The following is a 71,269-nucleotide window of genomic DNA, read 5'->3' as shown; positions in this document are numbered from 1 at the left end:
ACTCCTTTCCTCTGCAGGGATGAGAGTGGCAAGATTTTGCTTGTACCGTGGGTCCAGGAGAGTGAACACCCAGTAATCGGTGCTGGAATAAATTCTTTGAACGCGAGGGTCACGGGATAGGCAGCCTAGCATGAAATCTGCCATATGCGCCAGAGTACCAACGCGTAAGAATTCACTCCCCTCACTGGCCTGACTGTCCATTTCCTCCTCCTCCAACTCCTCCAACTCCTCTTCTTCTGCCCATACACGCTGAACAGTGAAGGACTCAACAATGGTCCCCTCTTGTGTCTCGCCAACATTCTCCTCCTCTTCCTCCTCATCCTCCTCCACCTCCACCTCCTCCGATATGCGCTGAGAAACAGACCTCAGGGTGCTTTGGCTATCAACAAGGGAATATTCTTCCCCCGTCTCTTGTGACGAGCGCAAAGCTTCCGACTTCATGCTGACCAGAGAGTTTTTCAACAGGCCAAGCAGCGGGATGGTGAGGCTGATGATGGCGGCATCGCCACTGACCATCTGTGTTGACTCCTCAAAGTTACTCAGCACCTGACAGATATCAGACATCCACGTCCACTCCTCATTGTAGACTTGAGGAAGCTGACTGACCTGACTACCAGTTCTGGTGGAAGTTGACATCTGGCAGTCTACAATCGCTCTGCGCTGCTGGTAAACTCTGGATAACATGGTCAGTGTTGAATTCCACCTCGTGGGCACGTCGCACAACAGTCGGTGAGCGGGCAGTTGGAGGCGGCGCTGCGCTGCCCTGAGAGTGGCAGCATCTGGGCTGGACTTCCTGAAATGCGCACAGATGCGGCGCACCTTCGTGAGCAAATCAGACAGATTGGGGTATGTCTTGAGGAAACGCTGCACTATCAGATTTAACACATGGGCCAGGCATGGCACATGTGTCAGTCTGCCGAGTTGCAGAGCCGCCACCAGGTTACGGCCGTTGTCACACACAACCATTCCCGGCTTGAGGTTCAGCGGTGCCAGCCACAGATCAGTCTGCGCCGTGATGCCCTGTAATAGCTCTTGGGCGGTGTGCCTTTTGTCGCCTAGGCTCAGCAGTTTGAGCACCGCCTGCTGTCGCTTAGCGACGGCACTGCTGCTGTGCCTAGAGCTACCGACTGATGGCGCCGTGCCCACGGATGGTAGTTCGGAGGAGGAGGTGGAGGAGGGGTGGGAGGAGGAGGAGGCATAGTAGGCCTGAAACACCTGGACCGAGGTAGGCCCCGCAATCCTCGGCGTCGGCAGTATATGAGCAGCCCCAGGGTCAGTCTCGGTCCCAGCCTCCACCAAGTTAACCCAATGTGCCGTCAGCGATATATAGTGGCCCTGCCCGGCAGCACTCGTCCACGTGTCCGTGGTCAGGTGGACCTTGTCAGAAACGGCGTTGGTCAGGGCACGGATGATGTTGTCTGACACGTGCTGGTGCAGGGCTGGGACGGCACATCGGGAAAAGTAGTGGCGGCTGGGGACCGAATACCGAGGGGCGGCCGCCGCCATGAGGTTGCGAAAGGCCTCGGTCTCTACTAGCCTATAGGGCAGCATCTCCAGGCTAAGCAATCTGGAGATGTGCACATTAAGGGCTTGGGCGTGCGGGTGGGTTGCACTATATTTGCGTTTCCGCTCCAGCGTCTGGGGTATGGAGAGCTGAACGCTGGTGGATGCTGTGGAGGATCGTGGAGGCGACGATGGGGTTTTTGTGGCAGGGTCCTGGGCAGGGGGCTGACTAGCAGCTGACACAGGGGAAGGAGCAGTGGTGTGCACGGCCGGAGGTGAACGGGCTTGTTGCCACTGAGTGGGGTGCTTAGCATTCATATGCCTGCGCATACTGGTGGTAGTTAAGCTAGTAGTGGTGGAACCCCTGCTGAGCCTGGTTGGGCAAATGTTGCACACCACAGTCCGTCGGTCATCCGGTGTTTCCTTAAAGAACCTCCACACTTCTGAAGATCTAGCCCTCGCCGCAAGAGCCCTCGCCACGGGAGCTTCACTAGTTGACAGTGGCGCTGATGCACCAGCTCTGGCCCTGCCTCTCCGTCTGGCCCCACCACTGCCTCTTCCAACCTGTTCAGGTCGAGGACTCTCCTCCGTCTCAGAAGCACTGTGTTCACCCGGCCTCTCAACCCAGCTTGGGTCTGTCACCTCATCATCCTCCGATCCCTCAGTCTGCTCCCCCCTCGGACTTCCTGCCCTGACAACAACTTCCCCACTGTCTGACAACCGTGTCTCCTCATCGTCGGACACCTCTTTACACACTTCCACTACGTCAAGAAGGTCATCATCACCCACAGACTGTGACTGGTGGAAAACCTGGGCATCGGAAAATTGCTCAGCAGCAACCGGACAAGTGGTTTGTGACTGTGGGAAGGGTCCAGAAAACAGTTCCTCAGAGTATGCCGGTTCAAATGGCAAATTTTCCTGGGAGGGGGCAGACTGGGGGGGAGGAGGCTGAGGTGCAGGAGCTGGAGGAGTGGGGATTTCGGTGACATGGGTGGACTGCGTGGAAGACTGACTGGTGGTGGACAAATTGCTCGAAGCATTGTCAGCAATCCACGACATCACCTGTTCGCACTGTTCTGGCCTCAACAGTGCTCTACCACGAGTCCCAGTAACTTCAGACATGAACCTAGGGAGTGTAGCTCTGCGGCGTTCCCCTGCTCCCTCATCAGCAGGTGGTGTCTCACCCCACCCAGGACCACGGCCTCTGACCCCTGCAGTAGTTGGACGCCCACGTCCCCGCCCTCGTCCTCTACCCCTAGCCCTGGGGTTAAACATTTTTAAAATGAGAGTTGTAACTTTTTTTTTTTTTTTACTTTTTTTTTTTTTTTTTTTGTGTTTTTTTGTGTTTTTTGTTTTTTTTTGTGTTTTTTGTTTTTTTTTGAGTTTTTAGAACCAAACAATCCTATCCTATTGCTATGGCTATTTTCTAGCCAAGTATCAAAGGAAGCACACTACTATGCCAGATGAGATGACACTGAGTTATTGCCTAATAGAAATCCAACCCCTACTGAATTTTGCCACTTCAGCCTTTGCTATGGATATGTGCGCCACTAAGCGCAGAACACAGCGGTCGCAAGTCTCACTACAAATTGCTCAGAATTGGCAAGTACATGCACTGCAGAAACTACAGCCACCAGCAGATCAACCAGAAATCAAATATATAGAACGCTACTGTAGGCTTCAAGAAGCTATTTGTATTCTCCTATGGCTATTTTCTAGCCAAGTATCAAAGGAAGCACACTACTATGCCAGATGAGATGACACTGAGTTAGTGCCTAATAGAAATCCAACCCCTACTGAATTTTCCCACTTCAGCCTTTGCTATGGATATGTGCGCCACTAAGCGCAGAACACAGCGGTCGCAAGTCTCACTACAAATTGCTCAGAATTGGCAAGTACATGCACTGCAGAAACTAAAGCCACCAGCAGATCAACCAGAAATCAAATATATAGAACGCTACTGTAGGCTTCAAGAAGCTGTTTGTATTCTCCTATGGCTATTTTCTAGCCAAGTATCAAAGGAAGCACACTACTATGCCAGATGAGATGACACTGAGTTAGTGCCTAATAGAAATCCAACCCCTACTGAATTTTCCCACTTCGGTCTTTGCTATGGATATGTGTGCCACTAAGAGCTAAACACAACGGTAGCAAGTCCCCCTGCTAATTCCTCACAAAATGGTAAAAGATGCAAATTAAAATAAAAAAAGTAGAACGTTATTGTAGCCCTAAGAAGGGCTGTTGGGTTCTTTGAGAATCACTCCTGCCTAACAGTAAGCTAATAGAACACCCTAACGCTTTCCCTGACCAGCAGCAGCTCTCTCCCTAGCGGCATCCAGAGACAGAATGATCCGAGCAGCGCGGCCAGCGGCTAGTCTATCCCAGGGTCACCTGATCTGGCCAGCCAACCACTGCTATCGACGTGTAAGGGTACCACGTCATGCTGGGTGGAGTGCAGAGTCTCCTGGCTTGTGATTGGCTCTGTTTCTGGCCGCCAAAAAGCAAAACGGCGGGAGCTGCCATTTTCTCGAGCGGGCAAAGTATTCGTCCGAGCAACGAGCAGTTTCGAGTACCCTAATGCTCGACCGAGCATCAAGCTCGGACGAGCATGTTCGCTCATCTCTAATTTCTATAATAACCCTTGGATATGTGGGGTTGTCATCTCTTAGTGGGCAATGTTTCCATAGATCTCCTGCGGTAGAAGATCTTCATCGCTTTGAGGTCTAATAATAGACTGGTGATTTCTTTCTCAGTCATTCTCTTTCTTCTGCTGATGGTGATGGAGCAGGAGAGACTTATACATCTGATACATTCTGGGACAATTATCAATTATCAAATATTACATAATACAATATTTATGGTAACATATGAAGTTTTGAAGAATTTTTTGAAATGTGGTCGTATCTTCTACTGTCCATAGTTGTGTAGACTCCTCACCAAGCGACAGTAAGCCTAGAAGAACCTTGACAATAGCCATATATGAATGGGAACAGTATCCGGTGACCCAGGGTATCTTTCTATTTAAGACGTTGCAGCAGTCGGGACACAAGGTCTACGACTCTACAGAAGACTCTTGCATCAGCTCTGTTTGTAAAGTATTTGGTGTAGGTCCTCACTCTGCAGAGTTTAGAGTATGGAATGATTTCCATATTGCCCCTCCTGTGATGATGGTACAGAATCTGATATGGAGGACATTTGCATGGTTTATGATTTCCTCCCGCATTGGTCAGAGCTTGTGTCCTCAATATTGGGAAGAAACAGAGATCATGTCCAGGACAGCACACCGGCTTCTTAGTAAGACAGACTCCTCCAGCCGGGATGATTGCCACTCTGAAAGTTTTCCAGATCATTGTTATCACATTCTCATGTATCGTGGAAATTATTCTCAGCTCCTCCGTAATCATCATTTACATCATTGAATGGAAGAAGAACCAACAACTTGGTGTCACTGATAAAATCTTCATTTTCATGGCCATCAATAACCTTCTCCTCCAATGTTGCACTAACATGAATTGTCTCATTTATCTCTTCTGGTTTTACCAGATGATTACAAAACAATATTTTCTTTTCTTCGCCTTGAATCTCTGTTTTATCTATGACAATGTCTGGCACACGGCTTGGCTCTCGCTTCACTATTGCCTGAAGCTGGTGAACCCTTCCCATTGGGTCTTCGTTCGGATGAAGAAGTGGATGTCCTCTTCCATTGTGTCGATGCTCATAGCGACCTCAATTGTTATGTTTCTAATTAACCTTCCATATGGCTGGACAGCAAGGCTGGAGATCCTTCTAAACAAGACGACCACCAGGTCCTACAATTATGACATCATTTTTGATAGAGGAATCATGGTGTATAACATCATCATTGGCTGCTGCATCCCCTTCCTTGTGGCTTTCATCTGCATTGGGCTCAGTGTGTGGTCTCTGGTGAACCATATCTGGAGGATGAGACGCCATTCTGCCCAGTCTAGATCTTCTCCTCAGCTACAGGGTCATGTAAGAGCAATTGTGACCATGATCATCCAAATGCTTCTCAATTTACTCCTGTATCTTTCTGTCATCGGTTTATTTATGACTTCATCTAATTCCGATGAGATTTTTGTGGTCATCCTTTGGAGCAGCATCATGATTTGTCCTTGTGCTCAAACCCTGACAATAATCCTGAGAAATCCAAAATTAAAGAACCAAATGACTCAGTCAATAAGTCAATGTTCTCAGAGACTATTTTCAAACATCCACCAATCTTCATAAGGCAGTGGACTTACCTTTTGCTCTTTGTTGTTCTCAAATTCCATTACTCTTCCTAATGTTTTCCACAGCTTTTATCATTGTATGAGATTTTGTAGAATTTAGGGTGGAAGGGTTTAGACATTTGGTAGATGTGTCTGCAAAGTCTATTGTGTCAAATAAAAATTGTCTTTAGATGGTTGACTCATGGATTTGTCACAAAAATGTCGCTTTAAGTAACCATCCATAAGAAATAAATCCTGAATATTCCATCTTTTATAAGACATTGATTTTGGTTCTGGAAGGGACGGGGAGTCTGGAGAAGACATTGAAGTCTAGGGACAGAGGGTCCTGGAAAGAAGACTAAAGTCTAGATGGCACAAGGGGTGATAAAGGGGACAAAGTAGTCTGGAGAAGACAAAGGAGTCTAGATGAGACAGAGGAGTTCAGAGAGGACAGAGGAGTTAAGATGGGACAGAAAATTCAGTAGGGGAGGGAGGACACAATGAAATCATAAGTGGAAAAAAGAATCTAACCCTGGGAGGGCACATGGGAGCTTCTTGTTGACCAACCATTGCACCAGCATCATCTGCAGATATCTCCATATCTGTGATAAGAGTTTGTACCCCATGGAGATTATACTCTGCAGATGTCCCGGATGGAGGTAATCCTCTGCAGATGTCCCGGGTGGAGGTTATACTCTGCAGATGTCCCGGGTGGAGGTTATACTCTGCAGATGTCCCGGGTGGAGGTTATACTCTGCAGAAGTCCCAGGTGGAGGTTATACTCTGCAGAAGTCCCGGGTGGAGGTTATACTCTGCAGATGTCCCAGGTGGAGGTTATAATCTGCAGATGTCCCGGGTGGAGGTTATACTCTGCAGATGTCCCGGGTGGAGGTTATACTCTGCAGATGTCCCGGGTGGAGGTTATACTCTGCAGAAGTCCCGGGTGGAGGTTATACTCTGCAGAAGTCCCGGGTGGAGGTTATACTCTGCAGATGTCCCAGGTGGAGGTTATAATCTGCAGATGTCCTGGGTGGAGGTTATACTCTGCAGATGTCCCGGGTGGAGGTTATACTCTGCAGATGTCCCGGGTGGAGCTTATACTCTGCAGATGTCCTGGGTGGAGGTTATACTCTGCAGATTTCCCGGGTGGAGGTTATACTCTGCAGATTTCCCGGGTGGAGGTTATACTCTGCAGATGTCCTGGGTGGAGGTTATACTCTGCAGATTTCCCGGATGGAGGTTATACTCTGCAGATGTCCCGGGTGGAGTTTATACTCTGCAGAAGTCCCGGGTGGAGGTTATACTCTGCAGATGTCCCAGGTGGAGGTTATAATCTGCAGATGTCCTGGGTGGAGGTTATACTCTGCAGAAGTCCCGGGTGGAGGTTATACTCTGCAGATTTCCCGGGTGGAGGTTATACTCTGCAGATGTCCTGGGTGGAGGTAATCCTCTGCAGATGTCCTGGGTGGAGGTTATACTCTGCAGAAGTCCCGGGTGGAGGTTATACTCTGCAGATTTCCCGGGTGGAGGTTATACTCTGCAGATGTCCCGGGTGGAGGTTATACTCTGCAGATGTCCTGGGTGGAGGTTATACTCTGCAGATGACCCGGGTGGAGGTTATACTCTGCAGATGTCCTGGGTGGAAGTTACACCCTGCAGATGTCCTGGGTGGAGGTTATACTCTGCAGATGTCCTGGGTGGAGGTTATACTCTGCAGATGTCCTGGGTGGAGGTTATACTCTGCAGATGACCCGGGTGGAGGTTATACTCTGCAGATGTCCTGGGTGGAAGTTACACCCTGCAGATGTCCTGGGTGGAGGTTATACTCTGCAGATGTCCTGGGTGGAGGTTATACTCTGCAGATGTCCCGGGTGGAGGTTATACTCTGCAGATGTCCCGGGTGGAGGTTATACTCTGCAGATGTCCCGGGTGGAGGTTATACTCTGCAGATGTCCCGGGTGGAGGTTATACTCCACAGATGTCCCAGGTGGAGGCTATACTCTGCAGATGTCCCAGGTGGAGGTTACACTCTGCAGATGTCCTGGGTGGTGGTTATACTCTGCAATCCCGTGATCATTTAGAGTGGGTAATCATAGGCTAGTGTTGTCCTAAGCGGTAGATTCATGTTAATGAGGGCTTAACTGCACTTTGAGATTTGGAGGGGTTGGGTTTGATATCCCATGCTGTACTATTCTACCCTCCTCCCGTTCCACCCCCTTACCAATTATAAGGGGTATCTTCCATTCTGGGCCTCTTTTGGGTCTTCACTTCAGGCTTGCATAGCTGTGAGGCAGCATTGAAAATGGTTTCCCTAGATTGGCCAGATAGCCACAGGTGACCCCTTGTTAGCGGCCCTATGGGAGCACATTCAGAGTGAAGGCTTTGGCTGGTTGGCACAGAGTATCTCCCTTATCCCCCTGGCATCCCCCTTCTGGCCAGCTGCCGGCTCAGCACTTAGCCCACAGATGCCGACTGCCAGAGTGATTAAGCCTGCTTTTTGTCTCATTTGCCAAGCATTGGGGCACGCATGCGTACCCATGCATGCTACGCTCATCCTCTGGCTGCTCTGGGAGCGCTACAGCTGAGAGTTGGTGCTGGAGGCCTGGGGGCCGGAAGACCCATCCCTTACTTTCCCTCACATGCTGCACCGCTCCTAGATACATCCTCCATCATTGTCCACGGACATGGCAGCTAGACAGAACTCAGCTGCCTCCCCAGAGGAGACGGCCATGGCTGCACAGCCGGAGAGCCCCACCCAGCCCCTGGGACACACAAGACCCAGACACCTTGTATCTTCGTTCCAGCTATAGTAGACGCTTGCAGACATTGCACTAGTCGGGTGCTCCCTGTCTTCATCTTACATGTCTTTCAGCAGGTCGGAGGTGTCTGGTTATCATGGTTGTGAACAGCCTCAGTGGGACCACAGTAGGTCTTCCAAGATCGCTAGCCTAGATCATCGTTCAGGGTTGCTGGGTGGCTTTGCTCCACATGTGGTTGCTTCCGCAGGTGCTATAAGTTCTGGTGAGTTTCCTTTCTCGGGGCATTGACAGGGGAGGTTCCTGAAATATTGCGTGTAGTGGGTCAAAGTCATCCTGAACAATTTTACGGAGCTTTTCACATATAAGGACATCATATGATCACCCTACAGGTCCCAAGAGGGTTGGTGTCCCAGCTACCCTTCAGGAACAAAAGGACCCCTGTGATTGTAACAGGAGCCCATGGTTAGATCTTTACCCCAATTAGAGGGAGGAGGCGACCCTGCTAGGAGGTGTTCGCATTGTTTTTTTTTATCCCGTTTTGTTTAAACAGGGTGGGCTGCTTCGCGGGTAATCTGAAGTCGGCCTGTGAGCGGCCTGAGGTACTTAGAGAAAAGATTTTGAAGAAAGTAAGCTTGGGCTGCATTGAGGGCCCATTTCATCCCATCACTTCTCTAATATCCGGGTTTCACCGTGAGGGGTGGTTTCCAAAAAGAGCCGGACAAGTATCGCTTGATACATCACCGGTATTTTTCCAAGGGGTTCATCTGTGAACTACAGCATTCCCCCAGAAGAATCTTCGGTGACATATGTTAAATTTGACATGCGGTTATGTTATTGTGCAAGGCGGGTGAAGGGGCTTTGATGGCGAGGTTGACACTTTTAGAGTTGTTCCCTAGCATTCGTCAGTGGAAGTTTGAGGACTCCCATGGCATAATGTTGCATTGCCTCCAGTTTAACATCATGCTCAAGTCTCAGCATGTTCCTGGTGTTTCTAATTTTCTTGCTGACGTTTTCATTGGCAGGAATTTCAGTCCCTCCTTTGTCATCCCTCTTGGAGGGTCGGGTTTGCCACTCTCTGCTGTGGGATACCACCCTGATCAGATTATACTGACATCCTGCAGGTCCTAGCAGTGACCAATCAGTAGGGAGAGCACAGAACCTCAGTCCCAGCCACAGGACTTCAGCCCCTGCCACAGAACCTAAGCCCAGCCACAGGACTTCAGCTACGGCTACAGCACATCACTAGTCTATCATACATCTCTGCTGGGATCTGCTCCACTCTTCTTCCTGTCTCTTACACAGTTCTGTGACTGTTGTGAGCTTTCAGAGGTTTTCTATAAGGTTTACATCAGGACTCTAGGATGTGGCCTTTTCATTTGCAACAATCCTGCCAATACATAGGCTGGTAGTTGCGAATAGCGCCCTCTCCAGGTTAGGAGCTGTCGGAGGGAGTCATGAACCCTCTATTAAGAGATTATGTAATAGCAGCTGTATATTCTGCCTGGAAAGGCAATAGTTAAATGGGTGTAAGATGTTATCCAATTATGTGGCTGTATTGTAAACTGGAATGTGATTGGAGAGCTGCTACCACCTGACCAGTATAAAACCCCTGTACAGTGGGAGCACATGGTCCAGTCAGCAGTGGTCTTACATCAGAGTGAACAGAGGGTCAGTGTCAGTGCTGCCACAGAACCCAATCCCAGGGAGTCAGGAGACTCTAATCCAGAGCTGAAGCTTCCACAGTTTGGACACAGCTCCATCTCCATTATGCCAGCATCTACTACCAGGCTGGTGCTTTATTCCTGAGGACCGCTCTCTACGACCACTCCAGTACCAGAATCCAAATCTGCTTTTGACTGTTCTGGCCCATTGCCTGCTACCTGTCATTCAAAAAAGAACCGTGAGTAGATTTGCACAATGTTGCCTCCGTCTGATCCCTGGATACGGCTGTTACCACCAGGGGCTTCTCATCCATTACCCAGGGACCTATCTTACAGACACTTAGGGGTTAAACCAGGGATATCCAGTACCTCAGCCTCACCCTCCATATTTCTTACCCTAGGTCGCAATCGCCAGCCACTCTAGTATTCTGGGTCCCGGCTGCCCCAGGTCCCAAGAAAAGGCTAGGCCCCAGTGGGGGATGTTGCAAGTGGTGTCACGAACAGGATATCTACTACTGTGCTTTATACTGGCACTATAGACTGTACTTTTATTAAAAGACTGTACTGCCTAACCCTGCTGCCATCTCGGTTAAGGCCCAAGTGATTGTGTTCTACACCCAAGGAGGTTAATCCCTGCAAAAGAACTGTGTCAGCTCTGATACATCTGGCGTTGCAGTGCCTAAAGCATTAACCTATGAAAGTCTGTGTGACGCAGCAAGCAGCTCCAGCCCACCAAAATCCGCACTGGCGGGAAATCCAGAATACTCGCTAAGCTCCGCCCATGCGCAAACCCTGCCTGCTAGCTCTGTGGTGCAGGAGGAAATAATGCCCGCTACAACTCCTGGCGGGAAAGACTTTGACTCCACCCCCTGGCACAAAGAGGACATCCTGCCACACCTCAACGCAACGCCAGAACTTTGGTGCATCTCGTGGAGCACAGAGGTCATCAACGACATGTCTGGTCCCAGACCTCTGCCCCCTGCTGAGGAACCGGAGTTCCTTGAATATACCGCCATGGTCTGCTCGGGCATACCTACTGCCTCTTTCCGCTACCATGCTGATACCTAGGGCCGGTGTGGCTGCACCACGTGGGGAGTGTAGGACAGCCCTCCGGTCCAGATTGTTTCAATGTTCCTCTGTCCACAAAATACCCGTTTTGCTCTGTGATGGAGGGCATTGTCCTGCATGAAAGGAAGGAACTACGTGTCGTAGAAGAAGGTTCTGATACTTGTATTCACTCACTGGCCATGTAGCTGTATGAGGTCTAACTCCTGCTGAAGAAAACGTTCACCAAAGCATGAAAATTCCCCCTCCACCTCACACTGACTTCTTTATTAACTTCAAACTTTATTTAACTTTAACTTTTAAAATGAACTGTGGACCCAAACTGGCTTTCAAGTAATACCTAAACCACTGATGTATGACCCTTAACCTTTGGACCTAAACCTGTTCCTTCAACGACAGAGCGGAGCCAGGGGAGCCATTCCTACTGCTTCCCCCACCCACTCTGCCCAATCTGTCTACCCCTATTTTTTCTTTCCTTGTTGGTCCTCAGTTCCTTTCTGATACCAGGGCACCCGCAAAAGCATTACGTGCTTCTATTTTACATTGCATTATGGGGATGCATCCCAAACATTTTGACCGCTTTGTACGTCTCCTGGTCCTTGTACTGTTGTTATATTCTGTTTTCAGTAAAGATGAGTCTATCGTTCTGATTCTTCCTGCTAATGAGAGCTTTGGTCACTGCAGAGTCTGTATGACGAGACAGATCCTTACCCTGTTGCTGAACTGGAGGCAATCCCATATGTAGTGATGAAACGATTTCCCATGGAGATTCTCCGCATTATCCTGTCCTCTCTGGTCTTTTGGGGGTTACCAGACTTCTTGGGGAACATGCCTTAGTTTGTGATGTTGTCCAGATGCAAAATCCTAGAAATCACAGACCTGGAATGACTTCTATGGCTGTGGCTGATGGGGTCACCCCATGGCCTTCATCTGGACAACCTGCTGCCAGGGGGTTTAGTCATCTCTGAGAGCTGACATCAGCTCAGGGCAATGAAGCCAGAACAGGACCGAATGTTTGTAATTATCCGATCTGAAACACGTGATGAGTCATGCTTGTGACATCACTACAGGTACTTTTTTTTGCTTTCCTCTACTACTGACACTCCCAACAAGCCTCCTGTCATCTCTAGTTGTTCTTTACAGTTTTGCATGCTTACCAGGAAGCATGGCCAATGGAGATTAGCTTGGGAGGCCAAGGTAAAACATCTACAGTTGTACTTTAAAATCCTGATATTTTCCTCATATCAGGATATAATCACGTAGGGCACACAGTGACCTGTACATTTAGGAAATGGTGTGTTGTTTTGTAATTTTGACTTCCATCATTTAGGTTAGAAAGCCCGCCCTTTCATGTTACCACACTCAATGTCAGGAGGAAGCTGCAAAGATAATGAAATGTGCTGTTTTCATAATGTTTCTAGAAAGCAGAAGTAAGACTGATGGTATCTGCGCCACATGTGTTATCTGATAGAGAAAGTGCAGATAACTTCATCCACCCCCACAAACCTCATCAGTAGTGACAGGAGGACCCTAAGTTCGGACCGTACCGAGCTTATTGGGTTAAGCAACTTCGCACCTGGAGACCAAACAAGCAATGCCAATCATGCCGCTTGCAGCCCCTTAGCAACCACAGGTGTGTCCTTTGTAGGTGTTTCCTCTGTCGGTGTGTCCTTTGTAGGTGATGCCTCTGTGGGCGTGTCCTCTGTGGGTATGTCCTCTATAGGCATGTCCTCCTTAAGCACGCTTGCGATTGGCTGGGCTAGACATGTAACTCGGTAGTATAAGAGCAGGGTCACATGTCCAGAAGTCCATTACACATGGGAGACAGAGGTAGGGAGAGGTTGCCACCTGTGATAGGGTCAGTCAGACAGGCAAGGAGTAGAAGCCTCTCACTCAGCTCTGTTGCAGATTGCAGATTTCTGGAGGTGAAGCATCAGCACACAGTCAGTTGTGGAAGTATCTTCATTGTGACCTTTCCTGGAGATGCACAGTAACCATTTCACTCCTAACATGGGATCTCACAGACATGGAGGATACAAGAGAGATCTAACAGGCAGAGTAGTAACAGAGCAGTTTATAAGTAAACACATTAACACTTAACAAAGCGCCACCTGCTGTCTGTATGACCAAAGTCCTCTAACATAAGCTAAAGCTGTTGTATGTTCTCCAACACCCCTTCTCAACAGCTAAGGCTTAGTCCATGAGGCCGAGCTTCTTTGTGAGCCTCGAATGTCTCTCTGTGCTTAGAGGTTTCGTGAACATATCCGCGAGCATCTCCTCAGTTGGGCAGTACTGTAATTCCAGAACTTCTTGTTGCTGAAGATCCTGTAGAAAATGAAACGTAACATCGATATGCTTGGTTCTTGGGTTGACTCTTTCCATCTGTGCAAGTGCAAGACATCCTTGGTTGTCTTCAAAGACCTTCGTTGGTTCCAACTGTTGTTGACCCAAGTCGGCCAACAGTTGTCGTAGCCAGATAGCTTCTTGACTTGCATGCGCTGCTGCGACATACTCTGTTTCTGTTGATGAAAGTGTTACACACAGCTGTTTTCTGCTAGCCCAGCTTACAGCACCACCCGAGATAAGAAACACATACCCACTGGTGGATTTTTTGTCGCCTGGGTCTCCGGCCCAATCAGCATCAACATATCCTATTAGGTTACATTTGTTACTTGCCGGTAACTTCAGTTTAGAATACAAGGTTCCCTTTAAATAGCGTATTACTCTCTTTACGCCATTCCAATCTAGCCGACTTTGAATCCTGGTGGTTCAGCTTCTTCTTCCCGGTGCTTGTAAGTGCGTGTCTTGCGACACAATTCTAAATGTTAAATCCTGCGCATTGTCCAAATCCGTCGGGTTGTCCAACGATCCCCCCCCCCCCCCCCCCCCCCCCGATTTGTGTCGCGTGCAAGCCGGCGTCGATGCACCAAAATCCGATCACGTGTGCCAAAATCCCCTGTTAAATTCAGCACAAAAAGGGAAATCGGCGGGAAACCCGACAAAAATGCGCTCTGCAGGCCCTTAGTAAATGAGCCCCATTGTGTCCATGAGTGCATAGTTTTACCTGTTCCTTCACCGTGTGGAGGTTATACAGGTGCTCATTTATTTTGGCGTTGGCTACTACCCTCTTTCCGTGTAGGATAGCACACTCATCACCTTGGAATCTGACAGGAGTCAAGCGTTTCACCGATAACAGCCCACCTTCCAGACTGGGGACATCCTGCGGTGGGGATGTAGTAGCTTTGACCTTTCGTTTAGTCCCTCTTGGAATTAGTTTTTGTTGTTCTGCATTCCATATTGTGCAGTGTTTCTTTAAGTGTCCCTGTTTGTGGCATCTGAAACATGCCCTGGTTTATGAAAACGTGTATCTGCAGCTTTAAGGGCTGTTCCAGTATCACCATCCGTGGATTCATGCACAAGTTCAGCCGAGTCGTTACAGATTCTCGGGTCCGGTCTGCCTCAGGTCTCCGGAGCATTGATCAGTGCGCTGTATGAGTCTGGTAAACTGCATAACAATATGGCTGCCACGTGCCCCATTGTCCTCAGACGTGTAACCACTTCCAGCAGTGCAGTTATTTGCTCTCGCAGGTCTTTTCCTTTGTGAAGTCTCATTCTGTATAATTTTCTGAGCAGGAATAACTCGCTGGATCTCTCATACATCCTTTGTAATGCCTCCCACATTCCCCGTGCTGTGTTCTCATGTCTTATATAACAGACTTATGGTGGCCCTGGCCTGTCTGCTCTTCTTGTCCCATTCCTGGTCATTGATCTGTGGTCTCTCTGTGGTAATAACCTCGCACAGGTCATCCTTGGATAACAATACTTCTGATCATTGTCATTGTTCGGCTTGGACGCTGTCAGTCTGAGCTGCGGCCATTCTGCTGATCCTCTCCTCTATATATCAGACCCCTCTTTCCTACTTGTATTCCGGAGATGAGGATCTTTCACCAGGATCTGCAGCTGTCTTGTCTGTGTCCTGGTACTTGGTTTTGTGTTCTGTGTCCTGGGCCTATAACCTGTTGCAGATTGCAGCATCAGCACACAGACAGTTATGGAAGTATATTCATTGTAATCTTTACTGGGGATACACAGCAACTATTACACGCCTAACATGGCATCTCACAGACATGGAGGATACAAGAGAGATCTAACAGGCACAACACAGCGCCCCCTGCTGTCTGTATGACCCAAGTCCTCACATAAGCTAAAGCTGTTGTATATTCTCCAACAAGCTCAACCTACACCGCGCTGACACCATGCCAAGACATTTACATATGGACTTATACGCTTCCTTCTGCAATAGATATATAATAGATAAACTGATCCCACATCTAGTCATTAGGTTTTCTAAAAGTTATGCTTGATGTATAGGGAGCTGCCTTACAAGGAGCCAAGAGGTGACGTTTTCCTTATCCCTTTTTCCATATTTCACTGAAATAACGGTAAAAGTGCTGCTGTCAGTGAATAGCGCCCAGTAATACCTGGTTGGAATGTTTTCTGCCAATGTCTGTGCCGGGATTTCATTCATCAGTGACTGATACTATTCAGTAAGCTCTGCAGTAAGTTTATCATATGGATCCTTTCTGGTTACTACACGGCCAAACAATGGAGCGGCATCCACAGTACAAGGAGGGAGAAGCTTCTATACTGATTCCTCCCTGGTGCGGCGGGACCTCAGCCATGAGGGTCCCATGAAAGGTTAATATGGTGAGGACAAGCACAAGTGTCTTAGTTGCTGTATGCAAAGGGTTAAACACAATGGTAAAGCTGCTTCTTGTTTTTCCAGGCATGGAGATGAGCTCAGGGCTGGAGCTTCTCAGTACATCACTGGCGTAGCTTCCATGTTTCCCCATCATTAGTAAGCAGATTTGGCCCTTGAATAGTGGTCATCCTCCATTGAGATCTTATCAGTTCTATGCCGAATATAATCCATCAAAGAGATCAGGCTAAGACTGGCGCCAGCACTGGGCATACCAGGGCAAGAACCGGGGGCCCAGAGCTGCTTGGGGGGCCCACATAAGGCTGTACATAAGGAATCCATGGGGGTGAAAGGGGCTGTATCTAATGAATCCATAGGGGGTGAGGGGGCTTTGGGGGGGGCTTTTTGAGTGAGCTATTTGGAATGATAAACTAGGGAATATTTGGGGGAACAGGAGGCTGAATTTTTAACGGCTCCATGTGGGTTCACTGCAAAGGGGCCCAATGAGGTTCTGTCACCCAGGGGCCTACTGATACCTGGAGCCGACCCTGACTGTAATGAGTGATGCATGTGGCATCTGTAATATCCAGGAGGGGGCATAGTCCTCTGTAACCAGCACTGAGCCATCAATGTCACACGGGAGCTCCACCACTAGTGCACTCTCTCATTTTTCTATCATGAGCTCCAGTGGTGGAAGCACAGATATTATTTTATCTTTACAGCACGGATCCAGCAGAGAGGCCACCCGGTAATCACCACCGGGCCCTACCTCTCACTGCTATAAAATATGCAATAGGTATCCAGACACATTTGTGGTTGGAATCTGAGCAATTACCCTGCAACCAGTGGGTTGTGTAGTTCCTTTTTTTGTAAATAGTTTGTTTTTTAAATAGAAAGTTTTGTATTTTCCAAAAAGTTTCTGTTTTTCTAAAAAGTTTCTATTTCTGTAAAGATTTGCAGTTGATTCAGGGAGTTAATCTAGGGGTTGAGAGGAATTGTTTCCCTACTTTGAGTGAGTCTTGTCCGCGCCTGTCAGGGCCATCAGGGTGATGCAAGAAGATGGGGAGGCTGCAGCGTAGATAAGGGATCCCCCTGGGGAACTCCTGGTGTGTGTGGTCACAGATCCCCAGGCAAATAGTGAAGGGGAGGATCGTGATGTTAGTGGCAGCCAGGGATCACACTGAACAATGGGAATCTTGAAATAACTCAATTGGCGCACAGTCCAGAACATCATCAGGTAACATTTTCTGGCAGATACGCAGGACTGTGGGCTGTGGAGAGGGAATTACCTGAGCCTTGACCTGGGTGTCAGGAGGCTGATGATAGGAGCTGCAATTAAGACTTAAATCTCATCATAGAGACACAAAATAAGAACAACAACACAAAAGTCATGGCAGAGTCTAAATTTATAGACTTTCTGTTCTGGGGATTTCCAGATTCCCAACCAATCACAGCCTGAGTTACAAAAGAATCTATAAAAGATTGCAAACAACTATAAATAACACTAATATGAACTCTTTCTGCCATGTAAGAACATATAGCACATAATGTCCAGTCTCCCACCACTAGATGCTGCTATTGGATATGGAACAGATACTGTAGATGGAATCTAGCACCTGCAGCCTGGTGGAACAGGGGTTTCTACAGACAATTCCAAGTGTGGACAGTTTGGATCAGACTCAGGGTTCAGTCAGGCCCAGTCTACACTTGGGTTCTTCTGAATAGTTAATTTAACTCCAGTCCATTAAACTATCATTGCCTCTTCCTCTGACCTATCGTTGCCTTTCAGCCATTTTGGGTCTAGGACATCGTCATCGCCCCTCAGATCTTCTTCCACCGAGCCCTCACCGCTGCCTCCACATTGCAGAAAGACGATTAGTATCCTCATCCTCATGGTAGATGTCCTGCCATGCCCTCGCTGTCCCCATCCTCCAACACAAGATGTTTGGCATCTGGAAACTATTTCTGCAACTGGTGCAGTGACAGGTGGAGGCCCTAATTTATCAGAACCCTGTGCAGTGTGCAGGGGGCCCAGATTCATCAAAACTGGCCCTGGGTCATCATGAATCTGCTGCCCCTGTTCTGCTCCGGAAGTGGCCACCAGTTTTTTTAGTTCAACTTTAATATAGAGTATGTGACCCAATTCTGTTGAGTAAATGTTGTGCACGATCCGGTACAGCACCAGAACCCTCCTTTATGTGCCGTTTTCTGTCTTGTCGGAGCAAACACTTTAGTAAATGTGGTTCAATGTTTGTAACTGGGGCAGGGGGTCCACAGAATCGCAGCGAGAAGACTTCTCATACAGCCCTTTTCTCCCCACCATTTGTCCGCCCTCTAGTCCTTACAAGCCCCATTTTTCAGATACTTTTGGTGTTAAATTTCGGGTCAACATTGATTTCAATTGTTCGAAGTTTGGCCCGAAGTCCGGGTCCTTAACCAAATTTTCGGGAAAAATTGTAACTAACCTGTCAAACCTGAATTTCAACCAACCTACTCATCTCTACTCATCAGACAATGGATCCTCCCGCACAAATATGCCCCATCCGTGAAAACGGTCCCTTTTGCTGACCAAACAGCAGGGCTGACACTGCTGTTGGCATGGTTGACAGGGACTCCTTGCATCACATTCCACCAGATGCACCTTATTGGGTCATGTGCATGATGGACTGTAGAGTGTCCATGTAGGAGGTCATCATGGATGATGCTCATGTCACACCCTGCTCTATAATCTCCTGCCATCCTGGTCTTCTCCTGGACAGCTGGTTGTGCTCCACGCTATGGTAATGTGGTGGCCAGATCCTTTGCATGTGGAGTGAAAATGACTCTTTTCCGATATTTACATAACAACTGGATCCATCAATCTCTGTAAAAGAAAAGTCACAAGCTTGAATTTGATCAACAACAAGACCAACTAGAGAGTGAGGAGACCGAGAGCGGAGACATCATCATGAGCATTTCTTTGGGATTTGGGTTCATCTTCGCGGTGGTTGAATGTATTTTGGGAGTCTCCTTTAACTTCTACATTATAGTCAAGAACGTTGTGGAATGGAAGCGCGGACATGGCCTGAGCCTGTGCGATAAGATCCTGGTCCTCATGGCTATGAACAACGTGTGCCTGCAGTGTGACATGAACGTCGCCACCTTCCTGTACATCGTGTTCCCGGAGATGGTGCAGTATAAGAGCGCATACTCCACCTTGTCGGTCTTCCTAATATTCCAGTTCTACTTCAGCTTCTGGATCACAGCTTGTCTCTGCATCTTCTATTGCCTGAGGATCGTCAGCTTCAAGCATCACCTCTTTGTCCAGCTGAAGATGAACATTTCGGATGTGATTCCCAGGTTTCTGATGTTGGCGGGAGTGGGCTCTTTTGGCATCAGTGTCCTCTCTATCTGGCACATTAAGGTGACTCCTTCAAATCCGAATGCAAATCTCTCAGAGGGAATGTTCATGAACAATGTCACCATCGTCTTGAGTCCTTCCTACAAAGTTCTGACCATCGTTGTGGGCTGCTGCCTGCCCTTTGTGCTGACTGTCCTCTCCACCGTCCTTACACTGTCCTCCTTGTACACACACACCTGGAGTATGAGGAACAACAAGGCCGGGGTCAGCATTCCCAGGCTGGATGCTCACATTCGGGCTGCTCGGATCATGATTCACCTCGCTGTCCTCTACGCAGTCTTCTACATCTCAGAGGTTTGCCTCCTGGCATCTTCATTGTCTGTTGACAACTTTTGGGAGTTGTTGTCTTTGATTTTTGTATTGATCTATCCCACTTCTCAGTCTCTGACCATCATCCTAGGGAACACTAAGCTTCGCTTTCCATGTCTGCGGCTGGACTGCTGTACGAGCCATGTCTAGATGTCCACCTAGGAGAAGGCTTGACGATTCTTCATTAGTTATTGACCCATTCCAGCAGGTTCTCTGAGCCATCACTGAAGATTGTGAGGTAGGAGAGGAGAGGTGGACCTGAGCAAAGTAAAAGGGGGAGCCGGCGTGCTACAGCGAAGGGGCAGTGAGAACAATGGGGACAGGGTGGCCTGTTATACAAAAACCCCTTTAATTTAAGGAGGTGGTAAGATGTGTTTTGGGCTTCTGCTGGGTGGGGTCCCAGGGAGTAGGGTGGATATAGGAGGATATACCTATATTTACAGATTTACTCGCCATCTTCAAGGGGAATTTGGTGCCCTGGAACCAGAGGTAGCGTTTGGGGGTAAAGGAAGGTGCAGACTGAAATGTGTAGCTCCAAGGACATCATATCTATGCCAGTCTAATAATTGACTTTATGTTATTGGAATGTAATGTTCTATGTGTTTGTAATAAAATGACAGAAATGACAGAAATGTGATGTTGTGTGATGATCGGGGAAGGGGGAGAGGGTCATGGAGGGTAAAGAACGTCATGGATGGTCTTGGTATGGGAATTATCGGCTTGAGTGGAGGAACAGGCTGGACATTGCCAGAGCACTTGTGGTGCCACATGTAATGATGGGCCTCGTTGTCTACAGCTCATCCACATGCGGTGGGTTGTGTAGACCTGTAGTAGGGGCAGGGGGTCTTGTACGTGTCGTGTGATGCTACTTCTCTTGGTTGTTGGAGTAGAACAATTCTCGCACAAAGCTTTAGCATTCTGTGTTTTCGTGGTGACAAGTCTCAGATTTCTTCTCACGTCGTTCCACCATTGAAACGTCTGGAACAAAGCTCGGAGGTTACAATAGACGTCAATCAGACGCCTAAGACCTTCCATGGAAGGATCATTCATGGTCAATCGCTTCTCACAATAAAGGGATTTCTCCAGTACTTAGTGAATGTCTCGCTGCCCTCACCTCCAGGGGGGTCCTGTTTCTGAAGAAGAGGTGGTCACTGCCCATTATATGTGTGAGCCCAGGACCTTGTCCACCATAGACCTACCTTCTCTACACCGTCCCCTTAATTACAGGCAAGGTGTGGAGGGTCTGTCACTTATCCCGCAGACCCTCCGGCATCTGGTAGAGGTGCAGCGTAAGGGGCCTCATTATCCTGTGTGATGATGTCATTGTCACCCTGATGATGTCATTGTCATCACATTCTTCCTCCTATTATGTCGTGATGATGTCATCCAGGGCGGTGGTGACCTGGAGGCTCAGAACTCTTAATCCTGTACAACATAATGAGCGGCTTTATCTCTGGTAACAATCCTGTGCGGCGTCACGTCTCCCCCGAGCGCGGATTACAAGAGCATGTAATCCCACCCGGAAATCCAACAGCTGAAAGGACCCAACCCTCAGGTTTTATCCATCTCTGAGAAGGTCTCCACTCACCTCCAGAGCTGCAGCTGTAACTCTGCTGTCATCACATGCTCCGCACCAGTCACATCCAGAGCTGCAGCTGTAACTCTGCTGTCATCACATGCTCCGCACCAGTCACATCCAGAGCTGCAGCTGTAACTCTGCTGTCATCACATGCTCCGCACCAGTCACATCCAGAGCTGCAGTCATAACTCTGCTGTCATCACGTGCTCCGCACCAGTCACATCCAGAGCTGCAGCCTTAACTCTGCTGTGTCATCACATGCTCCGCACCAGTAACATCCAGAGCTGCAGTCATAACTCTGCTGTCATCACATGCTCCGCACCAGTCACATCCAGAGCTGCAGTCATAACTCTGCTGTCATCACATGCTCCGCACCAGTCACATCCAGAGCTGCAGCCTTAACTCTGCTGTGTCATCACATGCTCTGCTCCAGTCACATCCAGAGCTGCAGCCATAACTCTTCTGTGTCATCACATGCTCCGCTCCAGTCACATCCAGAGCTGCAACTGTAACTCTGCTGTCATCACATGCTCCACACCAGTCACATCCAGAGCTGCAGCCTTAACTCTGCTGTGTCATCACATGCTCTGCTCCAGTCACATCCAGAGCTGCAGCCATAACTCTGCTGTGTCATCACATGCTCTGCTCCAGTCACATCCAGAGCTGCAGCCATAACTCTTCTGTGTCATCACATGCTCCGCTCCAGTCACATCCAGAGCTGCAACTGTAACTCTGCTGTCATCACATGCTCTGCACCAGTCACATCCAGAGCTGCAGCCATAACTCTGCTGTGTCATCACATGCTCCGCACCAGTCACATCCAGAGCTGCAGCCATAACTCTGCTGTGTCATCAAATGCTCTGCTCCAGTCACATCCAGAGCTGCAGCCATAACTCTGCTGTGTCATCACATGCTCTGCTCCAGTCACATCCAGAGCTGCAGCCATAACTCTGCTGTGTCATCACATGCTCTGCTCCAGTCACATCCAGAGCTGCAGCCATAACTCTTCTGTGTCATCACATGCTCCGCTCCAGTCACATCCAGAGCTGCAACTGTAACTCTGCTGTCATCACATGCTCTGCACCAGTCACATCCAGAGCTGCAGCCATAACTCTGCTGTGTCATCACATGCTCTGCTCCAGTCACATCCAGAGCTGCAGCCATAACTCTTCTGTGTCATCACATGCTCCGCTCCAGTCACATCCAGAGCTGCAGCCATAACTCTTCTGTGTCATCACATGCTCCGCACCAGTCACATCCAGAGCTGCAGCCATAACTCTGCTGTCATCACATTCTCCGCACCAGTCACATCCAGAGCTGCAGCTGTAACTCTGCTGTGTCATCACATGCTCCACACCAGTCACATCCAGAGCTGCAGCCTTAACTCTGCTGTGTCATCACATGCTCTGCTCCAGTCACATCCAGAGCTGCAGCCATAACTCTGCTGTGTCATCACATGCTCTGCTCCAGTCACATCCAGAGCTGCAGCCATAACTCTTCTGTGTCATCACATGCTCCGCTCCAGTCACATCCAGAGCTGCAACTGTAACTCTGCTGTCATCACATGCTCCGCACCAGTCACATCCAGAGCTGCAGCCATAACTCTGCTGTGTCATCACATGCTCCGCACCAGTCACATCCAGAGCTGCAGCCATAACTCTGCTGTGTCATCACATGCTCTGCTCCAGTCACATCCAGAGCTGCAGCCATAACTCTGCTGTGTCATCACATGCTCTGCTCCAGTCACATCCAGAGCTGCAGCCATAACTCTTCTTTGTCATCACATGCTCCGCTCCAGTCACATCCAGAGCTGCAGCCATAACTCTTCTGTGTCATCACATGCTCCGCTCCAGTCACATCCACAGCTGCAGCCATAACTCTGCTGTCATCACATGCTCTGCTCCAGTCACATCCAGAGCTGCAGCCATAACTCTGCTGTCATCACATGCTCTGCTCCAGTCACATCCAGAGCTGCAGCCATAACTCTGCTGTGTCATCACATGCTCCGCTCCAGTCACATCCAGAGCTGCAGCCATAACTCTGCTGTGTCATCACATGCTCCGCTCCAGTCACATCCAGAGCTGCAGCCTTAACTCTGCTGTGTCATCACATGCTCTGCTCCAGTCACATCCAGAGCTGCAGCCTTAACTCTGCTGTGTCATCACATGCTCTGCTCCAGTCACATCCAGAGCTGCAGCCATAACTCTGCTGTGTCATCACATGCTCTGCTCCAGTCACATCCAGAGCTGCAGCCATAACTCTTCTGTGTCATCACATGCTCCGCTCCAGTCACATCCAGAGCTGCAACTGTAACTCTGCTGTCATCACATGCTCTGCACCAGTCACATCCAGAGCTGCAGCCATAACTCTGCTGTGTCATCACATGCTCCGCACCAGTCACATCCAGAGCTGCAGCCATAACTCTGCTGTGTCATCAAATGCTCTGCTCCAGTCACATCCAGAGCTGCAGCCATAACTCTGCTGTGTCATCACATGCTCTGCTCCAGTCACATCCAGAGCTGCAGCCATAACTCTGCTGTGTCATCACATGCTCTGCTCCAGTCACATCCAGAGCTGCAGCCATAACTCTTCTGTGTCATCACATGCTCCGCTCCAGTCACATCCAGAGCTGCAGCCATAACTCTTCTGTGTCATCACATGCTCCGCACCAGTCACATCCAGAGCTGCAGCCATAACTCTGCTGTCATCACATTCTCCGCACCAGTCACATCCAGAGCTGCAGCTGTAACTCTGCTGTGTCATCACATGCTCCACACCAGTCACATCCAGAGCTGCAGCCTTAACTCTGCTGTGTCATCACATGCTCTGCTCCAGTCACATCCAGAGCTGCAGCCATAACTCTTCTGTGTCATCACATGCTCTGCTCCAGTCACATCCAGAGCTGCAGCCATAACTCTTCTGTGTCATCACATGCTCCGCTCCAGTCACATCCAGAGCTGCAACTGTAACTCTGCTGTCATCACATGCTCCGCACCAGTCACATCCAGAGCTGCAGCCATAACTCTGCTGTGTCATCACATGCTCCGCACCAGTCACATCCAGAGCTGCAGCCATAACTCTGCTGTGTCATCACATGCTCTGCTCCAGTCACATCCAGAGCTGCAGCCATAACTCTGCTGTGTCATCACATGCTCTGCTCCAGTCACATCCAGAGCTGCAGCCATAACTCTTCTGTGTCATCACATGCTCCGCTCCAGTCACATCCAGAGCTGCAACTGTAACTCTGCTGTCATCACATGCTCCACACCAGTCACATCCAGAGCTGCAGCCTTAACTCTGCTGTGTCATCACATGCTCTGCTCCAGTCACATCCAGAGCTGCAGCCATAACTCTGCTGTGTCATCACATGCTCTGCTCCAGTCACATCCAGAGCTGCAGCCATAACTCTTCTGTGTCATCACATGCTCCGCTCCAGTCACATCCAGAGCTGCAACTGTAACTCTGCTGTCATCACATGCTCTGCACCAGTCACATCCAGAGCTGCAGCCATAACTCTGCTGTGTCATCACATGCTCCGCACCAGTCACATCCAGAGCTGCAGCCATAACTCTGCTGTGTCATCAAATGCTCTGCTCCAGTCACATCCAGAGCTGCAGCCATAACTCTGCTGTGTCATCACATGCTCTGCTCCAGTCACATCCAGAGCTGCAGCCATAACTCTGCTGTGTCATCACATGCTCTGCTCCAGTCACATCCAGAGCTGCAGCCATAACTCTTCTGTGTCATCACATGCTCCGCTCCAGTCACATCCAGAGCTGCAGCCATAACTCTTCTGTGTCATCACATGCTCCGCACCAGTCACATCCAGAGCTGCAGCCTTAACTCTGCTGTGTCATCACATGCTCCGCACCAGTCACATCCAGAGCTGCAGCCATAACTCTGCTGTGTCATCAAATGCTCTGCTCCAGTCACATCCAGAGCTGCAGCCATAACTCTGCTGTGTCATCACATGCTCTGCTCCAGTCACATCCAGAGCTGCAGCCATAACTCTTCTGTGTCATCACATGCTCCGCTCCAGTCACATCCAGAGCTGCAACTGTAACTCTGCTGTCATCACATGCTCTGCACCAGTCACATCCAGAGCTGCAGCCATAACTCTGCTGTGTCATCACATGCTCCGCACCAGTCACATCCAGAGCTGCAGCCATAACTCTGCTGTGTCATCAAATGCTCTGCTCCAGTCACATCCAGAGCTGCAGCCATAACTCTGCTGTGTCATCACATGCTCTGCTCCAGTCACATCCAGAGCTGCAGCCATAACTCTGCTGTGTCATCACATGCTCTGCTCCAGTCACATCCAGAGCTGCAGCCATAACTCTTCTGTGTCATCACATGCTCCGCTCCAGTCACATCCAGAGCTGCAGCCATAACTCTTCTGTGTCATCACATGCTCCGCACCAGTCACATCCAGAGCTGCAGCCATAACTCTGCTGTCATCACATTCTCCGCACCAGTCACATCCAGAGCTGCAGCTGTAACTCTGCTGTGTCATCACATGCTCCACACCAGTCACATCCAGAGCTGCAGCCTTAACTCTGCTGTGTCATCACATGCTCTGCTCCAGTCACATCCAGAGCTGCAGCCATAACTCTGCTGTGTCATCACATGCTCTGCTCCAGTCACATCCAGAGCTGCAGCCATAACTCTTCTGTGTCATCACATGCTCCGCTCCAGTCACATCCAGAGCTGCAACTGTAACTCTGCTGTCATCACATGCTCCGCACCAGTCACATCCAGAGCTGCAGCCATAACTCTGCTGTGTCATCACATGCTCCGCACCAGTCACATCCAGAGCTGCAGCCATAACTCTGCTGTGTCATCACATGCTCTGCTCCAGTCACATCCAGAGCTGCAGCCATAACTCTGCTGTGTCATCACATGCTCTGCTCCAGTCACATCCAGAGCTGCAGCCATAACTCTTCTTTGTCATCACATGCTCCGCTCCAGTCACATCCAGAGCTGCAGCCATAACTCTTCTGTGTCATCACATGCTCCGCTCCAGTCACATCCACAGCTGCAGCCATAACTCTGCTGTCATCACATGCTCTGCTCCAGTCACATCCAGAGCTGCAGCCATAACTCTGCTGTCATCACATGCTCTGCTCCAGTCACATCCAGAGCTGCAGCCATAACTCTGCTGTCATCACATGCTCTGCTCCAGTCACATCCAGAGCTGTAGCCATAACTCTGCTGTGTCATCACATGCTCCGCTCCAGTCACATCCAGAGCTGCAGCCATAACTCTTCTGTGTCATCACATGCTCCGCTCCAGTCACATCCAGAGCTGCAGCCATAACTCTTCTGTGTCATCACATGCTCCGCACCAGTCACATCCAGAGCTGCAGCCATAACTCTTCTGTGTCATCACATGCTCCGCTCCAGTCACAACTCTGCTGTCATCACATGCTCCGCTCCTGTCACATCCAGAGCTGCAGCCATAACTCTGCTGTCATCACATGCTCCGCTCCTGTCACATCCAGAGCTGCAGCCATAACTCTGCTGTCATCACAGGCTCCGCTACAGTCACATCCAGAGCTGCAGCCATAACTCTTCTGTGTCATCACATGCTCCGCTCCAGTCACATCCAGAGCTGCAGCCATAACTCTGCTGTCATCACATTCTCCGCTCCAGTCACATCCAGAGCTGCAGTCATATTTCTGCCTGTAGATTGCAGTGCATTGTGGGAGATGGAGTCTTTACCCTGGTCGGGTGCAGTGTATTCTGAGCAACCAGCTGTTCTAGTTGTGACTGCAGCTCTAGATGTGAGTAGAGGATAGATTTACTTGCTGCTTTCTGTGGGGGGCCACAGCTCTGTATGTGTCCGGGGGTCTCTGTGTTTTCTTTTTTGGAAGGGGGAACAGAACCTGCCAAGCACAAGGTCTGGACTCCGACCCATTAAGGAGTTAAGCCTGGGGCCCCTCCAGACCGGCTCCTTAAAGGGGATGTCGCTCTTCAGGATTCGGCTGGAGGATTGTGTGACTGCAGTGAATGGAGGTGACATCTGCAGGTGACAGCGACACCATTAACCCTTTCCTGATGCTCCCCCGGGAAGGGGCAGGACCGGCGTTTCCTCAGCTCCGGACCCTCCTCCAAGGGGCACATCGAGGGTTATTTCTTCTTCCACATTAAGTAAGTGGCAGATCAAGGAGAAGAAGAAGAAGAGGAGGACATGCTGCTCCTGCTCATCACTGCCCTGCTCCTGCCAGGTGAGAGCTGAGGGTTCATGGGAATCATTGGGGCAGGCACTACCCCCAGACCCTGGCGGACAGTACGTGGCGGGGGGCTCCATCATCCTCATAGTAACTTCTGCTCTTCTATTAGTTACCTGCCCATAGACACCAGTGGGAAGGAGAAAGGTCCTCAAAGGTCAATAAAGAGGCCCACAGTGTACGAAGAGGGGTCCTAACTGTCCCAGATGTAGGGGAACGGAGGATCAACCTCCCCAATGCTTAATCCAGAGGAGTCTGGAGGAGGAGGAGGACAGAGGAGTCTGGAGAAGTAGGAGGACAGAGGAGTCTGGAGGAGGATGAGGACAGAGGAGTCTGGAGGAGGAGGATAGAGGAGTCTGGAGGAGGAGGAGGAGGACAGAGGAGTCTGGAGGAGGAGGAGGACAGAGGAGTCTGGAGGAGAAGGAGGACAGAGGGGTCTGGAGGAGGAGGAGGACAGAGGGTTCTGGGGGAGGAGGACAGAGGAGTCTGGAGGAGGACAGAGGAGTCTGGGGGAGGAGGAGGACAGAGGAGTCTGGAGGAGGAGGAGGACAGAGGAGTCTGGAGGAGGAGGAGGACAGAGGGTTCTGGGGGAGGAGGACAGAGGAGTCTGGAGGAGGACAGAGGAGTCTGGAGGAGGACAGAGGAGTCTGGAGGAGAAGGAGGACAGAGGGGTCTGGAGGAGGGGGACAGAGGAGTCTGGAGGAGGAGGAGAACAGAGGAGCCTGGAGGAGGACAGAGGGTTCTGGGGGAGGAGGGCAGAGGGTTCTGGGGGAGGAGGGCAGAGGAGTCTGGAAGAGGACAGAGGAGTCTGGAGGGGGACAGAGGAGTCTGGGAGAGGAGGAGGACAGAGGAGTCTGGAGGAGGAAGAGGACAGAGGAGTCTGGAGGAGGAGGACAGAGGAGTCTGGGGGAGGAGAAGAACAGAGGAGTCTGGAGGAGGACAGAGGAGTCTGAAGAAGGAGGATAGAGGAGGCCAGTGGAGGAGGACAGAGGAGTCTGGAGGAGGAGGACAGAGGAGTCTGAAGGAGGAGGATAGAGGAGCCTGGAGGAGGAGGACAGAAGAGTCTGGAGGAGGATAGAGGGGTCTGGAGGAGGAGGACAGAAGAGAATGGTAATATTGGGGGCTGGAGGAGGAGGACAGAGGAGTCTGGGGGAGGAGAAGAACAGAGGAGTCTGGAGGAGGACAGAGGAGTCTGAAGAAGGAGGATAGAGGAGGCCAGTGGAGGAGGACAGAGGAGTCTGGAGGAGGAGGACAGAGGAGTCTGAAGGAGGAGGATAGAGGAGCCTGGAGGAGGAGGACAGAAGAGTCTGGAGGAGGACAGAGGAGTCTGGAGGAGGAGGACAGTGGAGAATGGGGATATTGGGGGCTGGAGGAGGAGGACGGAGGAGAATGGTGATATTGGGGGCTGGAGGAGGACAGAGGAGAATTGGGGGCTGGAGGAGGAGGAGGACGGAGGAGAATCGGGGCTGGAGGAGGAGGAGGACGGAGGAGAATGGTGATATTGGGGGCTGGAGGAGGAGGAGGACGGAGGAGAATGGTGATATTGGGGGCTGGAGGAGGAGGAGGGCGGAGGAGAATGGTGCTATTGGGGGCTGGAGGAGGACAGAGGAGAATTCGGGGCTGGAGGAGGAGGAGGGCGGAGGAGAATGGTGATATTGGGGGCTGTAGGAGGAGGAGGACGGAGGAGAATGGTGATATTGGGGGCTGGAGGAGGAGGACGGAGGAGAATGGTGATATTGGGGGCTGGAGGAGGAGGAGGACGGAGGAGAATGGTGATATTGGGGGCTGGAGGAGGACAGAGGAGAATGGTGATATTGGGGGCTGGAGGAGGAGGAGGACAGAGGAGAATGGTGATATTGGGGGCTGGAGGAGGACAGAGGAGAATGGTGATATTGGGGGCTGGAGGAGGAGGAGGACGGAGGAGAATGGTGATATTGGGGGCTGGAGGAGGAGGAGGACAGAGGAGAATGGTGATATTGGGGGCTGGAGGAGGAGGAGGACGGAGGAGAATGGTGATATTGGGGGCTGGAGGAGGAGGAGGACGGAGGAGAATGGTGATATTGGGGGCTGGAGGAGGACAGAGGAGAATGGTGATATTGGGGGCTGGAGGAGGAGGAGGACAGAGGAGAATGGTGATATTGGGGGCTGGAGGAGGAGGATGACGGAGGAGAATGGTGATATTGGGGGCTGGAGGAGGAGGAGGATGGAGGAGAATGGTGATATTGGGGGCTGGAGGAGGACAGAGGAGAATGGTGATATTGGGGGCTGGAGGAGGAGGAGGACAGAGGAGAATGGTGATATTGGGGGCTGGAGGAGGAGGAGGACGGAGGAGAATGGTGATATTGGGGGCTGGAGGAGGAGGAGGACAGAGGAGAATGGTGATATTGGGGGCTGGAGGAGGAGGAGGACGAAGGAGAATGGTGATATTGGGGGCTGGAGGAGGAGGAGGACAGAGGAGAATGGTGATATTGGGGGCTGGAGGAGGAGGAGGACGGAGGAGAATGGTGATATTGGGGGCTGGAGGAGGAGGAGGACAGAGGAGAATGGTGATATTGGGGGCTGGAGGAGGAGGAGGACGGAGGAGAATGGTGATATTGGGGGCTGGAGGAGGAGGAGGACGGAGGAGAATGGTGATATTGGGGGCTGGAGGAGGAGGAGGACAGAGGAGAATGGTGATATTGGGGGCTGGAGGAGGACAGAGGAGAATGGTGATATTGGGGGCTGGAGGAGGACAGAGGAGAATGGTGATATTGGGGGCTGGAGGAGGACAGAGGAGAATGGTGATATTGGGGGCTGGAGGAGGAGGACGGAGGAGAATGGTGATATTGGGGGCTGGAGGAGGACAGAGGAGAATGGTGATATTGGGGGCTGGAGGAGGACAGAGGAGAATGGTGATATTGGGGGCTGGAGGAGGACAGAGGAGAATGGTCATATTGGGGGCTGGAGGAGGACAGAGGAGAATGGTGATATTGGGCGCTGGGGGAGGAGGAGGACGGAGGAGAATGGTGATATTGGGGGCTGGAGGAGGAGGAGGACAGAGGAGAATGGTGATATTGGGGGCTGGAGGAGGAGGAGGACAGAGGAGAATGGTGATATTGGGGGCTGGAGGAGGAGGAGGACAGAGGAGAATGGTGATATTGGGGGCTGGAGGAGGACGGAGGAGAATGGTGATATTGGGGGCTGGAGGAGGAGGAGGACGGAGGAGAATGGTGATATTGGGGGCTGGAGGAGGACAGAGAAGAATGGTGATATTGGGGGCTGGAGGAGGACAGAGGAGAATGGTGATATTGGGGGCTGGAGGAGGAGGAGGACGGAGGAGAATGGTGATATTGGGGGCTGGAGGAGGACAGAGGAGAATGGTGATATTGGGGGCTGGAGGAGGAGGAGGACAGAGGAGAATGGTGATATTGGGGGCTGGAGGAGGAGGAGGACGGAGGAGAATGGTGATATTGGGGGCTGGAGGAGGAGGAGGACAGAGGAGAATGGTGATATTGGGGGCTGGAGGAGGAGGAGGACGGAGGAGAATGGTGATATTGGGGGCTGGAGGAGGAGGAGGACAGAGGAGAATGGTGATATTGGGGGCTGGAGGAGGAGGAGGACGGAGGAGAATGGTGATATTGGGGGCTGGAGGAGGAGGAGGACAGAGGAGAATGGTGATATTGGGGGCTGGAGGAGGAGGAGGACGGAGGAGAATGGTGATATTGGGGGCTGGAGGAGGAGGAGGACGGAGGAGAATGGTGATATTGGGGGCTGGAGGAGGAGGAGGACAGAGGAGAATGGTGATATTGGGGGCTGGAGGAGGACAGAGGAGAATGGTGATATTGGGGGCTGGAGGAGGACAGAGGAGAATGGTGATATTGGGGGCTGGAGGAGGACAGAGGAGAATGGTGATATTGGGGGCTGGAGGAGGAGGAGGACGGAGGAGAATGGTGATATTGGGGGCTGGAGGAGGACAGAGGAGAATGGTGATATTGGGGGCTGGAGGAGGACAGAGGAGAATGGTGATATTGGGGGCTGGAGGAGGACAGAGGAGAATGGTGATATTGGGGGCTGGGGGAGGAGGAGGACGGAGGAGAATGGTGATATTGGGGGCTGGAGGAGGAGGAGGACAGAGGAGAATGGTGATATTGGGGGCTGGAGGAGGAGGAGGACAGAGGAGAATGGTGATATTGGGGGCTGGAGGAGGAGGAGGACAGAGGAGAATGGTGATATTGGGGGCTGGAGGAGGACAGAGGAGAATGGTGATATTGGGGGCTGGAGGAGGAGGAGGACGGAGGAGAATGGTGATATTGGGGGCTGGAGGAGGACAGAGGAGAATGGTGATATTGGGGGCTGGAGGAGGAGGAGGACAGAGGAGAATGGTGATATTGGGGGCTGGAGGAGGACAGAGGAGAATGGTGATATTGGGGGCTGGAGGAGGAGGAGGACGGAGGAGAATGGTGATATTGGGGGCTGGAGGAGGAGGAGGACGGAGGAGAATGGTGATATTGGGGGCTGGAGGAGGAGGAGGACGGAGGAGAATGGTGATATTGGGGGCTGGAGGAGGAGGAGGACAGAGGAGAATGGTGATATTGGGGGCTGGAGGAGGAGGAGGACGGAGGAGAATGGTGATATTGGGGGCTGGAGGAGGAGGAGGACGGAGGAGAATGGTGATATTGGGGGCTGGAGGAGGACGGAGGAGAATGGTGATATTGGGGGCTGGAGGAGGACGGAGGAGAATGGTGATATTGGGGGCTGGAGGAGGAGGAGGACAGAGGAGAATGGTGATATTGGGGGCTGGAGGAGGACAGAGGAGAATGGTGATATTGGGGGCTGGGGGAGGAGGAGGACGGAGGAGAATGGTGATATTGGGGGCTGGAGGAGGACAGAGGAGAATGGTGATATTGGGGGCTGGAGGAGGAGGAGGACAGAGGAGAATGGTGATATTGGGGGCTGGAGGAGGAGGAGGACGGAGGAGAATGGTGATATTGGGGGCTGGAGGAGGACAGAGGAGAATGGTGATATTGGGGGTTGGAGCAGAGCTCACGTGAGATTATTTTTATCTCATCATTTTATTTCCCAACCCAGAGTCTCGAGGGGCTTTAACGGCCCAGATCTTTATGTCTGGCACAAGTGGCTCCATCTCCATCAACACCATCAGCCAGGTTCTCCAGACCAACCTGAGCGGCACATGTGGCCCGGTCAGCATCTTCATTCATGAGTTCCCTGTGGTGTATGGCGCTTTGAGGGATCCTTGTGATGTTGGATCCATCGGTCGCCCATTGTATAACATCACTATGGATGGAATTGGACAGAGGGCAATTGACAACTGGATCAGATATGACGGACGCTCACTGGCTCTGGAGACCTGTGGCCAGAGGACATGTGTGAACCTCCAGGATGGTCCTCAGCAGATATGGCAAGTCCAGCTACGATCCTTCATCATTGGCCGGGCCTATTTTGTGCAGTCATTGATGCATAACCTGATCTCGGGCTTGGTGGACCTGTCCTTGCTCGCTGGGATCCCAACATCGAATGCCTTCTTGCTGTTCTCCAGCACGTGCCATGTGGATGACGGTCAAGTTGTTGCTAGCATTGAATCTGGAAGCAAGAACAAGTTTGTTAAGAGCCGCGTAGAGTTGAGCAATGTTCCCATGATGCAATTTCTCCTGGTAAAGTACAATGAGCGATTGGCATGTGCAGAAGTTAAGACCATCACCCCAAAAGAGGCCCATGCACCCCTCAGCATGCTTGGAATTCAAGGAAACTTCACATTCAGACAAGAGTCTCCTTTCCACCCCACCCACATGACTCTCAACCTATGGCAGCTTCATGGCCAGGCCGGCCACTATGGGATCCACGCTCTTCCTATCCTTCCACATCGAGAGCCACAACAGAATGTGTGTGGCAGAGAAAATAGCGGTGAGCTCTGGGACCCTTTAGATGCCTCTGCCACCATATCCCCTCAGGGTGCTCATAGCTCCTGGCCGATAGGTAACCTGAGTGGGCGTCACAGCACACTCGAGGGTCATGACAAGTTTCTGGCTGTTCTGGTAGACTGGAACCTGCCAATGTTTGGTAATAACAGTATTGTTGGTCGCTCTGTAGTCATATCCAGGAGAAGTGGTGGAGCGTGGGCCTGCAGTACCATACAACTGGACGGAGAGACCACCAGGGCCACGGCAGTCTTCAAGAGAGGTGCGATTGGCAGGATCATGTTCCACCAGTCCCTGGATGATCCCTATGGTGACCTCTCCATATATGTGGATATGAGACGAGCTTCCAGTAACATCAGCGGGGGTCACAACTGGCACGTTCATAATGCCCCCCTCCGCACAGAGTCAGAAAGATGCGACACTGCTGGGGGGCACTTCAACCCCTACAATGTCCCCACCGATGAGAGCTACAAGGATCATTGTACAAAGCAGGACCCTCTGCGATGTGAGGCTGGAGACTACTCCACCAAACACCGGCCAATCTCCTTCTACCCAGCCAGTCCAACCAGATATGTCTTCATCGATACTTCGTCATCACTCAATGGGCCGGACTCCATCATTGGCCGATCCGTGGTGGTCCATGGAGCTGAAGGCGCCACCACCCGTGTAGCCTGTGCCAACATCCTCCTGCAGCGGAGCACAGTAGGAAGGAGCGGGCCCTGGTGTGGTGCTGGCAATGCTCATGGGGAGCTCCGAGCCTCACAAGCCTCTGAGATGACCCCAACATTGGTTCAGGTCACTTTCCATGGACTGGGGGGTCGGGCCGGAGGCTTCCACATTCATCTTCTTCCAGTGACTGCACCTGACTCTGAGCCGTGCTCCAACGCCCTCGTAAAGGGTCACTTTAACCCCTTCAGTGTAAATGCCTCTACATCTCCAGCCCCAGGGAATGGGACAGACGACCAGTACGAGGTGGGGGACATCAGTGGTCGCCGGGGGATGTTACTTCACCAGGAGAACGTGACAAAGCAATTCACAGACATGAACTTCCCCTTATCAGGAAGACAAAGCGTCCTGGGCCGGTCACTGGTGATCCACTACACCAACGGAACCAGGTGAGCGAGGAAGTAGTACTGTGCACTGCCCAAATATACAGGAGAAGTAGTACTGTGCACTGTATATATACAGGAGAAGTAGTACTGTGCACTGTATATATATACAGGAGAAGTAGTACTGTGCACTGTATATATACAGGAGAAGTAGTACTGTGCACTGTATATATACAGGAGAAGTAGTACTGTGCACTGTATAAATATACAGGAGAAGTAGTACTGTGCACTGTATATATATACAGGAGAAGTAGTACTGTGCACTGTATATATACAGGAGAAGTAGTACTGTGCACTGCCCATATATACAGGAGAAGTAGTACTGTGCACTGTATATATATACAGGAGAAGTAGTACTGTGCACTGTATATATATATACAGGAGAAGTAGTACTGTGCACTGTCCATATATACAGGAGAAGTAGTACTGTGCACTGTATATATATATATACAGGAGAAGTAGTACTGTGCACTGTATATATACAGGAGAAGTAGTACTGTGCACTGTATATACAGGAGAAGTAGTACTGTGCACTGGATATATATACAGGAGAAGTAGTACTGTGCACTGTATATATACAGGAGAAGTAGTACTGTGCACTGTATATATACAGGAGAAGTAGTACTGTGCACTGTATATATACAGGAGAAGTAGTACTGTGCACTGTATATATACAGGAGAAGTAGTACTGTGCACTGTATATATACAGGAGAAGTAGTACTGTGCACTGTATATATATATATACAGGAGAAGTAGTACTGTGCACTGTATATATACAGGAGAAGTAGTACTGTGCACTGTATTTATACAGGAGAAGTAGTACTGTGCACTGTATATATACAGGAGAAGTAGTACTGTGCACTGTCCATATATACAGGAGAAGTAGTACTGTGCACTGTATATATACAGGAGAAGTAGTACTGTGCACTGTATATATATATATACAGGAGAAGTAGTACTGTGCACTGTATATATACAGGAGAAGTAGTACTGTGCACTGTATTTATACAGGAGAAGTAGTACTGTGCACTGTATATATACAGGAGAAGTAGTACTGTGCACTGTATATATACAGGAGAAGTAGTACTGTGCACTGTATATATATACAGGAGAAGTAGTACTGTGCACTGTATATATACAGGAGAAGTAGTACTGTGCACTGTATATATACAGGAGAAGTAGTACTGTGCACTGCCCAAATATACAGGAGAAGTAGTACTGTGCACTGCCCATATATACAGGAGAAGTAGTACTGTGCACTGTATATATATACAGGAGAAGTAGTACTGTGCACTGTATAAATATATACAGGAGAAGTAGTACTGTGCACTGTCCATATATACAGGAGAAGTAGTACTGTGCACTGTATATATATATATACAGGAGAAGTAGTACTGTGCACTGTATATATACAGGAGAAGTAGTACTGTGCACTGTATATATATATATACAGGAGAAGTAGTACTGTGCACTGTATATATACAGGAGAAGTAGTACTGTGCACTGTATTTATACAGGAGAAGTAGTACTGTGCACTGTATATATACAGGAGAAGTAGTACTGTGCACTGTATATATACAGGAGAAGTAGTACTGTGCACTGTATATATACAGGAGAAGTAGTACTGTGCACTGTATATATACAGGAGAAGTAGTACTGTGCACTGTATATATACAGGAGAAGTAGTACTGTGCACTGTATATATACAGGAGAAGTAGTACTGTGCACTGTATATATATACAGGAGAAGTAGTACTGTGCACTGTATATATACAGGAGAAGTAGTACTGTGCACTGTATATATACAGGAGAAGTAGTACTGTGCACTGTATATATACAGGAGAAGTAGTACTGTGCACTGTATATATATACAGGAAAAGTAGTACTGTGCACTGTATATATATACAGGAGAAGTAGTACTGTGCACTGTATATATATATACAGGAGAAGTAGTACTGTGCACTGTATATATACAGGAGAAGTAGTACTGTGCACTGTATATATACAGGAGAAGTAGTACTGTGCACTGTATATATATATACAGGAGAAGTAGTACTGTGCACTCTATATATATACAGGAGAAGTAGTACTGTGCACTGTATATATACAGGAGAAGTAGTACTGTGCACTGTATATATATATATATATATATATATATACAGAAGAAGTAGTACTGTGCACTATATATATATATATATATATATATATATATATATATATATATACAGGAGAAGTAGTACTGTGCACTGCATATATATATATATATATACAGGAGAAGTAGTACTGTGCACTGTATATATACAGGAGAAGTAGTACTGTGCACTGTATATATACAGGAGAAGTAGTACTGTGCACTACATATACAGGAGAAGTAGTACTGTGCACTACATATACAGGAGAAGTAGTACTGTGCACTGTTTATATACAGGAGAAGTAGTACTGTGCACTGTATATATACAGGAGAAGTAGTACTGTGCACTGTATATATATACAGGAGAAGTAGTACTGTGCACTGTATATATATACAGGAGAAGTAGTACTGTGCACTGTATATATATATACAGGAGAAGTAGTACTGTGCACTGTATATATATACAGGAGAAGTAGTACTGTGCACTGTATATATATACAGGAGAAGTAGTACTGTGCACTGTATATATATACAGGAGAAGTAGTACTGTGCACTGTATATATACAGGAGAAGTAGTACTGTGCACTGTATATATACAGGAGAAGTAGTACTGTGCACTGTATATATACAGGAGAAGTAGTACTGTGCACTGTATATATACAGGAGAAGTAGTACTGTGCACTGTATATATACAGGAGAAGTAGTACTGTGCACTGTATATATATACAGGAGAAGTAGTACTGTGCACTGTATATATACAGGAGAAGTAGTACTGTGCACTGTATATATACAGGAGAAGTAGTACTGTGCACTGTATATATACAGGAGAAGTAGTACTGTGCACTGTATATATATACAGGAAAAGTAGTACTGTGCACTGTATATATATACAGGAGAAGTAGTACTGTGCACTGTATATATATATACAGGAGAAGTAGTACTGTGCACTGTATATATACAGGAGAAGTAGTACTGTGCACTGTATATATACAGGAGAAGTAGTACTGTGCACTGTATATATATACAGGAGAAGTAGTACTGTGCACTGTATATATACAGGAGAAGTAGTACTGTGCACTGTATATATACAGGAGAAGTAGTACTGTGCACTGTATATATATACAGGAGAAGTAGTACTGTGCACTGTATATATACAGGAGAAGTAGTACTGTGCACTGTATATATACAGGAGAAGTAGTACTGTGCACTGTATATATATACAGGAGAAGTAGTACTGTGCACTGTATATATATACAGGAGAAGTAGTACTGTGCACTGTATATATATACAGGAGAAGTAGTACTGTGCACTGTATATATACAGGAGAAGTAGTACTGTGCACTGTATATATACAGGAGAAGTAGTACTGTGCACTGTATATATATACAGGAGAAGTAGTACTGTGCACTGTATATATACAGGAGAAGTAGTACTGTGCACTGTATATATACAGGAGAAGTAGTACTGTGCACTGTATATATACAGGAGAAGTAGTACTGTGCACTGTATATATACAGGAGAAGTAGTACTGTGCACTGTATATATACAGGAGAAGTAGTAGTGTGCACTGTATATATATACAGGAGAAGTAGTACTGTGCACTGTATATATATACAGGAGAAGTAGTACTGTGCACTGTATATATACAGGAGAAGTAGTACTGTGCACTGTATATATATACAGGAGAAGTAGTACTGTGCACTGTATATATATACAGGAGAAGTAGTACTGTGCACTGTATATATATACAGGAGAAGTAGTACTGTGCACTGTATATATATACAGGAGAAGTAGTACTGTGCACTGTATATATACAGGAGAAGTAGTACTGTGCACTGTATATATATACAGGAGAAGTAGTACTGTGCACTGTATATATACAGGAGAAGTAGTACTGTGCACTGTATATATATACAGGAGAAGTAGTACTGTGCACTGTATATATATACAGGAGAAGTAGTACTGTGCACTGTATATATATACAGGAGAAGTAGTACTGTGCACTGTGTATATACAGGAGAAGTAGTACTGTGCACTGTATATATACAGGAGAAGTAGTACTGTGCACTGTATATATACAGGAGAAGTAGTACTGTGCACTGTATATATATACAGGAAAAGTAGTACTGTGCACTGTATATATATACAGGAGAAGTAGTACTGTGCACTGTATATATATATACAGGAGAAGTAGTACTGTGCACTGTATATATACAGGAGAAGTAGTACTGTGCACTGTATATATACAGGAGAAGTAGTACTGTGCACTGTATATATATATACAGGAGAAGTAGTACTGTGCACTGTATATATACAGGAGAAGTAGTACTGTGCACTGTATATATATATATATATATATATATATATATATATATATATATACAGGAGAAGTAGTACTGTGCACTATGTATATATATATATATATATATATATATATATATATATATATATATATACAGGAGAAGTAGTACTGTGCACTATGTATATATATATATATATATATATATATATACAGGAGAAGTAGTACTGTGCACTGTATATATACATGAGAAGTAGTACTGTGCACTGTATATATACAGGAGAAGTAGTACTGTGCACTACATATACAGGAGAAGTAGTACTGTGCACTACATATACAGGAGAAGTAGTACTGTGCACTGTTTATATACAGGAGAAGTAGTACTGTGCACTGTATATATACAGGAGAAGTAGTACTGTGCACTGTATATATATACAGGAGAAGTAGTACTGTGCACTGTATATATATACAGGAGAAGTAGTACTGTGCACTGTATATATATACAGGAGAAGTAGTACTGTGCACTGTATATATACAGGAGAAGTAGTACTGTGCACTGTATATATACAGGAGAAGTAGTACTGTGCACTGTATATATACAGGAGAAGTAGTACTGTGCACTGTATATATACAGGAGAAGTAGTACTGTGCACTGTATATATATACAGGAGAAGGTAGTTAGGCCATAGGTTTTCTGTTCTGACCCTTGTGCATCTATTTTTCCCAGAATGCAATGTGCCAGCTTCCTACAGGACTTGCCCTCAGATGGGGAATGGGTTCGGGCAACCGCTGAGATTTCGGGGAACATCAGTGGGAGAATCTCCCTGGTGAGAAGGGGAATGATTGGAGATTTGTGGGTGGGTTGATGTGGGGGTCCTGCTATGGGGACGTGGAGCAGGATATAGTACATGAGGACATGAGCTGAGTCTAAATGGAGCTGGTGATGGGTGATGTCTCCCTGAGCAGGTGCTGCACCCAGGTGACCCCATCAGGATCATCAAGTTGTTCTGACAATGAGGTGATGCCTCCTCTATAAAAGCCTAAAATGAGGGGGAGTCACCCGCACACAGGGAGCCGGTGTCTCAGCTTATATGGAACAGATTTATAATAGTCTCTCATTCCCCTCCAGTAGTGAAATATAGACAGAAGACACCAAAATATTAGACAAAACCAAAACCCACCTGCACTACGTGAACTACACACCTATACACATACATGCTACACACCTATATGTGACCCTCCTCTAGTCTCTGTGCCCCCCTAGTCTCTGTGCCCCCTCTCTAGTCTATGTAATCCCTCTTTAGTCTCTGTGCCTCTCCTCTATTCTCTGTGCCACTCCTCTATTCTCTGTGCCGCTCCAATAGTCTCTGTGCCCCTCCTCTAGTCTCTGTACCTCTCCTCTAGTCTCTGTGCCCCTCCCCTAGTCTCTGTGCCCCTCCTCTAGTCTCTGTGCCCCTCCTCTAGTCTCTGTGCCCCTCCTCTATTCTTTGTGCTCCCCCTCTATTCTCTGTGCTCCCCCTCTATTCTCTGTGCCCCTCCATTATTCTCTGTGCTCCTCCTGTATTCTCTGTGCTCCTCCTGTATTCTCTGTGCCCCTCCTCTATTCACTGTGCTACTTCTCTATTCTCTGTGCCCCTCCACTATTCTCTGTCCCCCACCTCTATTCTCTGTGCTCCTCCTCTAGTCTCTGTGACCCTCCACTGATCTCTGTGCCTCTACTCTAGTCTCTGTGCCCCTCCTCTATTCTCTGTGCCCCTCCTCTATTCTCTGTGCCCCTCCTCCAGTCTCTGTGCCCCTCCTTTAGTCTCTGTGCCCCTCCTCTAGTCTCTGTGCCCCTCCTCTAGTCTCTGTGCCCCTCCTCTAGTCTCTGTGCCCCTCCTCTATTTTCTATGCCCCTCCTCTAGTCTCTGTGCCCCTCCTCTAGTCTCTGTGCCCCTCCTCTAGTCTCTGTACCTCTCCTCTAGTCTCTGTACCTCCCCTCTAGTCTCTGTGCCCCTCCTCTAGTCTCTGTGCCCCTCCTCTAGTCTCTGTGCCCCTCCTCTAGTCTCTGTGCCCCTCCTCTAGTCTCTGTGCCCCTCCTCTAGTCTCTGTGCCCGTCCTCTAGTCTCTGTGCCCGTCCTCTAGTCTCTGTGCCCGTCCTCTAGTCTCTGTGCCTCTCCTCTAGTCTCTGTGCCCCTCTTCTAGTCTCTGTGCCCCTCCTCTAGTCTCTAAGCCCCTCCTCTAGTCTCTGTGCCCCTCCTCTATTCTCTGTGCTCCCCCTCTATTCTCTGTGCCCCTCCACTATCCTCTGTGCCCCTCCTCGAGTCTCTGTGCCCCTCCTCGAGTCTTTGTGCCCCTCCTCGAGTCTCTGTGCCCCTCCGCGAGTCTCTGTGCCCTCCTCGAGTCTCTGTGCCCCTCCTCGAGACTCTGTGCCCCTCCTCGAGTCTCTGTGCCCCTCCTTGAGTCTCTGTGCCCCTCCTCGAGTCTCTGTGCCCCTCCTCGAGTCTCTGTGCCCCTCCTCGAGTCTCTGTGCCCCTCCTCGAGTCTCTGTGCCCCTCTTCGAGTCTCTGTGCCCCTCTTCGAGTCTCTGTGCCCCTCCTTGAGTCTCTGTGCCCCTCCTTGAGTCTCTGTGCCCCTCTTTGAGTCTCTGTGCCCCTCCTTGAGTCTCTGTGCCCCTCCTTGAGTCTCTGTGCCCCTCCTTGAGTCTCTGTGCCCCTCCTCTACTCTATGTGCCTCTCCTCTAGTCTCTGTACCCCTCCTCTAGTCTCTGTACCTCTCCTATAGTCTCTGTGACCCTCCTCTATTCTCGGTGCCTCTCCTATAGTCTCTCTGCCCGTCCTCTAGTCTCTGTGGCCCTCTTCTAGTCTCTCTGCTCTCTTCTATTCTCTGTGCCTCTCCTCTATTCTCTGTGCCTCTCCCCTATTCTCTGTGCCTTTCCCCTATTCTCTGTGCCCCTCCTCGAGTCTCTGTGCCCCTCTTCTAGTCTCTGTGCCCCTCTTCTAGTCTCTGTGCCCATCTTCTAGTCTCTGTGCCCCTCTTTTAGTCTCTGTGCCCCTCTTCTAGTCTCTGTGCCCCTCTTCTAGTCTCTGTGCCCCTCCTCTAGTCTCTGTGCCCCTCCTCTAGTCTCTTTGCCCCTCCTCTAGTCTCTATGCCCCTCCTCTAGTCTCTGTGCCCCTCCTCTAGTCTCTGTGCTTTTCCTCTATTCTATGTGCCCCTCCTCTATTCACTGTGCTCCTTCTCTATTCTCTGTGCCCCTCTTCTATTCTCTGTACCCCTCCTATAGTTTCTGTGCTCCTCCTCTAATCTCTATGACCCTCCTCTATTCTCTGTGCCCCTCCACTAGTCTCTATTCCCCCTTTAGTCTCTGTGACCCTCCTCTATTCTCTGTGCCCCTCCACTATTCTCTGTGCTCCTCCTCTATTCTCTGTACCTCTCCTCTAGTCTCCGTACCCCTCCTCTATTCTCTGTGCCTCTCCTCTATACTCTGTGCACCTCCTCTAGTCTCTGTACCCCTCCTCTAGTCTCTGTACCCCTCTTCTAGTCTCTTTGCTTTTCCTCTATTCTCTGTGACCCTCCTCTATTCTCTGTGCCTCTCCTCTAGTCTCTGTGCCTCTCCTCTAGTCTCTGTGACCCTCCTCTATTCTCTTTGCCCCTCCTCTAGTCTCTTTGCCCCTCCTCTAGTCTCTTTGCCCCTCCTCTAGTCTCTGTGGCCCTCCTCTATTCTCTGTGGCCCTCCTCTAGTCTCTGTGCCACTCCTTTCGTCTCTGTGCCCCTCCTCTATTCTCTGTGCCACTCCTTTCGTCTCTGTGCCCCTGCTCTATTCTCTGTGCTCCTCCTCTATTCTCTGTGCCCCTCATCTATTCTCTGTGCCCCTCCTCTATTCTCTGTGCCCCTCCTCTATTCTCTGTGCCCCTCCTCTATTCTCTGTGCCCCTCCTCTAGTCTCTGTGCCCCTCCTCTAGTCTCTGTGCCCCTCCTCTAGTCTCTGTACCCCTCCTCTAGTCTCTGTGCCCCTCCTCTAGTCTCTGTACCCCTCCTCTAGTCTCTGTGCCTCTCCTATAGTCTTTGTGCCCCTCCTCTAGTCTCTGTGCCCCTCCTCTAGTCTCTGTGCCCCTCCACTAGTCTCTGTGCCCCTCCTCCATTTTCTATGCCCCTCCTCTATTCTCTGTGCCCCTCCTCTAGTCTGTGGCCCTCCTCTAGTCTGTGGCCCTCCTCTAGTCTTTGTGCGGCTCCTCTAGTCTCTGTGCCACTCCTCTAGGCTCTGTGCCCCTCCTCTATTCTATGTTCCTCTCCTACAGTCTCTGTACCCCTCCTCTAGTCTCTGTACCTATCATATCGTCTCTATGACCCTCCTCTATTTTCTTTTCCCCTCCTCTATTCTCTGTGCCTGTCCTCTATTCTCTGTGCTCCTCCTCTAGTCTCTGTCCCCCCCCTCTAGTCTCTGTGCCCCTCCTCTAGTCTCTGTACCCCTCCTCTAGTCTCTGTACCCCTCCTCTAGTCTCTGTGGCCCTTCTCTATTCTCTGTGCCTCTCCTATATTCTTTTTGCCTCTCCTCTAGTCTCTGTGGCCCTCCTCTAGTCTCTGTGGCCCTCCTCTAGTCTCTGTGGCCCTCTTCTAGTCTCTGTGGCCCTCCTCTAGTCTCTGTGGCCCTCCTCTAGTCTCTGTCGCCCTCCTCTAGTCTCTGTGCCTGTCCTCTAGTCTCTGTGCCTGTCCTCTAGTCTCTGTGCCTGTCCTCTAGTCTCTTTGCCTGTCCTCTAGTCTCTGTGCCTGTCCTCTAGTCTCTGTGCCTGTCCTCTAGTCTCTGTGCCTGTCTTCTAGTCTCTGTGCCTGTCCTCTAGTCTCTGTGGCCCTCCTCTAGTCTCTGTGGCCCTCCTCTAGTCTCTGTGGCCCTCCTCTAGTCTCTGTACCTCTCCTCTAGTCTCTGTGACCCTCCTCTATTCTCTGTTCCTCTTCTCTATTATCTGTTCCTCTCCTATAGTCTCTGTACTCCTCCTCTACTCTCTGTTCCCCTCCTCTATTCTCTGTGCTCCTCCTCTAGTCTCTGTGCACCTTCTCTAGTCTCTGTGACCCCTCCTCTAGTCTGTGTACCTCTCCTCTAGTCTCTGTGACCCCTCTATATTCTCTGTGCCTCTCCTATAGTCTTTGTGCCTCTCCTCTAGTCTCTGTGGCCCTCCTCTAGTCTCTGTGGCCCTCCTCGAGTCTCTGTGCCCATCCTCTAGTCTCTGTGCCCATCCTCTAGTCTCTGTGCCTATCCTCTAGTCTCTGTGCCTATCCTCTAGTCTCTGTGCCCATCCTCTAGTCTCTGTGCCCATCCTCTAGTCTCTGTGCCCATCCTCTAGTCTCTGTGCCCATCCTCTAGTCTCTGTGCCCCTCCTCTAGTCTCTGTGCCTCTCCTCTAGTCTCTGTGCCTCTCCTCTAGTCTCTGTGCCTCTCCTCTAGTCTCTGTGCCCCTCCTCTAGTCTCTGTGCCCCTCCTCTAGTCTCTGTGCCTCTCCTCTAGTCTCTGTGCCTCTCCTCTAGTCTCTGTGCCTCTCCTCTAGTCTCTGTACCTCTCCTCGAGTCTCTGTACCTTAGAGAGGAAGCAGCTCACAGGGGACTGGAAGCAGGCGTGTCAGCTGGCAGGAGACCTCCATCAACGGGCCTATCCCCCACCTGGGCCCAGCCGCATCCCCTGTGACCGCGATCAGTACACCTCTGGTCATGGGAATGGAGGAGGCCATACAACTATTTATAGATCACTCCGCGGTCTCTGTGTGTCCTTCACATTGTCTAATGTCTGTATTGTGTTGTCATAGAGTCAGATCGTCTATGCAGATGGGGGATCTGGGGATACGTCTATCTTGGTGGATCTGCGATCATCTTTATTAACCCCAGGAAAGGTAACGTCTGTGGCAATCTATGATCCCATATAACAGGATTACCAAGAACATAACTGTATGATTGGAACTGCCCCATATAACTGTATGACCAGGGACATGGAGGTTCCGTATAACTGTATGACCAGGGACATGGAGGTTCCGTATAACTGTATGACCAGGGACATGGAGGTCCCGTATGACTGTATGGCCAGGGACATGGAGGTCCCGTATGACTGTACGACCAGGGACATGGAGGCCCCATATGACTGTAGGACCAGGGACATGGAGGCCCCATATGACTGTAGGACCAGGGACATGGAGGCCCCATATGACTGTAGGACCAGGGACATGGAGGCCCCATATAACTGTAGGACCAGGGACATGGAGGCCCCATATAACTGTAGGACCAGGGACATGGAGGCCCCGTATAACTGTAGGACCAGGGACATGGAGGTCCCATATGACTGTATGACCAGGGACATGGAGGTCCCATATGACTGTATAACCAGGGACATGGAGGTCCCATATAACTGTCCACATTGTTTTCAGACTATCGATTGGTTCATACATACACGGGAGCGAGCAGGAGAACCCTACAATCCGTATGATATCCCCAGTCAGGTGAGATGCTCTGCAGAGCTGAGGTCCAGGTATGAAATACTTATTATAAACAATATGGCTGCCTGCTCCTACAAGAAATGTCCCACTACTCCCCAAGACCCCTGTCCGGTGGCCGTGTGACCCTATTATTACCTAAGTTACCCCTCAGGGGCTCGGGAATGTGTTTTTATGAAATCTGCCCCAGTCCTGACTCCACGTGGAGTCCTGGGCTTCACATATGGACCACTAGTGGCCACCATTAGCCATACCTTGTATTCTCTTCTCTAGGCTGAAATCCAGTGCACGAGGGGGTCCCTGCTGCTCTGTAGAGTCGGGGACCTGAAGGGGAAGCATGGACCTGTGGCTCCAGGAGACAAGGTCCTGGTGACAGATCCCAGCATGCCTCTGGCTGGAGACTTCACAGGTATCTGTATAATGTAGGGACCTTCAAATGATGCTCATAGGTCTGACAAAAATACAGGAACCAGAACCAAAGGACCTCCACAAGTCCAAAATACATAATGGAGTAAACATATTTCTATAAGGATAGTCTGATCTCCTTACAGACAGTCACTGTATAGTCTCATTTCCTTACAGACAGTCACTGTATAGTCTCATCTCCTTACAGACAGTCACTGGACAGTCTCATCTCCTTACAGACAGTCACTGGACAGTCTCATCTCCTTACAGACAGTCACTGTATAGTCTCATCTCCTTACAGACAGTCACTGGACAGTCTCATCTCCTTACAGACAGTCACTGGACAGTCTCATCTCCTTACAGACAGTCACTGGACAGTCTCATCTCCTTACAGACAGTCACTGGACAGTCTCATCTCCTTACAGACAGTCACTGGACAGTCTCATCTCCTTACAGACAGTCACTGGACAGTCTCATCTCCTTACAGACAGTCACTGGACAGTCTCATCTCCTTACAGACAGTCACTGGACAGTCTCATCTCCTTACAGACAGTCACTGGACAGTCTCATCTCCTTACAGACAGTCTCTGGACAGTCTCATCTCCTTACAGACAGTCACTGGATAGTCTCATCTCCTTACAGACAGTCACTGGATAGTCTCATCTCCTTATAGTCACTGGATGGTCTCATCTCCTTATAGTCACTGGATGGTCTCATCTCCTTATATTCACTGGATGGTCTCATCTCTTTATAGTCACTGGATGGTCTCATCTCCTTATAGTCACTGGGTAGTCTCATCTCCTTACAGACAATCACTGGATGGTCTCATCTCCTTATAGTCACTGGATAGTCTCATCTCCTTAGTCACTGGATAGTCTCATCTCCTTATAGTCACTGGATAGTCTCATCTCCTTATAGTCACTGGATAGTCTCATCTCCTTAGTCACTGGATAGTCTCATCTCCTTATAGTCACTGGATAGTCTCATCTCCTTATAGTCACTGGATAGTCTCATCTCCTTACAGACAGTCACTGGATAGTCTCATCTCCTTACAGACAGTCACTGGATAGTCTCATCTCCTTACAGACAGTCACTGGATAGTCTCATCTCCTTACAGACAGTCACTGGATAGTCTCATCTCCTTACAGACAGTCACTGGATAGACAGCTAAATGTTCAATCCCTAAGACAGCAAAGCATCCCAGAAACACCATGGGGCTCATTTAATAAGGGTCACAGATCGCACTTTCATCGGACTTTGCGCTGTTTTCGGGTTTTGCACGGCTGTGACTGGTATTTAACATGTGTCTGCACTGGGATTGTGTCACAGACGAACGGAATGTGGCGCAGCTGCATTGCTTCTATGCTGCCCCTCCACCAGATGTCCAGACCTTGAGGTAGAAGAATGGCCCTGAGCCCGATGCCCCTCCACCAGATGTCCAGACCTTGAGGTAGAAGAATGGCCCTGAGCCCCAATGCCCCTCCACTAGAGGACCAGACCTTGAGGGAGAAGAATGGCCCTGAGCCCCGATGCCCCTCCACTAGATGTCCAGACATTGAGGGAGAAGAATGGCCGTGAGCCATGATGCCCCTCCACAAGAGGACCAGACCTTGAGGGAGAAGAATGGCCCTGAGCCATGATGCCCCTTCATTAGATGTCCAGACATTGAGAGAGAAGAATGGCCGTGAGCCATGATGCCCCTCCACTAGAGGACCAGACGTTGAGGGAGAAGAATGGCCCTGAGCCTTGATGTCCCTTCAGTAGATCTCCAGACCTTGAGGGAGAAGAATGGTCCTGAGCCCCGATGCCCCTTCACTAGATGACCATAGCTTGAGGGAGAAGAATAGTCCTGAGCCCCGATGCCCCTTCACTAGATGACCATAGCTTGAGGGAGAAGAATGGTCCTGAGCCCCGATGCCCCTTCACTAGATGACCATAGCTTGAGGGAGAAGAATGGTCCTGAGCCCCGATGCCCCTTCACTAGATGTCCAGACCTTGAGGTAGAAGAATGGCCCTGAGCCCCGATGCCCCTCCACTAGAGGACCAGTCCTTGAGGTAGAAGAATGGCCCTGAGCCCCGATGCCCCTCCACTAGAGGACCAGACCTTGAGGTAGAAGAATGGCCCTGAGCCCCGATGCCCCTCCACTAGAGGACCAGACCTTGAGGTAGAAGAATGGCCCTGAGCCCCGATGCCCCTCCACTAGATGTCCAGACCTTGAGGTAGAAGAATAGCCCTGAGCCCCGATGCCCCTCCACTAGAGGACCAGACCTTGAGGTAGAAGAATGGCCCTGAGCCCCGATGCCCCTCCACTAGATGTCCAGACCTTGAGGTAGAAGAATAGCCCTGAGCCCCGATGCCCCTCCACTAGAGGACCAGACCTTGAGGGAGAAGAATGGCCCTGAGCCCCGATGCCCCTCCACTAGATGTCCAGACCTTGAGGGAGAAGAATGGCCCTGAGCCATGATGCCCCTCCACTAGAGGACCAGACCTTGAGGGAGAAGAATGGCCCTGAGCCTTGATTCCCCTTCACTAGATCTCCAGACCTTGAGAGAGAAGAATGGTCCTGAGCCCCGATGCCCCTTCACTAGATGACCAGACCTTGAGGGAGAAGAATGGTCCTGAGTCCTGATGCCCCTTCACTAGATGACCAGACCTTGAGGGAGAAGAATGGTCCTGAGTCCTGATGCCCCTTCACTAGATGACCAGACCTTGAGGGAGAAGAATGGTCCTGAGTCCCGATGCCCCTTCACTAGATGACCAGACCTTGAGGGAGAAGAATGGTCCTGAGTCCCGATGCCCCTTCACTAGATGACCAGACCTTGAGGGAGAAGAATGGTCCTGAGTCCCGATGCCCCTTCACTAGATGACCAGACCTTGAGGGAGAAGAATGGTCGTGAGTCCCGATGCCCCTTCACTAGATGTCCAGACCTTGAGGTAGAAGAATGGCCCTGAGCCCCGATGCCCCTCCACTAGATGTCCAGACCTTGAGGTAGAAGAATGGCCCTGAGCCCCGATGCCCCTCCACTAGAGGACCAGACCTTGAGGTAGAAGAATGGCCCTGAGCACCGATGCCCCTCCACTAGATGTCCAGACCTTGAGGTAGAAGAATGGCCCTGAGCCCCGATGCCCCTCCACTAGAGGACCAGACCTTGAGGGAGAAGAATGGCCCTGATCCATGATGACCCTTCATTAGATGTCCAGACATTGAGGCAGCAGTCCATGAAGTTTTTGGATTGTGCCTTATCTTACCTGAGAGGAGCAGCAGGGCTCAACTTCTCCATCTCTTTGTTTAGCAGTTGAGGTTCAGTGGTATTTATCTCCTCAGATGTGATGATGATTCTTTCTCTGTCACCAGTTATCGGCCAGAGACTGACGGTCAGATCAGACACTGAAGAGCTGTCATCTCTCATCCTTCCCGATGTCCCCATCACTTCACTGTATTTCCAGAGGACATCATTTAACAGGTACTGTCACAGTGATTTTGGTTAAATCCATGACCACCTCCTGAGCCTGGACAACCTAAGACCCCTGTCTGACTTTTTTTCAGGTCCGCCCTGCGAGAGGCGCTGTCACTTGTCCTGAACATCTCCTCCTGGAGAGTGACCTTGTTACCTAATGACCCTGATGACCAGACAGCCCAGTGTCAGCACGTGGCCTTCTTCATCATAGGTAATGTGAGCGTGGCACAGACACTGACTACCTAGAATCTCTGCTTAAATACTCTCTGCTGCTGGGAGAGCACATTCCTGAAATACTCTGTGCTGTGTTTCTGGCTGGTCTGGGATGGTGACACCAGTCAGAGCCTTACAATGTGGATTAGTCAGCGGGTCTGGCCGTGCATCCAGGGCGGTGCCGTCTTCTGACATTCAAGTCATCGGCACATAAAGGTAATCCGGGGCTCGTCACCGCAGCTGAGACTCACAGCTGACAATTCCTGGATAGCTGATGGGGAGACGGTGACGGGCAGACCAGGACCCTAGGTTCCAGGTCCTGTCGCCCTTCTCTTTAGGTCCGGGCCCCGTCGCCCTTCTCTCTAGGTCCAGGTCCCGTCGCCCTTCTCTTTAGGTCCGGGCCCCGTCGCCCTTCTCTCTAGGTCCGGGCCCCGTCGTCCTTCTCTTTAGGTCCGGGCCCCGTCGCCCTTCTCTCTAGGTCCGGGTCCCGTCGCCCTTCTCTTTAGGTCCGGGCCCCGTCGCCCTTCTCTCTAGGTCCGGGCCCCGTCGCCCTTCTCTCTAGGTCCGGGCCCCGTCGCCCTTCTCTCTAGGTCCGGGCCCCGTCGCCCTTCTCTCTAGGTCCGGGCCCCGTCGCCCTTGTCTCTAGGTCCGGGCCCCGTCGCCCTTCTCTCTAGGTCCGGGCCCCGTCGCCCTTGTCTCTAGGTCCGGGCCCCGTCGCCGACCTTTTCTCTAGATCTGCGCCCCGTCGACCTTTTCTCTAGATCTGAGAATTGTCGTCCTTCTCTCTAGGTTCTGCTGGCCTGAATATCTGTAGCCATTCAGATTTTTCTATAGTCTCTGTGCTGTAGGTCCTTCTCTCTTCTCTATAGTCTCTGTGCTGTAGGTCCTTCTGTCTTCTCTATAGTCTCTGTGCTGTAGGTCCTTCTGGCTTCTCTATAGTCTCTGTGCTGTAGGTCCTTCTGGCTTCTCTATAGTCTCTGTGCTGTAGGTCCTTCTGGTTTCTCTATAGTCTCTGGGATGCAGGTCCTTCTGTCTTCTCTATAGTCTCTGTGCTGTAGGTCCTTCTGGCTTCTCTATAGTCTCTGTGCTGTAGGTCCTTCTGGCTTCTCTATAGTCTGTGTTCTAGGTCCTTCTGTCGTCTCTATAGTCTCTGTGCTGTAGGTCCTTCTGGCTTCTCTATAGTCTGTGTTCTAGGTCCTTCTGTCGTCTCTATAGTCTCTGTGCTGTAGGTCCTTCTGTCGTCTCTATAGTCTCTGTACTGTAGGTCCTTCTGGCTTCTCTCTAGTATCTGTGCTGTAGGTCCTTCTGTCTTCTCTATAGTCTCTGTGCTGTAGGTCCTTCTGGCTTCTCTATAGTCTCTGTGCTGTAGATCCTTCTGGCTTCTCTATAGTCTCTGTGCTGTAGGTCCTTCTGGCTTCTCTATAGTCTCTGGGATGTAGGTCCTTCTGGTTTCTCTATAGTCTCTGTGCTGTAGATCCTTCTGTCTTCTCTATAGTCTCTGTGTTCTAGGTCCTTCTGTCTTCTCTATAGTCTCTGTGCCGTAGGTCCTTCTGGCTTCTCTATAGTCTCTGTGCCGTAGGTCCTTCTGGCTTCTCTATAGTCTCTGTGCTGTAGGTCCTTCTGTCTTCTCTATATTCTCTGTGCTGTAGGTCCTTCTGTATTCTCTATAGTCTCTGTGCTGTAGGTCCTTCTGGCTTCTCTATAGTCTCTGTGCTGTAGGTCCTTCTGTCTTCTCTATAGTCTCTGGGATGCAGGTCCTTCTGGCTTCTCTATAGTCTCTGTGCTCTAGGTCCTTCTCGCACCGCTGTGCTGTAGGTCCTTCAGGCATATATGCTAGGATTTACACCCGGCTGCTCGTGACGACATTATGACCAGTCCTATGGGTGCCTGATTCTTCTCTTTTATTTGTGGGCTGGTTCCTGAAGTTGCTTGTGGAAAACTCATGATTCTGTGTCTCGCTGAAGATCACCTTTCAGTAACGCATGGAGACCAAAACCACCCTGAGTACAAGCCAAGGAACGGCATCAGCTCCGGGGCCGCCATCATTATTATGTATATCGCGCTTTCTATCAGCTCTGAGCCCCCACCATTATTATGTATATTGTCCTCTCTATCAGCTCCGGGGCCCCCACCATTATGTATATCACCCTCTCTATCAGCTCCGGGGCCCTCACCATTATTATGTATATCGCCCTCTCTATCAGCTCCGAGGCCCCCACCATTATTATGTATTTTGCCCTCTCTATCAGCTCCGGGGCCCCCACCATTATTATGTATATCGCCCTCTCTATCAGCTCCGGGCCCCCACCATTATTATGTATATTGCCCTCTCTATCAGCTCCGGGGCCCCCACCATTATTATGTATATCGCCCTCTCTATCAGCTCTGAGCCCCCACCAATATAATGTTGTGAATAAATTCTGTGTTCCTCCAGGTTACAACGATACTGGAGCCCTGTCCTTGCTGCAGACCGGGGGGTCATTAGGGGTCCCCTGCCTCACTCCTCCAGGTAATGAAGCCACAGCTGCTGTGCCTAACATGATCATGATGTTGGGGAGATGGGGATAAAAATTTGGGTGGGAAGGAGGAAGATGAGAGGATGAAGGGTAAGAAGGAGAAGGATGGGGGAGATAAAGGTAAGGAGAAGAGGATGAGAAAAAGGAGGAAAGTCATGAACCAGAAAAAAGAGGAAAAGGTGGAGGGCAAAAAGGAAATGAACAATGAAGGAGGAGGGTGAGAATCCTGGAGATCCTGGAGGAGGGTGAGGATCCTGGAGATCCTGGAGAAGGGTGAGAATCCTGGAGCTCAGGAGAATGGAGGAGGGTGAGAATCCTGGAGATCCTGGAGGAGGGTGAGAATCCTGGAGATCCTGGAGGAGGGTGAGAATCCTGGAGATCCTGGAGGAGGGTGAGAATCCTGGAGATCAGGAGAATGGAGGAGGATGAGAATCCTGGAGCTCAGGAGAATGGAGGAGGGTGAGAATCCTGGAGCTCAGGAGAATGGAGGAGGGTGAGAATCCTGGAGCTCAGGAGAATGGAGGAGGGTGAGAATCCTGGAGCTCAGGAGAATGGAGGAGGGTGAGAATCCTGGAGGAGGGTGAGAATCCTGGAGGAGGGTGAGAATCCTGGAGACAAGGAGAATGGAGGAGGGTGAGAATCCTGGAGCTCAGGAGAATGGAGGAGGGTGAGAATCCTGGAGCTCAGGAGAATGGAGGAGGGTGAGAATCCTGGAGCTCAGGAGAATGGAGGAGGGTGAGAATCCTGGAGCTCAGGAGAATGGAGGAGGGTGAGAATCCTGGAGCTCAGGAGAATGGAGGAGGGTGAGAATCCTGGAGGAGGGTGAGAATCCTGGAGACAAGGAGAATGGAGGAGGGTGAGAATCCTGGAGATCCTGGAGGAGGGTGAGAATCCTGGAGATCCTGGAGGAGGGTGAGAATCCTGGAGCTCAGGAGAATGGAGGAGGGTGAGAATCCTGGAGATCCTGGAGGAGGGTGAGAATCCTGGAGCTCAGGACAACTGAGGAGGGTGAGAATCCTGGAGACAAGGAGAATGGAGGAGGGTGAGAATCTTGGAGCTCAGGAGAATGGAGGAGGGTGAGAATCCTGGAGGAGGATGAGAATCCTGGAGATCCTGGAGGAGGGTGTGAATCCTGGAGATCAGGAGACTGGAGGAGGATGAGAATCCTGGAGGAGGGTGAGAATCCTGGAGATCCTGGAGGAGGGTGAGAATCCTGGAGACAAGGAGAATGGAGGAGGGTGAGAATCCTGGAGATCCTGGAGGAGGGTGAGAATCCTGGAGATCCTGGAGGAGGGTGTGAATCCTGGAGATCAGGAGAATGGAGGAGGGTGAGAATCCTGGAGGAGGATGAGAATCCTGGAGATCCTGGAGGAGGGTGTGAATCCTGGAGATCAGGAGACTGGAGGAGGATGAGAATCCTGGAGGAGGATGAGAATCCTGGAGATCCTGAAGGAGGGTGAGAATCCTGGAGGAGGATGAGAATCCTGGAGATCCTGGAGGAGGGTAAGAATCCTGGAGGAGGGTGAAAATCCTGGAGACAAGGAGAATGGAGGAGGGTGAGAATCCTGGAGATCCTGGAGGAGGGTGAGAATCCTGGAGATCCTGGAGGAGGGTGAGAATCCTGGAGCTTAGGAGAATGGAGGAGAGTGTGAATCCTGGAGATCAGGAGACTGGAGGAGGATGAGAATCCTGGAGGAGGGTGAGAATCCTGGAGATCCTGGAGGAGGGTGAGAATCCTGGAGACAAGGAGAATGGAGGAGGGTGAGAATCCTGGAGATCCTGGAGGAGGGTGAGAATCCTGGAGATCCTGGAGGAGGGTGTGAATCCTGGAGATCAGGAGAATGGAGGAGGGTGAGAATCCTGGAGGAGGATGAGAATCCTGGAGATCCTGGAGGAGGGTGTGAATCCTGGAGATCAGGAGACTGGAGGAGGATGAGAATCCTGGAGGAGGATGAGAATCCTGGAGATCCTGAAGGAGGGTGAGAATCCTGGAGGAGGATGAGAATCCTGGAGATCCTGGAGGAGGGTGAGAATCCTGGAGGAGGGTGAGAATCCTGGAGACAAGGAGAATGGAGGAGGGTGAGAATCCTGGAGATCCTGGAGGAGGGTGAGAATCCTGGAGATCCTGGAGGAGGGTGAGAATCCTGGAGCTCAGGAGAATGGAGGAGAGTGAGAATCCTGGAGCTCAGGACAATTGAGGAGGGTGAGAATCCTGGAGGAGGGTGAGAATCCTGGAGACCAGGAGAATGGAGGAGGATGAGAATCTTGGAGCTCAGGAGAATGGAGGAGGGTGAGAATCCTGGAGGAGGATGAGAATCCTGGAGATCCTGGAGGAGGGTGTGAATCCTGGAGATCAGGAGACTGGAGGAGGATGAGAATCCTGGAGATCCTGGAGGAGGGTGAGAATCCTGGAGATCCTGGAGGAGGGTGAGAATCCTGGAGATCCTGGAGGAGGGTGAGAATCCTGGAGATCCTGGAGGAGGGTGAGAATCCTGGAGATCCTGGAGGAGGGAGAGAATCCTGGAGCTCAGGAGAATGGAGGAGGGTGAGAATCCTGGAGCTCAGAACAATTGAGGAGGGTGAGAATCCTGGAACTCAGGAGAATGGAGGAGGATGAGAATCCTGGAGATCCTGGAGGAGGGTGAGAATCCTGGAGGCGGGTGAGAATCCTGGAGATCCTGGAGGCGGGTGAGAATCCTGGAGATCCTGGAGGCGGGTGAGAATCCTGGAGATCCTGGAGGAGGGTGAGAATCCTGGAGATCCTGGAGGAGGGTGAGAATCCTGGAGATCCTGGAGGAGGGAGAGAATCCTGGAGGAGGATGAGAATCCTGGAGATCAGGAGAATGGAGGAGGATGAGAATCCTGGAGCTCAGGAGAATGGAGGAGGATGAGAATCCTGGAGGGTGAGAATCCTGGAGCTCAGGAGAATGGAGGAGGGTGAGAATCCTGGAGCTCAGGACAATTGAGGAGGGTGAGAATCCTGGAACTCAGGAGAATGGAGGAGGGTGCGAATCCTGGAGATCAGGAGAATGGAGGAGGATGAGAATCCTGGAGGAGGGTGAGAATCCTGGAGATCAGGAGAATGGAAAATGAGAATCCTGGAGCTCAGGACAATTGAGGAGGGTGAGAATCCTGGAGATCAGGAGAATGGAGGAGGGTGAGAATCCTGGAGGATGATGAGAATCCTGGAGATCAGGAGAATGGAGGATGAGAATCTTGGAGATCAGGAGAATGGAGGAGGATGAGAATCCTGGAGGAGGGAGAGAATCCTGGAGGAGGATGAGAATCCTGGAGATCCTGGAGGAGGGTGAGAATCCTGGAGATAAGGAGAATGGAGGATGAGAATCCTGGAGATCCTGGAGGAGGATGAGAATCCTGGAGATCCTGGAGGAGGATGAGAATCCTGGAGATTCTGGAGGAGGATGAGAATCCTGGAGATCCTGGAGGAGGATGAGAATCCTGGAGATCCTGGAGGAGGATGAGAATCCTGGAGATCCTGGAGGAGGATGAGAATCCTGGAGATCAGGAGAATGGAGGAGGATGAGAATCCCGGAGATCAGGAGAATGGAGGAGGATGAGAATCCTGGAGAACCTGGAGGAGGGTGAGAATCCTGGAGATCCTGGAGGAGGGTGTGAATCCTGGAGATCAGGAGAATGGAGGAGGGTGAGAATCCTGGAGATCCTGGAGGAGGGTGAGAATCCTCGAGATCCTGGAGGAGGGAGAGAATCCTGGTGGAGGATGAGAATTCTGGAGATCAGGAGAATGGAGGAGGATGAGAATCCTGGAGGAGGATGAGAATCCTGGAGATCCTGGAGGAGGGTGAGAATCCTGGAGGAGGGTGAGAATCCTGGAGGATGATGAGAATCCTGGAGATCAGGAGAATTGAGGATGAAAATCCTGGAGATCAGGAGAATGGAGGAGGATGAGAATCTTGGAGCTCAGGAGAATGGAGGAGGGTGAGAATCCTGGAGGAGGATGAGAATCCTGGAGATCCTGGAGGAGGGTGTGAATCCTGGAGATCAGGAGACTGGAGGAGGATGAGAATCCTGGAGATCCTGGAGGAGGGTGAGAATCCTGGAGATCCTGGAGGAGGGTGAGAATCCTGGAGATCCTGGAGGAGGGTGAGAATCCTGGAGATCCTGGAGGAGGGTGAGAATCCTGGAGATCCTGGAGGAGGGTGAGAATCCTGGAGCTCAGGAGAATGGAGGAGGGTGAGAATCCTGGAGCTCAGAACAATTGAGGAGGGTGAGAATCCTGGAACTCAGGAGAATGGAGGAGGATGAGAATCCTGGAGATCCTGGAGGAGGGTGAGAATCCTGGAGGCGGGTGAGAATCCTGGAGATCCTGGAGGCGGGTGAGAATCCTGGAGATCCTGGAGGCGGGTGAAAATCCTGGAGATCCTGGAGGAGGGTGAGAATCCTGGAGATCCTGGAGGAGGGTGAGAATCCTGGAGCTCAGGAGAATGGAGGAGGGTGAGAATCCTGGAGCTCAGAACAATTGAGGAGGGTGAGAATCCTGGAACTCAGGAGAATGGAGGAGGATGAGAATCCTGGAGATCCTGGAGGAGGGTGAGAATCCTGGAGGCGGGTGAGAATCCTGGAGATCCTGGAGGTGGGTGAGAATCCTGGAGATCCTGGAGGCGGGTGAAAATCCTGGAGATCCTGGAGGAGGATGAGAATCCTGGAGATCCTGGAGGAGGGTGAGAATCCTGGAGATCCTGGAGGAGGGAGAGAATCCTGGAGGAGGATGAGAATCCTGGAGATCAGGAGAATGGAGGAGGATTAGAATCCTGGAGCTCAGGAGAATGGAGGAGGATGAGAATCCTGGAAGGTGAGAATCCTGGAGCTCAGGAGAATGGAGGAGGGTGAGAATCCTGGAGCTCAGGACAATTGAGGAGGGTGAGAATCCTGGAACTCAGGAGAATGGAGGAGGGTGCGAATCCTGAAGATCAGGAGAATGGAGGAGGATGAGAATCCTGGAGGAGGGTGAGAATCCTGGAGATCAGGAGAATGGAAAATGAGAATCCTGGAGCTCAGGACAATTGAGGAGGGTGAGAATCCTGGAGATCAGGAGAATGGAGGAGGGTGAGAATCCTGGAGGATGATGAGAATCCTGGAGACCAGGAGAATGGAGGATGAGAATCTTGGAGATCAGGAGAATGGAGGAGGATGAGAATCCTGGAGGAGGGAGAGAATCCTGGAGGAGGATGAGAATTCTGGAGATCCTGGAGGAGGGTGAGAATCCTGGAGATCAGGAGAATGGAGGATGAGAATCCTGGAGATCCTGGAGGAGGATGAGAATCCTGGAGATCCTGGAGGAGGATGAGAATCCTGGAGATCCTGGAGGAGGATGAGAATCCTGGAGATCCTGGAGGAGGATGAGAATCCTGGAGATCCTGGAGGAGGATGAGAATCCTGGAGATCCTGGAGGAGGATGAGAATCCTGGAGATCCTGGAGGAGGATGAGAATCCTGGAGATCAGGAGAATGGAGGAGGATGAGAATCCCGGAGATCAGGAGAATGGAGGAGGATGAGAATCCTGGAGAACCTGGAGGAGGGTGAGAATCCTGGAGATCCTGGAGGAGGGTGTGAATCCTGGAGATCAGGAGAATGGAGGAGGGTGAGAATCCTGGAGATCCTGGAGGAGGGTGAGAATCCTCGAGATCCTGGAGGAGGGAGAGAATCCTGGTGGAGGATGAGAATTCTGGAGATCAGGAGAATGGAGGAGGATGAGAATCCTGGAGGAGGATGAGAATCCTGGAGATCCTGGAGGAGGGTGAGAATCCTGGAGGAGGGTGAGAATCCTGGAGGATGATGAGAATCCTGGAGATCAGGAGAATGGAGGATGAGAATCCTGGAGATCAGGAGAATGGAGGAGGATGAGAATCCTGGAGATCCTGGAGGAGGGTGTGAATCCTGGAGATCAGGAGAATGGAGGATGAGAATCCTGGAGATCCTGGAGGAGGATGAGAATCCTGGAGATCCTGGAGGAGGATGAGAATCCTTGAGATCCTGTAGGAGGATGAGAATCCTGGAGATCCTGGAGGAGGATGAGAATCCTGGAGATCCTGGAGGAGGATGAGAATCCTGGAGATCCTGGAGGAGGATGAGAATCCTGGAGATCCTGGAGGAGGATGAGAATCCTGGAGATCAGGAGAATGGAGGAGGATGAGAATCCCGGAGATCAGGAGAATGGAGGAGGATGAGAATCCTGGAGAACCTGGAGGAGGGTGAGAATCCTGGAGATCCTGGAGGAGGGTGTGAATCCTGGAGATCAGGAGAATGGAGGAGGGTGAGAATCCTGGAGATCCTGGAGGAGGGTGAGAATCCTCGAGATCCTGGAGGAGGGAGAGAATCCTGGTGGAGGATGAGAATTCTGGAGATCAGGAGAATGGAGGAGGATGAGAATCCTGGAGGAGGATGAGAATCCTGGAGATCCTGGAGGAGGGTGAGAATCCTGGAGGAGGGTGAGAATCCTGGAGGATGATGAGAATCCTGGAGATCAGGAGAATGGAGGATGAGAATCCTGGAGATCAGGAGAATGGAGGAGGATGAGAATCCTGGAGATCCTGGAGGAGGGTGTGAATCCTGGAGATCAGGAGAATGGAGGAGGGAGAGAATCCTGGAGGAGGGTGAGAATCCTGGAGATCCTGGAGGAGGGTGAGAATCCTGAAGATCCTGGAGGAGGATGAGATTCACCAAGCAACAAAGGCAAAAACCAAGGACCCTGGAAACAGGACAGAATCCTCATCTGCTTCTGCAACTTTCCAGCCAATCAGGAAAGAACTGCAGGAGGTGGATACATTTAAGATAAACAAAACCGGTTAACCATTTGGTATCCAAACATTAAAGGGTATCCAGGATTTCTTGAGGAGAGCTGAGCACATTCTTCTCAGCTGTAAACACATGAGCATAAGGCACAGTGGGTACAATCTGGCGCAGGTTGCGTTATAAATGTGGCCCAACGTTTGTGGTTTTATGTTTTCTTTCTTTTTAAAGTTCAGTCATAAAAACGACTTCCATAAAAGCCAATACAGCAGCCAATAAATGAAAACTACACCTACTCGCCTACCCTCCTCCTACTCCCGATTCCAGCCAATCTTCTATAGCCTTGACATGCCGGGATCCCCTGGAAAAAAGATGATGTCCGAGGCCCCGGTCTGCTAATTATTCACACCTCATGGAAGAGGGAGGTGCGAGAGGCAGAAATAATTATCATCATCTTTTTTCCAGGCGCTCCCATCGTGTGAAGATTATAGAAGAACAGCACCGGGATCCGGATGAGGAGGAGCATAGGTGAGCATGTGGAGCTTGTTTTTGTGTTTTCCTTTAAAGGACACCTGTCATCAGGTCTGTGTCACTTGTCCTGTCACCTCTACCTGTTGGAGCAGCTCACATGGATCCATCCCAGCCTTTATCTAGTTATTTTATACATTAATCATTGTAAAATCATAATTTCTAAATTATGTAAATGAGGCTTGTCACATGGTCAGAGGCAGTGATGTCACCCCTGTTCACTCCCCTTTCCTCCCCTCCCCTTGCTCATGTCTGTGTGTAATGTATAGTAAAGCATTGCTGGTGTCTGTGCTTTATCTGCTGACATACTGCATCCTCCTAATATACAGAGACACAGACATCAGCTACACAAGTACCTGACATGTTCTGCTATAACATCGCTGCCTGGAGCTATTGTATCTCTACTATACGCACACACAGGCTGCAGGGGGCGCCAGCACCAGGAAGCACATGGATGAACCATTACACCATTATACCTCACACCATTATACAGGCTGTCAGTCATGTGTATAGGGGTATCTCATACACACAGGCTGCAGGGGGCGCCAGCACCAGGAAGCACCAGGAGAAGCCATTACACCATTATACCTCACATCATTATACAGTCTGTCAGTCATGTGTATAGGAGCATCTCATACACACAGGCGGCAGGGGGCACCAGCACCAGGAAGCACATGTAGGAGGCATTACACCATTATACCTCACATCATTATACAGTCTGTCAGTCATGTGTATAGGAGTATCTCATACACACAGACTGCAGGGGGCGCCAGCACCAGGAAGCACATCATTATACAGCCTCACATCATTATACAGGCTGTCAGTCATGTGTATAGGAGTATCTCATACACACAGGCTGCAGGGGGCACCAGCACCAGGAAGCACATGTAGGAGGCATTACACCATTATACCTCACATCATTATACAGTCTGTCAGTCATGTGTATAGGAGCATCTCATACACACAGGCTGCAGGGGGCACCAGCACCAGGAAGCACATGTAGGAGGCATTACACCATTATACCTCACATCATTATACAGGCTGTCAGTCATGTGTATAGGAGTATCTCATACACACAGGCTGCAGGGGGAGCCAGCACCAGGAAGCACATGGATGAGCCATTACACCATTATACAGGCTGTCAGTCATGTGTATAGGAGTATCTCATACACACAGGCTGCAGGGGGCGCCAGCACCAGGAAGCACATGTAGGAGGCATTACACCATTATACCTCACATCATTATACAGTCTGTCAGTCATGTGTACAGGAGTATCTCATACACACAGGATGCAGAGGGCACCAGCACCAGGAGTGTCACATCATTATACAGGCTGTCAGTCATGTGTATAGGAGTATCTCATACACACAGGCTGCAGGGGGCACCAGCACCAGGAAGCACATGGAGGAGACCTTACACCATTATACAGGCTGTCAGTCATGTGTATAGGAGTATCTCATACACACCGGCTGCAGGGGGCGGCAGCACCAGGAAGCACATGGAGGTGCCATTACACCATTATACCTCACATCATTATACAGGCTGTCAGTCATGTGTATAGGAGTATCTCAAACACTCACAGGCTGCAGGGGCGCCAGCACCAGGAAGCACATGGAGGAGTCTTTACACCAATATACAGGCTGTCAGTCATGCACTGGGGGTGTGGCTGTGCCTCCCAATCATGAATAAGCTGGACAGCTTGAATATGCTAATGACTCATTGGACATCTCTCAGGTCATTTGCATACAGCTTTAGGACCTCATTGCTTAGGTTTACAGGCATGTAGGGGACAATGAAGGGATAGGGGCAATGCTTTCTAATGTCAGTTTATGAAAATAAATTTAGTTTAGGGGGGTTATTTTGCCTGACGGGTTCTCTTTAAGGTGTTAAACATCTTGGTGACCACGATGACTGGGGTCTGGGGCTTCCAGAGATGCTTCATTCCGGGGTAGAGGATAAGCAGTGTTGTGTGTGATGATGAAATTGTAGGGTTGACTGAGACAAGCCGTGCTGCCCATGGACTATGACTATCATGGGTGACATTCTTCATGTCCTGCAGCAGCCTCTTTATTCTCCGGTATGTAGCAGGAGGGGTAGGCCGGGATGGTTCCTTAATGGGAGGGTAAAAGCCACTCGTTATGGTGCGCTAGATGAAGCAGTTCGGTTGGTCGCGTTGGATGGTGTGCTGGATCAAGCAGGTCTGTCCATAGCGTGGACTTACAGCTTGGAGATGTTCTTTACACCTAGTCAGTCATCTGGGATCTCCTTGTCAGGTGACTTTGCCAGGCACCAGGGATCTGCTTGTTACGGGCAATGCCCAGTTATTGGAACGAGACAGTATTGGCGCCCTACTATGGAGAGGTGAGCCACGCACATACAACTAGCTGACTCCACAGCGATACTCACTCAGGTGCAGCCGTAGAGATGGAACCGATCCAGGACATTGAGGACCAACTGGAGTAGCAAGCAACGATGAGCGGCGCCCCTAGACAGGCCTCTTATCCCATCTGGTTGGCGGATTGGTTGCTGAGAGTCCAAGATGGCGGATTAATTCCTGTTCTGCCGGACAGCTACAGCGATCTCTGGGAGCCGCCCCTGTTGCTAGGCAGAGGTGGGACTTTCCGGTCAGGAGTAGTTGGTGGGCTGGAGTTTTCTCTGAGGGCTTTAGTCCATGCGGTGCTACTTGTACCTGCCCTGCCTGGGCCCGGTGGGGGGTGATGTGACTCCCAGGATGTCACGGTAGCTCTCTCCTGGTCCGGGGCCTCTTCCACGCACATCAGGGCTGACAGTGTAAAGCAAGAGAAGGTCCACGTGGTCATGAGGCTTCCCCTGGGGACTTCCATTTTCTATGGCGCGGCCACGTTTGATGGTAAAGGGGAAATCCAGGCGATGGATAAGGGAGATATGGGAAATCTTACAATTCCTTTCTGTATAACAAGGTGCAGGTCCTGTCAGACAGCAGCGGTATAGACTGATCCAGACCGATCTGACTGTCCGGTGCTAGGAATAGGACCGCTTCTCCCGTAAGAAGTGACTGGATCTGGTACTTCAGAATCGATGGTAATCTCCGGGAGCAAAGGATCTAACAGCCGGCAGGAGGCTCTGCAACAAACCAGGAACTGAGACAAATCTGAGGACCCTGGAAACAAGGCAGCGCTGCTTCTAGAACGCTCCAGGGGGACAGCCAATCAGGAGCAGCTGCACCTCAGAGAGTCACAAAAGATAGAAAAAAAGATAAACAAAAAACGATAACCATTGTGTAACAGAAAAGAAAGGAATAGACCATCATCTATGAGTATATGGCAGGAAAGCTCAGCACGTTGGATACGGGGGGAGGGGGGTAAAGACGGCTCTTAAAGCAAATCCATCCAGGGGCCCTTTCTCCTAGATACAGGCACCACCTTCCTTCTGAAATCAATTTTTATAATTATGCTAATAGATTTATCAGAGCTTCTCTGTGCTGCAGCTTTACAGGCTGTTACACTGTCTCCCCCACCCTCAGCACTTCCCCCTCCATCTGCTTGTTTTAATCTCACACGGTAGGAGGGGAAAAGTGCTCCATTACAGTGTAATAGCCTGTGAAGCTACTGGTGACACCCCCTTCTGGTTCATTAGCATAAATATAAAAGTTGATAATAGAAGAAAAAAGTTGTGGATAACAAATATAAGAAGATACCACAGTCGTGGTTCCTGGATCTATGGATCTAAGTGTCAGTTGGGTTAGCAGGATGGATTATTATAAATTTCCTTTAAGGGGCCACAAGAGAACTTAGCAAAGACCCCACCTGCAGGAGAAGAACATCCCTGAGCCCCTCCCCTAGCCCCTCCCTCTGTACAAGACACGAGGTGGGGGTCTGCTCGCCGGGGCTGCTGACATCTGCTGCGGATCCTCTGCTGCAGAACTGACACAGAATTAATGTATGAATATTGTGTCTGAATTTCCAGCGGATGTACACTTTCATGTTTTTTGTCCTTTAGGGCCATCGGAGTTGAACTCTGGCTGCAGAAGGACGGCCTCCTCCCTGCTGATGGTGTCCCTGCTCCTCTTCGGGTGGTGACCTCCTGATCCTTGTGGTGTGTGACCCTCCTCCAGACTCCACCATCATAGCCCCTGTGATCCCACAGCCACTGATGTCACTGATCCTTCACACCTCACACATGTGCACATTACCATTCCTTAGGGGAGGCTACACAGATTGAGGGGCACTTTGAATCTGCGAGATATCAGTCCCAGTATCTGACCATAATAATTCTGTGTACTGTCAGAGAGGAGGAGACGGGGCAGAGGAGGGGGCGTGTGTAATGCTAATCCTCTCGGATACTGTCCAATCAGTAGCAGACGATCAAAGTAAGCTAAACACAGCATTTACGGTTTACTAAAACTCTGTTAACATTGCATTTACAATGTTAACACCTGATCTTAGTGACTCCCCGCACAGCGCATTATACACGGACAATGCACTTACATGCACCAGGAAGAAGAAGGTGAACTCCAGGGACCTGAGCGGGGAAGTGACACATGCAGGATATAAGGCGCAGGATCTTAGTGACTCCCCGCACAGCGCATTATACACGGACAATGCACTTACATGCAACAGGAAGAAGAAGGTGAACTCCAGGGACCTGAGCAGGGAAGCGACACATGCAGGATATCGGGCGCACGATCTTAGTGACTCCCTGCACAACGCATTATACATGGACAATGCACTTACATGCACCAGGAAGAAGAAGGTGAACTCCTGGGACCTGAGTGGGGAAGCGGCACATGCAAGATATTGGGCGCATTATCTTAGTGACTTCCCGCACAGCGCATTATACACGGACAATGCACTTACATGCACCAGGAAGAAGAAGGTGAACTCCAGGGACCTGAGCGGGGAAGCGACACATGCAGGATATCGGGGGCAGGATCTTAGTGACTCCCTGCACAGCGCATTATACACAGACAATGCACTTACATGCACCAGGAAGAAGGTGAACTCCAGGGACCTGAGCGGGGAAGTGACACATGCAGGATATCGGGTGCAGGATCTTAGTGACTCCCCGCACAGCGCATTATACACGGACAATGCACTTACATGCACCAGGAAGAAGAAGGTGAACTCCGGGGACCTGAGCGGGGAAGCGGCACATGCAGGATATCGGGTGCATGATCTTAGTGACTCCCCGCACAGCGCATTATACATGGACAATGCACTTACATGCACCAGGAAGAAGAAGGTGAACTCCAGGGACCTGAGCGGGGAAGCGACACATGCAGGATATCGAGCGCAGGATCTTAGTGACTCACCGCACAGCGCATTATACACGGACAATGCACTTACATGCAACAGGAAGAAGAAGGTGAACTCCAGGGACCTGAGCAGGGAAGCGACACATGCAGGATATCGGGTGCAGGATCTTAGTGACTCCCCGCACAGCGCATTATACACGGACAATGCACTTATATGCACCAGGAAGAAGAAGGTGAACTCCAGGGACCTGAGCGGGGAAGCGAAACATGCAGGATATCGGGTGCAGGATCTTAGTGACTCCCCGCACAGCGCATTATACACGGACAATGCACTTATATGCACCAGGAAGAAGAAGGTGAACTCCAGGGACCTGAGCGGGGAAGCGACACATGCAGGATATCGGGTGCAGGATCTTAGTGACTCCCCGCACAGCGCATTATACACGGACAATGCACTTACATGCACCAGGAAGAAGAAGGTGAACTCCGGGGACCTGAGCGGGGAAGCGACACATGCAGGATATCGGGTGCAGGATCTTAGTGACTCCCCGCACAGCGCATTATACACGGACAATGCACTTACATGCACCGGGAGGAAGAAGGTGAACTCCGGGGACTTGAGCGGGGAAGTGACACATGCAGGATATCGGGTGCAGGATCTTAGTGACTCCCCGCACAGCACATTATACACGGACAATGCACTTACATGCACCAGGAAGAAGAAGGTGAACTCCGGGGACTTGAGCGGGGAAGTGACACATGCAGGATATCGGGTGCAGGATCTTAGTGACTCCCCGCACAGCGCATTATACACGGACAATGCACTTACATGCACCGGGAAGAAGAAGGTGAACTCCAGGGACCTGAGCGGGGAAGCGACACATGCAGGATATCAGACGCACGATCTTAGTGACTCCCCGCACAGCGCATTATACACGGACAATGCACTTACATGCACCAGGAAGAAGAAGGTGAACTCCGGGGACCTGAGCGGGGAAGCGACACATGCAGGATATCGGGCGCAGGATCTTAGTGACTCCCCGCACAGTGCATTATACACGGACAATGCACTTACATGCACCAGGAAGAAGAAGGTGAACTCCGGGGACCTGAGCGGGGAAGCGACACATGCAGGATATCGGGCGCAGGATCTTAGTGACTCCCCGCACAGTGCATTATACACGGACAATGCACTTACATGCACCAGGAAGAAGAAGGTGAACTCCAGGGACCTGAGCGGGGAAGTGACACATGCAGGATATCGGGCGCAGGATCTTAGTGACTCCCCGCACAGCGCATTATACACGGACAATGCACTTACATGCACCAGGAAGAAGAAGGTGAACTCTGTGGACCTGAGCGGGGAAGTGACACATGCAGGATATCGGGCGCAGGATCTTAGTGACTCCCCGCACAGCGCATTATACACGGACAATGCACTTACATGCACCAGGAAGAAGAAGGTGAACTCCGGGGACCTGAGCGGGGAAGCGACACATGCCGGATATCAGGCGCAGGATCTTAGTGACTCCCCGCACAGCACATTATACACGGACAATGCACTTACATGCACCAGGAAGAAGAAGGTGAACTCCGGGACCTGAGCGGGGAAGCGACACATGCAGGATATCGGGCGCAGGATCTTAGAGACTCCCCGCACAGCGCATTATACACGGACAATGCACTTACATGCACCAGGAAGAAGAAGGTGAACTCCAGGGACCTGAGCGGGGAAGTGACACATGCAGGATATCGGGCGCACGATCGTAGTGACTCCCAGCACAGCGCATTATACACAGACAATACACTTACATGCACCAGGAAGAAGAAGGTGAACTCCAGGGACCTGAGAGGGGAAGTGACACATGCAGGATATCGGGTGCAGGATCTTAGTGACTCCCTGCACAGCGCATTATACACAGACAATGCACTTACATGCACCAGGAAGAAGAAGGTGAACTCCAGGGACCTGAGTGGGGAAGCGACACATGCAGGATATCGGGTGTAGGATCTTACTGACTCCCCACACAGCACATTATACACGGACAATGCACTTTCTGTGACCTTCAGTGACCCTGTAAGTAAATGTGCCCCAATATGCATACACAGGGGCAGATTTTCTTACCCAGTCCATTCGCGATCCGCGGTGCATTCTCTGCGGAGGATTCGGGTTCTGCCGGGATTCACTATGGTAGTTCCTCTGACGTCCACCTGGTGTTGCTGCTGCGCTGAAGTTCATCGAAATGCACTGGAGTTCACCGTCCTATCGTGGGTGAAGGTAAGCGCGTGCTAAGCAACACTTTTTTTTTTATGCGGCAGTTTTTCCGAATCTGTCAGTTTTCATACGGCCACGCCCCCGATTTCCGGCGCGTGCATGCCGACGCGGATGCGCCACAATACGACCGCATGCGTCAAAACCCCGGGGCAATCAATTCAGGGAAAATCGGGGAAAATTGGAAATTTTCGGATAACTCGTTGGAAAAACACGATTCAGGCCCTTAGTAAATGACCCCCACAATGTCAATGTAAACATAAAAAAGATGTAAACGCAAAGTGAATGTAAACACTAATTTTGCTGTAATATGGAATTTGCAGGGTGACACCACATTTTCGTTCCCATCACTTATATTACATCGGTGATGACCTCAGATCTTTCATTGCGTTTGTGTTCACATTCCGCTTACATGATGTTCATACTGGACGGTATTGGAGAATATCAGCATAACACACACCCCTTCTCTGCTGCGGCTCCTCCTCACTGACATAACACAGGATTATAATGGTCAGATACTGGGGCTGACATCTCCACAACCAGGGGCTACAGAGAACATTCAAAGTGCGCCTGAATCCGTGTATCAGCCCCAACAGAATGCTCTCTAATCTGTATCTAAGTGAGAGGGTAAAGGGTATCCACTGGATATAACTGCACCGATTATCCCTAAGCTTATTACAACTTCTGCTCTGCCTCCAGCTGTTCTCTGTGCTCTGCCTCCACCTGTGCTCTGTGCTCTGCCTCCAGCTGTGCTCTGCCTCCAGCTGTGCTCTGTGCTCTTCCTCCAGCTGTGCTCTGTGCTCTGCCTCCAGCTGTGCGCTGTGCTCTGCCTCCACCTGTGCTCTGTGCTCTGCCTCCAGCTGTGCGCTGTGCTCTACCTCCAGCTGTGCTCTGCCTGCAGCTGTGCTCTGTGCTCTGCCTCCAGCTGTGTTATGCCTCCAGCTGTGCTCTGTGCTTTGCCTCCAGTTGTGCTCTGCCTCCAGCTGTGCTCTGTGCTCTGCCTCCATCTGTGCTCTGTGCTCTGCCTCCAGCTGTTCTCTGCAATCTGCCTCCAGATGTGCTCTGTAATCTGCCTCCAGCTGTGCTCTGTAATCTGCCTCCAGTTGTGCTCTGCCTCCAGCTGTGCTCTGTGCTCTGCCTCCAGCTGTGCTCTGCGCTCTGCCTCCAGCTGTGCACTGTAATCTGCCTCCAGCTGTTCTCTGTAATCTGCCTCCAGTTGTGTTCTGCCTCCAGCTGTGCTCTGTATTCTGTCTCCAGCTGTGCCCTGTATTCTGTCTCCAGCTGTGCTCTGTAATCTGCCTCCTGCTGTGCTCTGCCTCCAGCTGTGCTCTGTGCTTTGCCTTCAGCTGTGCTCTGCCTCCAGCTGTGCTCTGTGCTCTGCCTCCAGCTGTTCTCTGTGCTCTTCCTCCACCTGTGCTTTGTGCTCTGCCTCCAGCTGTGCTCTGCCTCCAGCTGTGCTCTGTGCTCTGCCTCCAGCTGTGCTCTGTGCTCTGCCACCAGCTGTGCTCTGTGCTCTGCCTCCAGCTGTGCTCTGTGCTCTGCCTCCAGCTGTGCTCTGCCTCCAGCTGTTCTCTGTAATTTGCCTCCAGCTGTGCTCTGTGCTCTGCCACCAGCTGTGCTCTGTGCTCTGCCTCCATCTGTGCTCTGTGCTCTGCCTCCAGCTGTGCTCTGTAATCTGCCTCCAGCTGTGCTCTGTAATCTGCCTCCAGCTGTGCTCTGTAATCTGCCTCCAACTGTGCTCTGCCTCCAGCTATGCTCTGTGCTCTGCCTCCAGCTGTGCTCTGTAATCTGCCTCCAGCTGTTCTCTGTAATCTGACTCCAGCTGTGTTCTGCCTCCAGCTGTGCTCTGCTCTCTGCCTCCAACTGTGCTCTGCTCTCTGCCTCCAGCTGTTCTCTGTGCTCTGCCTCCAGCTGTGCTCTGTGCTCTGCCTCCAGCTGTGCGCTGTCCTCTGCCTCCAGCTGTGCTCTTCCTCCAGCTGTGCTCTGTGCTTTGCCTCCAGCTGTGCTCTTTGCTTTGCCTCCAGCTGTGCTCTGTGCTCTGCCTCCAGCTGTGCTCTGCTTGTTTTCTACTATAAGTTACTCGTTGCTGACTTCATGATGTGTAAGAATAAAACATATAAAGCACCACATAACCGTGCGGCTGCCCTCAGTGCTGATCACATGGCCTCCAGCTGTGCTCTGTGTTCTGCCTCCAGCTGTGCTCTGTGCTCTGCCTCCAGCTGTGCTCTGCCTCCAGATGTGCTCTGTGCTCTGCCTCCAGCTGTGCTCTGCCTCCAGCTGTGCTCTGTGCTCTGTCTCCAGCTGCGCTCTGTGCTCTGCCTCCAGCTGTGCTCTGTGCTCTGCCTCCAGCTGTGCTCTGCCTTCAGCTTTTCTCTGTGCTCTGCCTCCAGCTGTGCTCTGTGCTCTGCCTCCAGCTGTGCTCTGCTCTCTGCCTCCAACTGTGCTCTGCCTCCAGCTGTGCTCTGCCTTCAGCTGTGCGCTGTCCTCTGCCTCCAGCTGTGCTCTGTGCTCTGCCTCCAGCTGTTCTCTGTGCTCTGCCTCCAGCTGTGCTCTGTGCTCTGCCTCCAACTGTGCTCTGCCTCCAGCTGTGCTCTGCCTCCAGCTGTGCTCTGTCCTCTGCCTCCAGCTGTGCTCTGTGCTCTGCCTCCAGCTGTTCTCTGTGCTCTGCCTCCAGCTGTGCTCTGTGCTCTGCCTCCAACTGTGCTCTGCCTCCAGCTGTGCTCTGCGTTTTGCCTCCCCCTGTGCTCTGTGCTTTGCCTCCAGCTGTGCTCTGCCTTCAGCTGTGCTCTGTGCTCTGCCTCCAGCTGTGCTCTGTGCTCTGCCTCCAGCTGTGCTCTGCCTCCAGCTGTGCTCTGCCTCCAGCTGTGCTCTGCCTCCAGCTGTGCTCTGTGATCTGCCTCCAGCTGTGCTCTGCGCTTTGACTCCAGTTTTGCTCTGTGCTCTGCCTCCAGCTGTGCTCTGTGCTCTGCCTCCAGCTGTGCTCTTCCTCCAGCTGTGCTCTGCGCTTTGCCTCCAGCTGTGCTCTGTGCTTTGCCTCCAGCTGTGCTCTGTGCTCTGCCTCCAGCTGTGCTCTGCCTCCAGCTGTGCTCTGTCCTCTGCCTCCAGCTGTGCTCTGTGCTCTGCCTCCAGCTGTGCTCTGTGCTCTGCCTCCAGCTGTGCTCTGCGCTTTGCCTCCAGCTGTGCTCTGTGCTCTGCCCCCAGCTGTGCTCTGCTTGTTTTCTACTATAAGTTACTCGTTGCTGACTTCATGATGTGTAAGAATAAAACATATAAAACACCACATAACCATGCGGCTGCCCTCAGTGCTGATCACATGGCCTCCAGCTGTGCTCTGTGCTCTGCCTCCAGCTGTGCTCTGTGCTTTGCCTCCAGTTGTGCTCTTTGCTCTGCCTCCAGCTGTGCTCTGTGCTCTGCCTCCAGCTGTGCTCTGCCTTCAGCTGTGCTCTGTGCTCTGCCTCCAGCTGTGCTCTGTGCTCTTCCTCCAGCTGTGCTCTGTCCTCTGCCTCCAGCTGTGCTCTGCCTCCAGCTGTGCTCTGTGCTCTGCCTCCAGCTGTGCTCTGTGCTCTTCCTCCAGCTGTGCTCTGTCCTCTGCCTCCAGCTGTGCTCTGCCTCCAGCTGTGCTCTGTGCTCTGCCTCCAGCTGTGCTCTGCCTCCAGATGTGCTCTGTGCTCTGCCCCCAGCTGTGCTCTCTTTGTTTTCTACTATAAGTTGCTCGTTGCTGACTTCATGATGTGTAAGAATAAAACATATAAAACACCACATAACCATGCGGCTGCCCTCAGTGCTGATCACATGGCCTCCAGCTGTGCTCTGTGCTCTGCCTCCAGCTGTGCTCTGCCTCCAGCTGTGCTCTGTGCTCTGCCTACAGCTGTGCTCTGTGCTCTGCCTCCAGCTGTGCTCTGTGCTCTGCCTCCAGCTGTGCTCTGTCCTCTGCCTCCAGCTGTGCTCTGTGCTTTGCCTCCAGCTGTGCTCTGTGCTTTGCCTCCAGCTGTGCTCTGTGCTCTGCCTCCAGCTGTGCTCTGTGGTCTTCCTCCAGCTGTGCTCTGTCCTCTGCCTCCAGCTGTGCTCTGCCTCCAGCTGTGCTCTGCGCTTTGCCTCCAGCTGTGCTCTGTGCTCTGCCCCCAGCTGTGCTCTCTTTGTTTTCTACTATAAGTTGCTCGTTGCTGACTTCATGATGTGTAAGAATAAAACATATAAAACACCACATAACCGTGCGGCTGCCCTCAGTGCTGATCACATGGCCTCCAGCTGTGCTCTGTGCTCTGCCTCCAGCTGTGCTCTGCCTCCAGCTGTGCTCTGTGCTCTGCCTACAGCTGTGCTCTGTGCTCTGCCTCCAGCTGTGCTCTGTGCTCTGCCTCCAGCTGTGCTCTGTCCTCTGCCTCCAGCTGTGCTCTGTGCTTTGCCTCCAGCTGTGCTCTTTGCTTTGCCTCCAGCTGTGCTCTGTGCTCTGCCTCCAGCTGTGCTCTGCTTGTTTTCTACTATAAGTTACTCGTTGCTGACTTCATGATGTGTAAGAATAAAACATATAAAACACCACAT

The 71,269-nt window shown here is 50.6% G+C and overlaps 3 protein-coding genes across 3 annotated transcripts; all 3 read left to right on the top strand.

Annotated features, from left to right (window-relative positions):
- The first annotated feature begins 4,821 nt into the window (after positions 1–4,821).
- On the top strand, positions 4,822–5,751 carry LOC140075564 (taste receptor type 2 member 40-like). The gene has a single exon (XM_072121646.1). The coding sequence runs from the start codon at positions 4,822–4,824 to the stop codon at positions 5,749–5,751; it is 930 nt and encodes a 309-aa protein (XP_071977747.1).
- A 13,112-nt stretch (positions 5,752–18,863) lies between these two features.
- Positions 18,864–19,775, top strand: LOC140075563 (taste receptor type 2 member 9-like). Its single transcript, XM_072121645.1, has one exon. The coding sequence runs from the start codon at positions 18,864–18,866 to the stop codon at positions 19,773–19,775; it is 912 nt and encodes a 303-aa protein (XP_071977746.1).
- Positions 19,776–27,367: 7,592 nt separating this feature from the next.
- LOC140076240 (uncharacterized) lies at positions 27,368–63,418 on the top strand. Its single transcript, XM_072122761.1, has 10 exons — positions 27,368–27,430; positions 32,501–34,463; positions 39,614–39,713; positions 44,659–44,742; positions 45,271–45,342; positions 45,610–45,745; positions 49,098–49,206; positions 49,290–49,411; positions 51,848–51,922; positions 63,204–63,418. Exons 1-10 carry the CDS (start codon positions 27,394–27,396, stop codon positions 63,281–63,283), a joined length of 2,778 nt encoding a protein of 925 aa, XP_071978862.1. The 5' UTR covers positions 27,368–27,393; the 3' UTR covers positions 63,284–63,418.
- Positions 63,419–71,269: the final 7,851 nt, after the last annotated feature.

Source organism: Engystomops pustulosus, chromosome 8 (genome assembly GCF_040894005.1).
Source record: "Engystomops pustulosus chromosome 8, aEngPut4.maternal, whole genome shotgun sequence".
Lineage (NCBI taxonomy): Eukaryota > Metazoa > Chordata > Amphibia > Anura > Leptodactylidae > Engystomops > Engystomops pustulosus.
This window is presented reverse-complemented; position numbering and strand designations above follow the sequence as displayed.

Bases quoted from the DNA above. Each gene is read 5' to 3' on its own strand.
- LOC140075564 (XM_072121646.1), top strand. From the start codon at position 4,822: ATGATTGCCACTCTGAAAGTTTTCCAGATCATTGTTATCACATTCTCA.
- LOC140075563 (XM_072121645.1), top strand. From the start codon at position 18,864: ATGAGCATTTCTTTGGGATTTGGGTTCATCTTCGCGGTGGTTGAATGT.
- LOC140076240 (XM_072122761.1), top strand. From the start codon at position 27,394: ATGCTGCTCCTGCTCATCACTGCCCTGCTCCTGCCAG. The intron at 39,714-44,658 runs GTGAGAAGGGGA...GTGTTGTCATAG, and splicing joins TCAGTGGGAGAATCTCCCTG to AGTCAGATCGTCTATGCAGA. The intron at 51,923-63,203 runs GTAATGAAGCCA...TTTGTCCTTTAG, and splicing joins CCCCTGCCTCACTCCTCCAG to GGCCATCGGAGTTGAACTCT.